The sequence below is a fragment of the Bos taurus genome, chromosome 15 (assembly GCF_002263795.3).
Source record: "Bos taurus isolate L1 Dominette 01449 registration number 42190680 breed Hereford chromosome 15, ARS-UCD2.0, whole genome shotgun sequence".
NCBI lineage: Eukaryota > Metazoa > Chordata > Mammalia > Artiodactyla > Bovidae > Bos > Bos taurus.
Window position 1 is genome coordinate 78,138,692 of NC_037342.1, and position 60,948 is coordinate 78,199,639.

Genomic DNA, 60,948 nt, shown 5'->3' on the forward strand with positions numbered 1-60,948 from the left:
CAGGTCCATGAATCAAGGCAAATTGGAAGTGGTCAAACAAGAGATGGCAAGAGTGAATGTCGACATTCTAAGAATCAGCAAACTAAAATGGACTGGAATGGGTGAATTTAACTCAGACTGTTATATCTACTACTGCAGGCAGGAATCCCTCAGAAGAAATGGAGTAGTCATCATGGTCAACAAAAGATTCCGAAATGCAGTACTTGGATGCGATCTCAAAAATGACAGAATGATCTCTGTTTGTTTCCAAGGCAAACCATTCAATATTACAGTAATCCAAGTCTATGCCTCAACCAGTAATGCTGAAGAAGCTGAAGTTGAACGGTTCTATGAAGACCTACAAGACCTTTTAGAACTAACACCCCAAAAAGATGTCCTTTTCATTATAGGGGACTGGAATGCAAAAGTTGGAAGTCAAGAGACACCTGGAGTAACAGGCAAATTTGGCCTTTGAATATGGAATGAAGCAGGGCAAAGACTAATAGAGTTTTGCCAAGAAAATGCACTGGTCATAACAAACACCCTCTTCCAACAACACAAAAGAAGACTCTACACATGGACATCACCAGATGGTCAACACCGAAAGAAGATTGATTATATTCTTTGCAGCCAAAGATGGAGAAGCTCTATACAGTCAACAAAAACAAGACCAGGAGCTGACTGTGGCTCAGATCATGAACTCCTTATTGCCAAATTCAGACTTCAATTGAAGAAAGTAGGGAAAACCACTAGACCATTCAGGTATGACCTTAATCAAATCCCTTATGATTATACAGTGGAAGTGAGAAATAGATTTAAGGGCCTAGATCTGATAGATATAGTACCTGATGAACTATGGACGGTGGCTCGTGACATTGTACAGGAGACAGGGATCAAGAACATCCCCATGGAAAATAAATGCAAAAAAGCAAAATGGCTGTCTGAGAAGGCCTTACAAATGGCTGTGAACAGAAGAGAAGTGAAAAGCAAGGGAGAAAAGGAAAGATATAAGCATCTGAATGCAGAGTTCCAAAGAATAGCAAGAAGAGATAAGAAAGCCTTCCTCAGTGATCAATGTAAAAAAATAGAGGAAAACAACAGAATGGGAAAGACTAGAGATCTCTTCAAGAAAATTAGAGATACCAAGGGAACAATTCATGCAAAGATGGGCTCGATAAAGGACAGAAATGTTATGGACCTAACAGAAGCAGAAGATGTTAAGAAGAGGTGGCAAGAATACACAGAAGAACTGTACAAAAAAGATCTTCACTACTAGATAATCACTGGGTCACACCAGATGGTGTGAAATAGAAAGTGAAATAGAAGGTGAAACAGAGGAAACAGTGTCAGACTTTAGTTTTTTGGGCTCCAAAATCACTACAGATGGTGACTGCAGCCATGAAATTAAAAGACGCTTACTCCTTGGAAGGAAAGTTATGACCAACCTAGATAGCATATTCAAAAGCAGAGACATTACTTTGCCAACAAAGGTCCATCTAGTCAAGGCTATGGTTTTTCCTGTGGTCATGTATGGAATTGAGAGTTGGACTGTGAAGAAGGCTGAGGGCCGAAGAATTGATGCTTTTGAACTGTGGTGTTGGAGAAGACTCTTGAGAGTCCCTTGGACTGCAAGGAGATCCAACCAGTCCATTCTGAAGGAGATCAGCCCTGGGATTTCTTTGGAAGGAATGATGCTAAAGCTGAAACTCCAGTACTTTGGCTACCTGATGCAAAGAGTTGACTCATTGGAAAAGACTCTGATGCTGGGAGGGATTGGGGACAGGAGGAGAAGGGGATGACAGAGGATGAGATGGCTGGATGACATCACTGACTCGATGGACGTGAGTCTGAGTGAACTCTGGGAGTTGGTGATGGACAGGGAGGCCTGGCATGCTGTGATTCATGGGGTCGCAAAGAGTCAGACACAACCGAGCGACTCAACTGAACTGAAGATAATGCAATTTCTAGACTTTTAGTAGTAATACTAGATGGCAGAATAAATGGAACTATTATCAAAATTTTAAGTGAATTATTCTGTTGGAAATATTTTCTAATTTTCCTTGTTATGGATTCTTAGATGGGCTTCCCAGATGGCTCATCAGTAAATCATCCATCTGCAATGCAGGAGATCCAGGTTCGATCCCTGGGTCGATCCTTGGGTCAGGAAGATGTCCTGGAGAAGTAAATGGCAACTCACTTCAGTATTCTTGCCTAGGAAATCCCATGAACACAAAAGCCTGGTGGGCTATAGTCCATGGGGTCACAAAGGCTCGGACATGGCTTAGAGACTAAATATCATCAATGACTCCTTCGATCCTCCCATCATTTAAAGGTGAGCATTCAATTTCCAGAAACATGGGGTTTCAAATAATCTTTGATATTAATTTCTCATGTAAATGCTTTCTTCTCTGCAATCACCCTCTGTGCTTTCTCAGTTTTTTAACTTTTCTGAGGCTTTCAGTGGTTAAGTCAAAGATCTCTTGGTGAATGTCACATTGCCCTTGCAATTATGCGGGTTATTGTCAAATACCTTTTAATATTGATTTCTAGCATAATTCACGGAGAAGGAAATGGCAACCCACTCCAGGACTCTTGCCTGGAAAGTCCCATGGACGGAGGAGCCTGGTGGGCTGCAGTCCATGGGGTTGCTAGGAGTCAGACATGACTGAGCGACTTCACCTAATTTTTTCACTTTCATGCATTGGAGAAGGAAATGGCAACCCACTCCAGTGTTCTTGCCTGGAGAATCCCAGGGATGGGGGAGCCTGGTGGGCTGCCATCTATGGGGTTGCACAGAGTCAGACACAACTGAAATGACTTAGCAGTAGCAGCAGCATAATTCGACACTGATAAGAGAACAGACTGTATGATTTCAATTCTTTTGTAGTATGAAATTTTTGAACCTTGTTTTATGCCCCTGGATATGTTCCAATGTCCTCTGGTTTATAGTCTATAGGAACTTGAATAGAATTTGTATTTCATTGTTGTGTGAAAATTGTATAAATCTTTATTATACTGAAGTGGTTAATAGTGTTTTTCAGGTATACTTTGTCCTTCTACTTTTCTACCTATTAATTTTATTATGCTTTGAGAGTTTGATGTTGAAACTCCAAATAAAAATCTAAATATATCTGTTTAAAAATAATTGTAATATATAGTGGAACTATATGTAACTTTGTTCTGTATTTTCTAAGTCTCTTGTGCATGTGCTATCATACTTTCATAATTAAAAAAAAGATAAAGACTACCTCTACCAGATGTTGTTGAGGATGTGAATTAACTGATTCACATTATATTATACTAATTATACATTGCTTCAATGTATACATAAAATGAAAATTGATACAGGCACAAAAAACTTTTAACTCTGAATTATCATGGATCAGTAAATATGTGTGCGTGCTAAGTTGCTTCAGTTATGTCTGACTCTTTGCTACCCTATGGGCGGTAGCCCATCAGGCTCTTCTGTCCATCAAATTTTCTAGGCAAGAAAGCTGAACGGAGTTGCCATTTCCTTCCCCAGGGGATTTTCCTGACCCAGGGATCAAACCCATGTCTCTTATATCTCCTGCATTGCAGGTGGGTTCTTTACCTGGGAAGGTAGTGCCACCTGGGAAGAAGTGGAACACTCTTCAAAGTATAAATGAAGGGTCTAGTCTTTTCTCTATCATCAAAGAGCTTATAGAGTCAGAGTTTGGTGCCAGGATGGGGACAGGATATCTAGAGAAGGCGAAGCTTTGGAAAAATTTGAAATAAATAGCATCCAGGGACCAATGATATCCAAAGGTGAATGAAATTTAACACAGCAGAAAGGCAAAATCATACAGAAGTCAACAAGATAGATAACAGACACCAAGCCACACAAGACACTTCAGAGCAGTAGGAAAAAAGTAGAACTTGGAGAATTTTATGGGGCAGAACTCTGTGGTGTTTTCCAACTCATTCTATAATTGTAAGGAATTAATAATAATGCCCAGTTGGTACAGGGACAAGGTCAGTGAAACTGGTGTTATTGGTTATAAACCTTCATGTAGATTCTCACTGAGCATGATCAGATGGTCCCAGAGATTAGTTAAGCAGCCTTGATAAATGGTGTCTCTACTCAGTTGACTAAATGGACACGAGTGTGAGCAAACTCCAGGAGGTAGTGGAGGACAGAGGAGACTGGTGTGCTGCAGGCCATGGGATGGCAAAGAGTTGGACACAACTTAGTGGCTGAACAACAACAATAACAACAATCACATTACACTTCATTGCTTTTGTTTATAACACTTCATTGCCTATGTTAAATATTTTCCCCTTGTGATTCAGTTTCTTATTTCACAGGGAAATTTTAATTGTCATTAAAAATATAAAAAGCTGTTATTTTATCAGATATATCTCATCTCTCTCAGCATCTAAGCATCCATGTTCCTTAGGCCATCCTGTTTCCATCATCAACTCATTTCTGCATGTTTTTTGTACTTTGTCATATTGCTAATCATTGTCATCAACAGAGATAATGTCATTCATGTTTATGATTTTTATGAACAGTTTGGATTTATGAAGATAAAAGTCACAAAACACTGGTACTCTAAATATAAACATTATATTATATAACAATTTAATCAAAATTTTCTTCTAACATTTTAAAATGAAAATAATTTTTTATATGTGAGGATACATGTATAATATTTATTTTTTCATTAACCTAACTTGGAGGCACACATTTCTACAAATCCTTTTAGTTCTCATAATAACTATACCTTTGCATTAAGTTTTGAGATTGAAAGTATAAATCCTCAAACTTTATTCTTCACTTTTCAGATTTTTTTTTTTTGATTATTTGGGATTTCTTACAATTCCATATGAAACTTCTCTACAATTTCACACAAATTTTAGTATTTGCATTTCCATTTTTGCATAAAATGGCTTTTGGTAAAGATTGTATTAAATATGCACTCTAGGGGATATTGTTATCTTAATTATATTAAGTCTACAAGGCTATGAATACAGGATACGTTTATATTTACCTGTGCTCAGTCGCTTCATTCATGTCTGACTCTATGCAACCCCATAGACTGTAGCACACCAGGCTCCTTTGTCCAAGGGATTCTCCAGGCAAGAATAATGGAGTGGGCTGCCATTTCCTTCTCCAGAGAGTTTTCCTGACCCAGGTATCGAATCTGTGTCTCCTGTGTCTCCTGCATTGTAGGCGATTCTTTACCCACTGAGTCACCCTATGTCTTCTTTAATTTCTTTTAGTGATTTTTTTTTAGTTTTTAGTGTACAATTCATCCACCATTTTGGTAAATTTATTCATAAGTATTTTATTGTTTCTGATGGTACTGTCAACATACTTATTTTCTTAATTTTGTTTGGAGACTATTAATTCCTAGTATATCAAAATATAGGTTATTTTGTATTAATGCTAATAGTTTCTTCGTGTGTGTGAGGATTCCTTAGATTTTTTTTTCTACATAAGATCATGTCATTTGTTAGTATAATTTTACTTCTTCCTTTCCAATTTGTATGCCTTTTATTTCTATTTCTAGTCTATTTTTTCTGACATTAACCTTCAGGAAAATATTAAATAGAAGTGGTGAAAGGGAGAATATTCTGATTTTATGAGGTAAGCTTTCAGCCTTTCACCATTAAGTATGAGTCTTAATTATGGGTCAAACCTTCCAGATATGTTCAGGACTGGAAAAGGTCAGTTTTCATGCCAATCCCAAAAAAAGGCAATGCCAAAGAATGCTCAGACTACCGTACAGTTGCACTCATCTCACATGCTAGCAAAGTGATGCTCAAAATTCTCCAAGCCAGGCTTCAACTGTACATGAACCTTGAACTTCCAGATGTTCAAGCTGGATTTAGAAAAAGCACAGGTATCAGAGATGAAAATGCCAATATCTGTTGGATCATTGAAAAAGCACAAGAGTTCCAGAAAAACATCTGCTTCTGCTTTACTGACTATGCCAAAGCCTTTGACTGTGTGGATCACAACAAATTGTGGAAAATTCTTAAAAAGACAGGAATACCAGACCACCTGACCAGTTTCCTGAGAAATCTGTATGCAGGTCAAGAAGCAACAGTTAGAACTGGACATGAAACAACAGACTGGTTCCAAATAGGAAAAGGAGTACATCAAGGCTGCATATTGTCACCCTGCTTATTTAACATATATGCAGAGTACATCATGCAAAAACCTGGACTGGATGAAGCACAAGCTGGAATCAAGATTGCTGGGAGAAATATCAATAACCTCAGATATGCAGATGACACCACGCTTATGGCAGAAAGTGAAGAAGAACTCAAAAGCCTCTTGATGAAAGTGAAAGAGGAGAATGAAAAAGCTCACTTAAAGCTCAACATTCAGAAAACTAAGATCATGGTATCTGGTCCCATCACTTCATGGCAAATAGATAAAGAAACAGTGACAGACTTTATTTTTGGGGGCTCCAAAGTCAATGCAGATAGTGACTGCAGCCATGAAATTAAAAGACGCTTGCTCCTTGGAAGAAAAGTTGTGACCAACCTAAAGAGCATATTAAGAAGCATAGACATTACTTTCCCAACAAAGGTCGGTCTAGTCAAAGCTACGGTTTTTCCAGTAGTCATGTATGGATGTGAGAGTTGGACTATAAAGAAAGCTGAGCACCGAAGAATTGATGCTTTTGAACTGTGGTGTTGGAGAAGACTCTTGAGAGTCCCTTGGACAGCAAGGTGATCCAACCAGTCCATCCTAAAGGAGATTAGTCCTGGGTGTTCATTGGAAGGACTGATGTTGAAGCTGAAACTCCAAACTTTGGCCGCCTGATGTGAAGAACTGATTCATTTGAAAAGACCATGATGCTGGGAAAGATTGAAGGTGGGAGGAGAAGGGGACAACAGAGGATGAGAATGTTGGATGGCATCACTGACTCAATGGATGTGAGTTTGAGTAAACTCTGGGAGCTGGTGATGGACTGGGAAGCCTGGTGTGCTGCAGTCTATGGGGTCGCAAAGAGTCGGACATGACTGAGTGACTGAACTATAACTAACTACATAATCTGTTTATCTTAAATGTCATCAGAAGCAAAAATGTAAGAATCTAGAATATAAAATTGCTATTAAATTGTCTTATTATGTAACACTGAGATCTTGGTTACTGCTTATTATTGAAAATAGCATGTTTAGTATTTATTTATTTTGGACTCAATATAGATTCTTTTATGGAATTTTCCTGATTATTGCATCTTGGTTGTACAGTGAAAAGTAATGTTATTTCTCATTGCCCCTAAGGCTGGCAGTCTTTGGTATTTTACATACTGTATCAGTCAGGGTCCAGCCAGGAGACAGTCCACAGTGCAATTTGGATAGAAAAAGTTCATATGCAATTATTAATTATAGTGGGGTATTATCTATAAAAGGGTAATAAGGTCTTCCCTGGTGGTTTGATGGTTAAAAATCTGCCATATAATGCAGGGGACATTGATTGATCTCTGATGCAAGAAGATCCTACATGCCTCAGAACAACTAAACCCATGTACCACAGCTACTGAACCTGTGCTCCTGAGCCTGGGAACCACGACTACTGAGCCCACGCACTGCAACCACTGAAGCCTGTGTGCCCTAGAGCCTTGCTCCACAACAAGAGAAGCCACTGCAATGAGAAGCTCATGTGCTGCAACAGAGAGCAGCCCCAGCTGACTGCAACTAGAGAAAGCCCATGTGCAGCACCAAAGACTCAGCACAGCCCAAATAATTAAATAAATATTTTTTAAAAAGGAGGGAGGTAATGAGTTCTATAAAGAGTGACTTCCACTGAGAGATGAGCATCCAAAGAAGGAACATTTAGAATGTGAGCATCTCCCCAAACTTGGGATTTCAGTCTTATGGAGAAGGTGTAGCTGCTGTCCATTGAATGGTGGAAAAGTTTGACTGAGTTGCCTTGGTCCAGAACTATTTCATGATCTCTGAAGAGGTTGACAGGCATGAAATGTCTCTGGAAGTGGCAAGACAGGAGCCTTCCACTGCAGCGGTGGTTGACTGAAAGTCATGAACAAGGGATTAAGGCCTTGAGGGGCAAGCAGGAAAAATCCATTTTGGGTGCAGGTGGAGAAAGTCTGGCAGAGAACACCCCTCTGATAGCACAGATGGTAAAGAATCTGTCTATAACGCAGGAGGCCCAGGTTTGATCCCCGGGTGGGGAAGATTCCCTGGGGAAGGAAATGGTAACCCACTCCAGTATTACCTGGAGAATTCTATGGACAGAGGAGCCTGGCGGGCTACAGTCCATGGGGTCACAAAGAGCTGGACACGACTAAGTGACCAACACACATACACACGGTACATTTAGACTGAGTTGGAAAATTGATTACTGGGGTGCTTGTGAAATTTGTTGGAATCTTCCTGTAGATGGGCCACTGAAACTCAATGGGAAAGTGTCCATGGAAGTGTCAGTAAAAGCGGAAGGAAGTGTCAGTAAAAGCGAAAGGGAGCCCAGTGGAAGCCATCCCTCCCGCCTCCCGCGATTATAACACACGCAATGTTGAAAGCTACAGAGCCAGAACAAGATGAAAAAGGAACATATTTAATCCAGAGAGAGATGTGTCTTTGAACACTTCTCCTGATCAAGCTTATCATCATGTCAGGTCAAGGACAGGGAGAAATGCTTACAGGATCCATTTTCATTAATATGGAGTGGGCAATAATGGGTTTATTTGTAGCTGAGAGGCAATTAATTGATAACTGGCATAAGAATTTTATCCTTAATTCTTTGAACCCATTTTCTATACATTGAGGCTCAAATATATAGTGTAATATGACAGAGTCTTAAGTTAAAGTCAGAACTGAGATATATACTGAGATATGACTCTTTATCCTACATGCTGCTGCTAAGTCACTTCAGTTGTGTCTGACTCTGTGTGACCCCATAGACGGTAGCCCACCAGGCTCTCCCGTCCCTGGGATTCTCCAGGCAAGAACACTGGAGTGGGTTGCCATTTCCTTTTCCAATGCATGAAAGTGAAAAGTGAAAGTAAAGTCGCTCAGTTGTGTCCATTCTTAGCGACCCCATGGACTGCAGCCTACCAGGCTCCTCCGTCCATGGGATTTTCCAGGCAGGAGTACTGGAGTGGGGTGCCATTGCCTTCTCCACTTTATCCTACATACTTTTTGCTTATTAAACAGCCTGAAGTAAGACTTCCCTTTTTTTGTTGGTAATAAGTGACTGCAATAAATTTTTTTTATTGTAAAACCAAAAAATAAGCAAGCATCTAATTTGTTGAAAGATTCTGTATAACTGAATTTTGATAATTTCGTATAATTTCAGTATTACTTATGCTCTGATACCTCATTAATCCTTCACTGAAGAGCACAGGCAGAGATGAACAATCACTTGGAGGTGGTATTGTAGAACAGATTTAAACATCTTTGTTATTTAAACTTTTAACTCTGAGTTTTCATGGCTCAGTAAGTATGCTGTTGTGTTGTTGCTGTTTAGTCCCTAATTCGTGTCTGACTCTTCTGAGACCCCATGGACTGTACCCTCCAGTCTCCTCTGTCCATGGGATTTCCCAGGCAAGAATACTGGAGTGGGTTGTCATGCCCTCCTTCTGGGGAATCTTCCCAACTCAAGGATGGAACCCACTCAGGTTATTTACCACTGAGCCATGTGGGAAGCCCTTCTATTTACCTGGGTCTTCTTTAATTTCTTTTAGTGATGTTTCTGTTTTTAGTGTACAATTTATCCACCACTTTGGTAAAATTTATTCATAAGTATTTTATTCTTTCTGATAGTACTGCCTACATAATTATTTTTTAATTTTTTAATTTAATTTTTAATTAAGATTTTAATTTTTAATTGTTAATTCCTACTATATTGAAATATAGCTAGTTTTGTATTGATTCTAATAGTTTTATTGTGTGTGTGGATTATTTAGATTTTTTCTACATAAGATAATGTCATTTGGTAGTATAATTTTACTTCGTCCTTTCCAATTTGTATACCTTTTATTTCTATTTCTAGTCTAATTTTTCTGACATTACTCTTCAGGAAAATATTAAATAGAAGTGATGAAAGTGAACACGTTCTGATTTTATGAGGTAAGCTTTCAGCCTTTCACCATTAAGTATGTCTTTGCTATAGGAGAAACCTTGGCATATATTTGTTGATGATATAGAGCATGTCAGCCTTCAGGAGCACTTTGTCCCAGGTCTTACTATAAACTGTCACCTATCTGGTCATGTAATTATTTTCAAAAGGCCATTCCACATTTTATTCACTAATTTGCAAATATTTCTTGGACTCTATCTCTTCATGTTAGATGGGGTTCCCTAGATGCAGATCCTGAGATGGGATTTTATGGAAGTGATTTATAAGGAGAAGGGATTTAATGAAGCCACTATGGTAAGCTTCCCTGGTGGCTCAGATGGTAAAGCATCTGCCTGCAATGCGGGAGACCCAGGTTCGATTCCTGGGTTGGGAAGGTCCTCTGGAGAAAGAAATGGCAATCCACTCCAGCACTCTTGCCTGGAAAATCCCACGGACAGAGGAGCCTGATAGGCTACAGTCCATGGGGTCGCAAAGAGTCGGACACGACTGAGCGACTTCACTTTCACTTTCATGGTAGGAGAAGAAAGGCTGTGGTCTAAACTAGATTCTGATCACAAGAGCTCTAGAGTATAATTTTATGGATCCTACACTCTGAGAAGGCAGGAGCCAAATCTGTTTTTATTAGCCACTGAAGACCCAACAAATATCCAGGTGCCTGTTTCATTATTTCGGCTCAAAAATATTTACTGATGAATGAAGGACAGAGGAATAATGGAACACATTTATTATGAAATTGCTTTGTATGTAGATGTAGTCACAGATTTAAAAAAAAGCGTTTAATAATAAAATGTTACCAAAAGCTAAAGATTAACAGAGAAATATAATATGAATACTCATATATATATAAGACAATGAAATCTTGCTGAGACAGGAAAAACATCAAGGTAAACTATTTGCTCATACTGCGGATAATTTCAGTTTTCCTTTCTTTCTTTCTCTCAAAAGAAAGAGTAAAAGAAATTGTGATTTCCCTAAACAGTTCACCCAGAATTCTCAGAATCTGAATTAAATAAAATTAAATAAAGGTAGGAAAAAATTCTCTCAAATACAGTGCCTTTTTTCCTCTTTATTTTGTTGAGATTTTATTTTGCTTACACCTTTTATTTATTCATTCAATGTTTTTTACTAACCAGAAATTGTGCTACTCTGAATAAACTATCATGATATACCAGGAAATTTCTTTATGGAGTATGACTGTATATTTAATAGATAGAAATTTCTATCTGACATCACGAGTTTCTTTTCTTTGAGTCATCACTCTTTTGGATGGTTTTTCAACCTAAGATGGTGACATGAACAATGGTAAGTGCTATGAAAACCTATGAGGAAATTAAAAAAAATCATGCAATCTCCATTCAACTATTACAAATGTTCAATGGATAATTTTATTATTAAATATATTTATGTTAAATTGGAGGATTATTATTCTAATGTGTTCATCAAAACCCAGTATTGTGTTGGGTTTTATAACAACAAAATAGTTACATGTTAGAGTCAACAAATCACTATCAACTATGATACATAAAGTGAATAGTTGGTAATGAAAAGTTAATGGATTTTTAGTTACAGTAACAAAATGAAATGTACTATACACAATTTGTCCAGCATAGTCTCTGTCTCAATAAAAGGTAGTAATTGTCTTCCCTTTCTATCATTTCTTGGCTATCTATGAAGGCAGTTAGGATTTTGGTCAGGGAAATGGGTCTGATTCTGATTACTGACTCTTTGGTATATGTGCTTTGATACCATCCCTTTTCCTTCAATTTCACCACTTGTAAAATTGGGATAATAGCAGCATTATAGCAATCTCTCTGTGTTGTTAGAGAGAGTAGTGGTAAATATCAAAATACTTAGTATTTCTTTCATTTTGTTAGATGAAAAATCTATGAATCCACATACAAGGTTGAAACTAGTAAAAATAAACCTCAATTTGGTAGAATTTAGATTCTAAAGATGGAAAGAATGGTTTTGATATATGTTTTTCTCTTTTTCTGGGAACTTATTTCTGTTCCCCTCAGTGCAATAATTTGCAGTGACTAATTTACTTCTTTATTCTTTATATACTCCTTGTTGAGATCATCCAAAATACACTTTGACCTTTGTATCAGATGAATTAACGTTTGGCTCTAAAGCACATTTATAAGACACCTGAAGTAACTTTCCTACTACACAATTTCCTAATGGCATTTTCCATCTGGGCATTTCTCAAGGTATAGATTAAGGGATTTAACATGGGAGTTATCACAGTATAAAATACAGCAACTGCTTTATCAACAGCTAAGGTAGCTGCAGGTCTCATGTACACAAATATGCAGGGCACGAAGTATAAAATGACCACTGTGATGTGGGAGATGCAGGTGGAGAGGGCTTTTCGTCTTGCTTCCAAGCTGTAGGCCCTTAGGGAACGCAAGATGACCATGTACGAGACCAGCAGGAGAAGGAAGTTTAACAGACAGATGAAGCCACTGTTGGCAGCAATGAAGAGCCCTAGCGTGTGCGTATCAGTGCAGGCAAGACCGAGCAAAGGGTTCAGGTCACACATAAAGTGATCTATGACGTTAGGGCCACAGAAGGGTAAGCGGAAGATGAAGAGGATCTGTATGAATCCATGAAGAAAGCCTCCCACCCATGACACTCCCACCAGCAGCCCGCACACCTGCCAGTTCATGATGCTTGTATAGTGCAAGGGCTTGCAGATGGCCACATAGCGGTCATAGGCCATCACAGTAAGCAGGATGACTTCAGCACCTCCAAAGAAATGTTCCCCAAAGATTTGGGTCATGCATCCATGAAATAAGATGGTTTTCTTTTCACAGAGTGAATCTACAATCATCTTAGGGGCACACACAGAGGAGTAGCAGGCATCGATAAAGGAGAGATAGGCCAGGAAAAAGTACATGGGGGATCCCAAAGATGGGCTGGCAGTTATGGTGACGATGATGAGCACATTTCCTACCACAGTGGTGATGTAGATGGCAAAGAACACAGCAAACACAATTTTCTGCATCTTTGGATTCTGTGTGAGCCCCAGAAGAACAAACTCCGTCACATTGTTCCTGTTCTCCATGTGTTTCATGAAATGGTTTATTCACTACCTGAAAGTGAGAGAGTTAATCCTTAGGTAGGTTGATAAGGCCCTGAAAGAGAAAGGGTCCAGGGCCCTGGAGGAGGAGAAGGATAGAAACATTTTTTTTCTACATTGCTTTGTCTTAGTCACATAAAATGTTCTTTCTTAAACTGAGCTTTTGTGACAATAATCTTTAAAATTAACTTTGTTTAAGCCCATTTTTTTTTCTTAAACTGAGTTTTTGTGACAATAATTTTTAAAATTAATGTTCTTTAAGCCCAGAACTAATGATTACAGGACAAAACATCTCATCTTGCTCAAGGGTAGGTTTTTTCTTAAGCTCTGTACTAAGGATTATGTAAGGAAAATGTATCTTGCTCAAGGACATGTTTCTCCTTCTTAAGTGAACTTTCTGACTAATCTTGTTATTTTAAGACCTTTCCATTGCCAGTTCTAATCTTTTGAATTTAAGATGTGTGTTGTGGGAGTGGGTCTGGTAAAAGTACATAAGGCCCTGATAAGACTTGATAAGAGGCAGTCTCTGTCCCCCTTCTGATGTCTCTGTTAGAAGCTTTCTCTGCCCTTTTTCACTGTAATAAAACTTCTGCCACACAAAGGCTGAGTGATCAAGCCTGGTCCCTGATTCTGAAGCTAAATCCTCTTCTTTGGAGATCTTGATTCCATCGTTCACTGTCCAAAGCTATCAAAGAAAACATAATTTTAATTTATGCATTCTTAAGCATATTAAACTTCTTCATTCTAATAAGTAATAAATACCCAGACTTTACTGAGTGTGAATTCTTTCTTTTTTTAATGAAGAAAAGATTCCTGAGTGTGAATTCTTTCTTTCTTTCTTTTTTTAATGAAGAAAAGATTCTGAGTTCTTAAGATTATTCCAATTACCTCCTAGGAGAAAATTCTTTTAATAATGTAAATGTGAGAAACTTTTGTAAACCCTTGGGCGGGAGACCTTAATCATCTGAAATGGTTAAGTCTAACTTGAAGTAGTGTATTTCCCAGATAATGGCAATTAAGTGTGAAAAGAGGTAGAGGATGGATGTAAAGCTTAGGAATTTTCCTTTTACTCTCTGAGAAATGGGGGACCATGGAAGGTCATTGAAAATATGAGTGGAAGGATGAAAGAAATTTGATGAAGAGGGAATCTTGGATGTTATTCTACTAAAGATTTTGTGTGTCTTGGATGAAGTCGGCAGGGTTTCAGTGAATGCATGGAAGATGGAGATAGAAACCAGAGTAGCAAAGTACTTAGAATAGTTGAAAAAGGAGTAAAACTACAATGTGCACGCGCTAAGTGGCTTCAGTCATGTCCATCTCTCTGCGACCCCATGGACTCTAGCCCACCAGGCTCCTCCCTCCACAGGATTCTCCAGGCAAGAACATTGGAGTAGGTTGCCATGCCCTCCTCCAGGGTTCTTCCCAACAGATTGTTATTGTTGTTTAGTCACTAAGTCATGTCTGATTCTTTTGTGACCCCCATGGACTGTAGCCACTCTACACTCCTCTGTTCATGGGATTTTTCAGGCAAGAATACTGGAGAGGGTTTCTATTTCCTTCTCCATGGGGATCTTCCTGACCTAGGAATTGAACCCATGTCTCCTGCCTTGGCAGGCAGATTCTTTACCACTGAGCCTCCAGGAAAGCCCAAAAAATGGGTACAAGAGCTAATTAAAAGTATTCATAATGCATGTTGACTAAACCTACTTACTTTGCAATAGGTATAGCATGCACATTCCAATAGTTTTTTGCTATGTTCATAGTGTACTAGCACATGCTTTCTTTTCCTAGCAATAACAATTTACACGGCTGGTATTGTATCATTCATTTTGCACATGAGGAAACAATCTCATAGACTGATGTTAACAGCTTAATAAAAGTGCTAATATTAACTAAAGCTGCACACTTAGTATGCTTTAAGTGTTATGCAGACATCTGGTTTTAAGCCTTGATACAAACCTACAAGATGGTTACTACCATCATTTTTATGCTTATTTTACACATTAGGAAATAGAAACATAGAGAAATTAAGGATTCTGTTCAAGTCCAAGCAGCTAAAAATTTAGGCAGAGCTAAGATCAGTTCAGATTATGCATCTTTATTTTTTGCTCCAAATCTTAATCCATGCTCTATACTGTCATGTTATAACAAACAATGGAGAACTAGTAACCTGCTTTTGAAATGGCCATAATTATTATACTTTCGATTACTTTAATACTACCTGAGAGGCAAGTTTATACTGATAAATTTTATCCACTCACACACACATACACACACTCACACACACATTGATATCTCTGAAGTCCCAAGTAGTAAGGAAACTGTGGTACTGAATTCATTGAATAGCCCTTTCATCTTGACTTCTTCCTCAGACCTAACTCTCCCTTCTCTGATACCACTCCAAATAATAGCACCCCAGATTTTTCTGCAAAATGTTGAGAAAGTCTATGCTGCTGGTTAAATAGTTTGGTTTGAGAATCAGAAAAGACCCAGTTTAAATCCTGGTTCTTCCAATTGCAACTTCTTTGATCTGAAGTCTCATTTCTTTGGCACCTTATATTCTTGTTTTCTCAGCTATAAAGTTAGAATAATAATATGCACTCCATAGATCAATAGTGGAGTCATTATGTCTGAACACACCTACCCACTGTGGACACAAAAAGAACTTTTAGTTACTTTTGACTGTGTATACAGCTGTGGGATAGGGAGAGTTAACATTTGGAGCAGTAATACAGAGAAGTGTTTAACCATGCTTCAAACTCCAGAAAAACTACTAATTTTAGTCTCAAAGAAACAACAGAGGGTGATATTATCCATAGCAGGTTTCCCCAGGAAGGGTCACCATATTTATACTTGTTGAAACTACTGGTGATTTATGTTACTGAATTTGTAATTTTCTCTTTCATGTATGTGAAGTATAATTAAATTTTGTTTTGTCCTCATTATTAGTCCTGATCATTAAATAAGATGCTTCATGGCCAAGCATGGGGCCTGTTGTCACAGAGCTGGGTTCCTCAATTTGCTTAACCTCTTCAAGTCTCAAAATTTTCAAGTGTCAAATTCATGAATATCTTTTGAAAAATTGAAATGCGGATAAAATAATCTTTTACTATATTTGAAAAGTGTTGAAAAATAATGAGTTATACATATGAAGTAACAAATTAAAATGAGCATCAGCACTATTGAAAAACTTACCTTAGCTCTTCACATGGTTTTAGTGATGTTTAAATGTGTTCAGGAGCAGTTCCGTATTCAAACTAACTTCTTATAGCAAGTAACTTTCAGTATAAAAAGTGTGACACTTGAGAAGAGCTTGTTAACTCTGAAATAAACAGTTGTTAAGAAATTGTATACATTGAACATGTATAAGTTCTTAGTATATCAGTAATATCTCATAAAACCTGTTTTAAAAGATAAAAGGGTTCTTAGAAGTCTAAATCTTTCCATCTAGCTTCTAAAGCCTCAAATGGTCTTCACAGAAAACTTGCTTTCTGATTCTGAATTGAGAATGGGTGAACTGGAATACTATGGAGAACTGATCTGAATAAATGCCGGTGGTTCGGCAGCACAAGAAACAGAGTGTGAAGGAAGCATGTTCAAATGGCTCATTCTGCCCATGATTAATCTTGTTCCTGAGAGGTGAACAGCAACACAAATCACTTCTACCTTGCTCTTGTATATTCATAGATATTCAAAGAGGCTGTGATAAGGTCCAGGGACCTTGTCTTATAGCTGCTGCTTTCTCTCCTAGGAATTAATTATCTACTTCGATGGAAAGGCTTTGTCCAGAAGCAAGTATTCTGAAACGACAGTGTGGAGAAACACCCACTGTAAAATGGGAAATAGTTTTCCCTTCGTGTGTGTGCATGGGAGTTCAGTTGTGTTTGACTGTTTGTGACCCCATGGAGCCTGCCAGGCTTCTCTGTCTATGGAATTTTCCAGACGAGATTACATGAGTGGGTTGCCATTTCCTTCTCCAGGGGGTCTTCCTGACCCAGGGATCAAACCCACGTCTCTTGTGTCTCCTGCATCGGCCGGCAAGTTCTTTACGAGCTGAGCCACTGGAGCAGCTCAGTATTCCCTTCACTTGGAAACTAACTCTGTGAGATTCCCTCTTTTCTATCAGGACATGGATTGTTAAGAAAACTGAATGTCTTGTCAATAGCAAAGTGGCATAATTCCTGTGTGTGACATGTGATGAATCCCCATTGACTCCTGTCATAGGAGAGTTTGTATTTTCTTATCAATTATTAAAACTTTATTGGAAACCATTATTGATTGCTTGAGAGCTAGATCACTGAGGACATACAATTAATGGCAGCCTTTTGAAAGTTCTTGAGGAGGGTAGGAGCTAAGATGGCGGCGGAGTAGGATGGGGAGAACACTTTCTCCCCCACAAATTCATCAAAAGAACATTTAAACGCCAAGTAAATTCCACAAAACAACTTCTGAAGGCTGGCAGAGGACATCAGGCACCCAGAAAAGCAACCCAAGTCTTCGAAAGGAGGTAGGAAAAAATATAAAAGACAAGAAAAGAGACAAAAGAGGGAGGGACAGAGTTCTGTCCCGGGAAGGGAGTCTTAAAAAGAGAGAATTTTCAAAACACCAGGAAACCTTCTCACTGCCGAGTCTGTGCTGAGCCTTGGAAGCACAGAGGGCAACATAACAGGGAGGAAAAATAAATAAACAATTAAAACCTGCAGATTTCGAGCCCTATGGTAACTCCCCCAGTGGAGAAGCAGCGCTGACGCCTGCACATGCCACTAGCAAGCAGGAGCTGGGCAGGGAGGAGCGGCGTGGTCCGCATGGCTTAGAGTAAGGATCTGGCCTGAACAAGCACTATCTGAGAGAAATAATTTGGGCTAGCAAACCAGACTGTGGGATATCTACCACGCAAAAAGCCAGCCCTAACCTAAGACACCACCAGGCCCACGCACGGAACAAAGGACTGAACAGAGATAGCCGGCTGCAGAGGATCCCCTTCCAGTGACAGGCAGCCAGAGCCAGAAGGGGGCAATCGCAGCCCCAGAGAGACATTATCTAGAAAACTGTAAGCAGGGCTTTTTGCTAACTAAAACTTCTTGGGGGTCTGGACCATCAACATCCGCCTGAGAAGGTGTGCCAGTTGTACACCTAGATAACCGAGCGGTGGGGAGGCGATAAGTTGTATCAATTGCGCTCGCCAAACACCTCATCACCTGAGCTGCTCGGACCTGGGAAGGGCACAAAACGCAGGCCCAACCGAGTCTGCACCTCTGAGGACTACCCGAGTGCCTGAACCTGAGCAGCTTGGACCTGGGAGGTGCAGGCAGCCCAGGGCCGGCCTCGGATGGTTCCCGATGCAGCAACCTAGAGCCTGAGCGGTGTGGACAGGGAGGCTACATGCGCCGTGAGCGGGGGCAGAACCAGTGTGGCTGAGGCACTGTGAGCACACGCCAGTGTTATTTGTTTGCAGCGTCCCTCCCTCCCCACAGCGCAACTGAACAAGTGAGCCTAAAAAAAAAAAGTGTCCACCACCATCCCCGTTGTGTCAGGGCAGAAACCAGACACTGAAGAGACCAGCAAACAGAAGAAGCTATAACAGAGGGAACCGCCTTGGAAGCTACAGGCAATAGATTAAACCCTGTGGTTAGTAACGGCTACATAGGATGGGGCCTGTAGATCTTGAGAAATATAAGTCAGACCAAGGAACTAGCCGAAAATGAACTGACCACACAATACTCACAACAAAACCAGAGAAAGTCCTGACATATTTTTACTATTTTTACGATCATTCTTTCTTTTTTTTTTAATTAAAAAATTTTTTAAGTCCTCTATTATTCCTTTAATTTTCACTTTTATAACCTACTATTACTTTGCGAAGAAAAAAAAAGGACCCTATTTTTTTTAAAGCAAACTTCATATATATATATTTTTATCATTTTTGCAACCTTTTTTTTTTCTCTTTTCTTCTTTTCTTTAATATTGTATTTTTGAAATTCCAATCTCTACCCTAGATTTTTAATTTTAGCATTTTGGTATTTGTTATTAATTTTGTACCTATATTTTTTTTTATAATTTTTGTGACTGTTTTTTTCCCCTCTCTTTCTTTCTCTTCTTCTTTTATATAACATTGTATATCTGACATTCCAAACTCTACTCTAGATTTTAAAATTTATGCTTTTAGGTATTTGTTATCAATTTTTTACTATATTTTCTTTATAATTTTTGCGACTTTGTTTTTGTTTGTTTGTTTTTTTCCCTCTTTTTCTTCTTCTTTTTTTTAACACTGTATTTTTGAAATTCCAAACTCTACTGTAGATGTTTAACTTTTGCTTTTTTGGTATTTGTTATCAATTTTGTACCTATACTTTCTTTATAATTTTTGTGACTTTGTTTGTTTTGTTTGTTTGTTTTTTTTCTCTCTCTCTCTCTCTCTCTCTCTTTCCCTTCTTCTTTTCTTTAACATTGTATTTTTGAAATTCCGAACTCTAGATTTTTAATTTTTGCTTTTATGTATTTGTTACCAATTTTGTACCTTTAAGAACCCAATCTTCAGTACCCATTTTTCACTAGGGAGCGAGATTACTGGCTTGACTGCTGTCTCTCCCTTTGGACTCTCCTTTTTCTCCACCAAGTCACCTGTGTCTCCTCCCTAACCCCTCTCTACTCTACCCAACTCTGTGAATTTCTGTATATTCCAGATGGTGGAGAACACTTAGGGAACTGATTACTGGCTGGATCTGTCTCTCTCCTTGTCATTCCCTCCTTTTATCCTCCTGGCCACCTCTGTCTCCTTCCTCCTTCTTCTTGTTTCTGTATAATTCCGTGAACATCTCTGAGTGGTCCAGTTGTGGAGTGCATATAAGGAAGTGATTACTGGCTAGCCCACTCTCTCCTCTATTGATTCCACCTCATCTCATTCGGGTCACCTCTAACTCCCTCCTCCCACTTGTCTTCTCTATGTTATGCTGTGAACCTCTCTGGGTGACCCTCATGGTGGAGAAACTTTTCATCTTTAATGTAGATGTTTTATCAGTGGTGCTGTATAGAAGGAGAAGTTTTGAAACTACTGTAAAAATAAGACCGATAACCTGAAGCAGGAGGCCTAAGTCCAAACCCTGACTCCAGGGAACTCCTGACTCCAGGGAACACTAATTGACAGGAGCTCATCAAACGCCTCCATACCTACACTGAAACCAAGCACCACACAAGAGCCAACAAGTTCCAGGGCAGGACACACCAAGCAAATTTTCCAGCAACACAGGAACACAGCCCTGAGCTCCAAGATACAGGCTGCCCAAAGTCACCCCAAAACCATAGACATCTCATACCTCATTACTGGACACTTCATTGCACTCCAGAGAGAAGAAATGCAGCTCCACCCACCAGAACACCGACACAAGCTTACCTAACCAAGAAACCTTGACAAACCACCTGTACAAACCCAGATACAGTGAGGAAATGCCACAATAAAAAGAACTCCACAAACTGCCAGAATACAGAAAGGACACCCCAAACTCAGCAATTTAAACAAGATGAAGAGACAGAGGAATACCCAGCAGATAAAGGAACAGGATAAATGCCCACCAAACCAAACAAAAGAGGAAGAGATAGGGAATCTACCTGATAAAGAATTCCAAATAATGATAGTGAAATTGATCCAAAATCTTGAAATCAAAATGGAATCACAGATAAATAGCCTGGAGACAAGGATTGAGAAGACGCAAGAAAGGTTTAACAAGGACCTAGAAGAAACAAAAAAGAGTCAATATATAATGAATAATGCAATAAATGAGATAAAAAACACTCTGGAGGTAATAAATAGTAGAATAACAGAGGCAGAAAATAGGATTAGTGAATTAGAAAATAGAATGGTAGAAATAAATGAATCAGAGAGGAAAAAAGAAAAACAAATTAAAAGAAATGAGGACAATCTCAGAGACCTCCAGGACAATATTAAGTGCTACAACATTCGAATCATAGGGGTCTGAGAAGAAGAAGACAAAAAGAAAGACCATGAGAAAATACTTGAGGAGATAATAGTTGAAAACTTGCCTAAAATGGGGAAGGAAATAACCACTCAAGTCCAAGAAACCCAGAGAGTCCCAAACAGGATAAACCCAAGGTGAAACACCCCAAGACACATATTAATCAAATTAACAAAGTAAGCACAAAGAACAGATATTAAAAGCAGCAAGGGAAAAACAACAAATAACACACAAGGGAATTCCCATAAGGATAACAGCTGATCTTTCAATAGAAACTCTTCAAGCCAGGAGGGAATGGCAAGACATACTTAAAGTGATGAAAGAAAATAACCTACAGCCCAGATTATTGTACCCAGCAAGGATCTCATTCAAATATGAAGGAGAAATCAAAAGCTTTTCAGACAAGCAAAAGCTGAGAGAATTCAGCACCACCAAACCAGCTCTCCAACAAATACTAAAGGATATTCTCTAGACAGGAAACACAAAACGGTGTATAAACTCGAACCCCAAAAAATAAAGTAAATGGCAACGGGATCATACTTATCAGTAATTACCTTAAACGTAAATGGGTTGAATGCCCCAACCAAAAGACAAAGACTGGCTGAATGGATAGAAAAACAAGACCCCTATATATGTTGTCTACAAGAGACCCACCTCAAAACAGGGGACACATACAGACTGAAAGTGAAGGGCTGGAAAAAGATTTTCCATGCAAATAGGGACCAAAAGAAAGCAGGAGTAGCAATACTCATATCAGATAAAATAGACTTTAAAACAAAGGCTGTGAAAAGAGACAAAGATGGTCACTACATAATGATCAAAGGATCAATCCAAGAAGAAGATATAACAATTATAAATATATATGCACCCAACACGGGAGCACCGCAATATATAAGTCAAAAGCTAACAAGTATGAAAGGAGAAATTAACAATAACACAATAATAGTGGGAGACTTTAATACCCCACTCACACCTATGGATAGATCAACTAAACAGAAAATTAACAAGGAAACACAAACTTTAAATGATACAATAGACCAGTTAGATCTAATTGATATCTATAGGACATTTCATCTCAAAACAATGAATTTCACCTTTTTCTCAAGCACACATGGAACCTTCTCCAAGATAGATCACATCCTGGGCCATAAATCTAGCCTTGGTAAATTCAAAAAAATGGAAATCATTCCAAGCATCTTTTCTGACCACAATGCAGTAAGATTAGATCTCAATTACAGGAGAAAAACTATTAAAAATGCCAACATATGGAGGCTGAACAACACGCTGCTGAATAACCAACAAATCAGAGAAGAAATAAAAAAAGAAATCAAAATTTGCATAGAAACTAATGAAAATGAAAACACAGCAACCCAAAACCTTTGGGACAGTGTAAAAGCAGTCCTAAGGCCAAAGTTCATAGCAATACAGGCATACCTCAGGAAACAAGAAAAAAGTCAAATAAATAACCTAACTCTACACCTAAAGCAACTAGAAGAGGAAGAAATGAAGAACCCCAGGGTTAGTAGAAGGAAAGAAATCTTAAAAATTAGGGCATAAATAAATGCAAAAGAAACAAAAGAGACCATAGCAAAAATCAACAAAGACAAAAGCTGGTTCTTTGAAAGGATAAATAAAATTGACAAACCATTAACCAGACTCATCAAGAAACAAAGGGAGAAAAACCAAATCAATAAAATTAGAAATGAAAATGGAGAGATCACAACAGACAACACAGAACTACAAAGGATCATAAGAGACTACTATCAACAATTATATGCCAATAAAATGGACAACGTGGAAGAAATGGACAAATTCTTAGAAAAGTACAACTTTCCAAAACTGGACCAGGAAGAAATAGAAAATCTTAACAGACACATCACAAGCACGGAAATTGAAAGTGTAATCAAAAATCTTCCAGCAAACAAAAGCCCAGGTCCAGACGGCTTCACAGCTGAATTCTACCAAAAATTTAGAGAAGAGCTAACACCTATCCTACTCAAACTCTTCCAAAAAATTGCAAAGGAATGTAAACTTCCAAACTCATCCTATGAGGCCAACATCACTCTAATACCAAAACCTGACAAAGATCCCACAAAAAAAGAAAACTACAGGCCAGTATCACTGATGAACATAGATGCAAAAATCCTTAACAAAAGTCTAGCAATCAGAATCCAACAACACATTAAAAAGATAATGCACCATGACCAAGTGGGCTTTATCCCAGGGATGCAAGGATTCTTCAATATCCACAAATCAATCAATGTAATACAACACATTAACAAAATGAAAAATAAAAATCATATGATTATCTCAATAGATGCAGAGAAAGCCTTTGACAAAATTCAACACCCATTTATGATAAAAACTCTCCAGAAAGCAGGAATAGAAGGAACATACCTCAATATAATAAAAACTATATATGAGAAACCCACAGCAAACATTATCCTCAATAGTGAAAAATTGAAAGCATTTCCTTTAAAGTCAGGAACAAGACAAGGGCACCCACTTTCACCATTACTATTCAACATAGTTTTGGAAGTTTTGGCCACAGCAATCAGAGCAGAAAAAGAAATAAAAGGAATCCAAATTGGAAAAGAAGAAGTAAAACTCTCACTGTTTGCAGATGACATGATCCTCTACATAGAAAACCCTAAAGACTCCACCAGAAAATTACTAGAACTAATCAATGATTATAGTAAAGTTGCAGGATATAAAATCAACATACAGAAATCCCTTGCATTCCTATACACTAATAATGAGAAAACAGAGAAATTAAGGAAACAATTCCATTCAGCATTGCAACAGAAAGAATAAAATACTTAGGAATATATTTACCTAATCAAACTAAAGAGCTACATATAGAAAACTATAAAACACTGGTGAAAGAAATCAAAGAGGACACTAATAGATGGAGAAATAGACCATGTTCATGGATTGGAAGAATCAATATAGTGAAAATGAGTATACTACCCAAAGCAATTTATAGATTCAATGCAATCCCTATCAAGCTACCAATGGTATTCTTCACAGAGCTAGAACAAATAATTTCACAATGTGTATGGAAATACAAAAAGCCTCGAATAGCCAAAGCTATCTTGAGAAAGAAGAATGGAACTGGAGGAATCAACCTACCTGACTTCAGGCTCTACTATAAAGCCACAGTCATCAAGACAGTATGATACTGGCACAAAGACAGAAATATAGATCAATGGAACAAAATAGAAATCCCAGAGATAAATCCACGCACATATGGACACCTTATCTTTGACAAAGGAGGCAAGAATATACAATGGATTATAGACAATCTCTTTAACAAGTGCTGCTGGGAAATCTGGTCAATGACTTGTAAAAGAATGAAACTAGAGCACTTTCTAACACCATACACAAAAATAAACTCAAAATGGATTAAAGATCTCAATGTAAGACCAGAAACTATAAAACTCCTAGAGGAGAACATAGGCAAAACACTCTCTGACATACATCACAGCAGGATCCTCTATGACCCACCTCCCAGAATATTGGAAATGAAAGCAAAAATAAACAAACGGGACCTAATTAAACTTAAAAACTTCTGCACAACAAAGGAAACTATAAGCAAGGTGAGAAGACAGCCTTCAGAATGGGAGAAAATAATAGCAAATGAAGCAACTGACAAACAACTAATGTCAACAATATACAAGCAACTCCTACAGCTCAATTCCAGAAAAATAAACGACCCAATCAAAAAATGGGCCAAAGAACTAAATAGACATTTCTCCAAAGAAGACATACAGAAGGCTAACAAACACATGAAAAGATGCTCAACATCACTCATTATCAGAGAAATGCAAATCAAAACCACTATGAGGTACCATTTCACGCCAGTCAGAATGGCTGCGATCCAAAAGTCTAGAAAAGTTTAGAAAGATGGTAACAATAACCCTGTATATGAGACAGCAAAAGAGACACTGATGTATAGAACAGTCTTTTGGACTCTGTGGGAGAGGGAGAGGGTGGGATGATTTGGGAGAATGGCATTGAAATACGTAAAATATCATATATGAAATGAGTCACCAGTCCAGGTTCGATGGACGATACTGAGTGCTTGGGGCTGGTGCACTGGGATGACCCAGAGGGATGGTATGGGGAGGGAGGAAGGAGGAGGGTTCAGATTGGGGAACACATGTATACCTGTGGCGGATTCATTTTAAATTTTTAAAAATAAAATAATAATAATAAAAAAAGATAAGCAAAAAGCAAAGGAGAAAAGGAAAGATATAAACATCTGAATGCAGAGTTCCAAAGAATAGCAAGAAGAGATAAGAAAGCCTTCTTCAGCAATCAATGCAAAGAAATAGAGGAAAACAACAGAATGGGAAAGACTAGGGATCTCTTCAAGAAAATCAGAGATACCAAAGGAATATTTCAGGCAAAGATGGGCTCGATAAAGGACAGAAATGGTATGGACCTAACAGAAGCAGAAGATATTAAGAAGAGATGGCAAGAATACACAGGAGAACTGTACAAAAAAGATCTTCACGACCCAGATAATCACGATGGTGTGATGACTGACCTAGAGCCAGACATCCTGGAATGTGAAGTCCAGGGGGCCTTAGAAAACATCACTACGAACAAAGATTGTGGAAGTGATGGAATTCCAGTTAAGCTATTCCAAATCCTGAAAGATGATGCTGTGAAAGTGCTGCACTCAATATGCCAGCAAATTTGAAAGACTCAGCAGTGGCCACAGTACTGGAAAAGGTCAGTTTTCATTCCAATCCCTAAAAAGACAATGCCAAAGAGTGCTCAAACTACTGCACAATTGCACTCATCTCACATGCTAGTAAAGTAATGCTCAAAATTCTCCAAGCCAGGCTTCAGCAATATGTGAACCATCAACTTCCTGATGTTCAAGCTGGTTTTAGAAAAGACAGAGGAACCAGAGATCAAATTGCCAACATCTGCTGGATCATGGAAAAAGCAAGAGAGTTCCAGAAAGCCATCTATTTCTGCTTGATTGACTATGCCAAAGCCTTTGACTGTGTGGATCACAATAAACTGTGGAAAATTCTTCAAGAGATGGGAATACCAGACCACCTGACCTGCCTCTTGAGAAATTTGTATGCAGGTCAGGAAGCAACAGTTAGAACTGGAAATGGAACAACAGACTGGTTCCAAACAGGAAAAGGAGTACATCAAGGCTGTGTATTGTCATCCTGCTTATTTAACTTATATGCAGAGTACATCATGAGAAACGCTGGGCTGGAAGAAACACAAGCTGGAATCAAGATTGCCAGGAGAAATATCAATAACCTCAGATATGCAGATGACACCACCCTTATGGCAGAAAGTGAAGAGGAACTCAAAAGCCTCTTGATGAAAGTGAAAGTGGAGAGTGAAAAAGTTGGCTTAAAGCTCAACATTCAGAAAACGAAGATCATGGCATCCGGTCCCATCACTTCATGGGAAATAGATGGGGAAACAGTGGAAACAGTGTCAGACTTTATTTTTCTGGGTTCCAAAATCACTACAGATGGTGACTGCAGCCATGAAATTAAAAGACGCTTACTCCTTGGAAGGAAAGTTATGACTTCCTAGATAACATATTCAAAAGCAGAATTTGTTTGCCAACAAAAGTCCATCTAGTCAAGGCTATGGTTTTTCCTGTGGTCATGTATGGATGTGAGAGTTGGACTGTGAAGAAGGCTGAGCGCTGAAGAATTGATGCTTTTGAACTGTGGTGTTGGAGAAGACTCTTGAGAGTCCCTTGGACTGCAAGGAGATGCAACCAGTCCATTCTGCAGGAGATCCGCCCTGAGATTTCTTTGAAAGGAATGATTCTAAAGCTGAAACTCCAGTACTTTGGCCACCTCATGCGAAGAGTTGACTCATTGGAAAAGACCCTGATTCTGGGTGGGATTGGGGGCAGGAGGAGAAGGGGACGACAGAGGATGAGGTGGCTAGATGGCATCACTGACTCGATGGACGTGAGTCTGAGTGAATTCTGGGAGTTGGTGATGGACAGGTAGGCCTGGCGTGCTGTGATTCATGGGGTCACAAGGAGTTGGACACGACTGAGTGACTGATCTGATCTGATGTCTTTTATGCTTTTAGGGCCTGGCAAACCAAAGTGAAGTCGCTCAGTCGTGTCTGACTCTTTGGGACCCCATGCACTGCAGCCTGCCAGGCTCCTCCGTCCATGGGGTTTTCCAGGCAAGAGTACTAGAGTGGGTTGCTATTTCCTTCTCCAGGGGATCTTCCCAACCCAGGGATTGAACCCAAGTCCCCCACATTGCAGGCAGATGCTCTTACTGTCTGAGCAAAAACTTAAAATATTATAAACATCTGTGAGTCCCAAAGAAATAGAAATGTGATACAGCTTCTGACGTCTTTCCTCTCTCTCCCAAACACAAATTCCTTTTAAATACAAAGTGCATGTGTCTTCTGTCTGGGCTAGTTTATTATTTGAACAAGTCAGGCCAGGACAAGAAGTCTTAGAGAGGATCTAATGCGAATTGATATAGAAGAGAAGTACAGTTTTTTGAAATTTTACTTCAGGGTTTTCTTTCTGGAAACACTTTGATTTTTTTTTCTTTTTTTTTTTTGCAGTAAATTAACATGTTCATGACTCTGGTTACAGACAGCTTGGGTTGAAGAAAACCCCGATGGAATTTATTTTAAATATTATTGAGCCTTCAAAGGACCAATTATTGATAGGTCAGTAGTTTATAACCCTCAGTACTGAACTGGGCAAAAGTAACTGTTTTATGCTCATTTTTGCATGTAAGAACAGCTTGTGAACTATTTGTCACTATCTTTTGTGTGTTGCTGATCTTAGTGGCTATGATAAAAAAGTTAAATAGTTTGGAATTCAAGTGCAGCACTTGTTGGCTATATTACAAAGCACCTGCTTCAAAGTGTCTTTCTTGGATCACTCTGCAGCATGTCCTTTTTCTTCTCTTTTTCCTCTTCCTCTTTTATCTTTTATCTTTGTTTCATCCTTTCACCTTTCCCCTCACCTCTCCTGTCTGTTTCTCTCCACATTTCCTGTCTCTCTCACCAAATACTTTATAATACCAAATATTGGCCAAAAATAAATACATCATAAGACTACATTCTGTGAAGTCATTTGTTTTTTAAAGGTTATATTCCATTTACATTTATTTATTTATTTTTTTTGCTTTGGTCTGTATATTTTCTTTTCCTTTTAAAAAAATTAATTTATTCATTTTAATTGGAGGCAAATTACTTTACAATATTGTGGTGGTTTTTGCCATAAATCAACGTGAATCAGCCACGGGTGTACATGTGTCCTCCCATCTACGAAGTCTTTCTTTGAATAGTGAGTTAAATTTAAAGTTCCTCTTTTCCCAGAAAACTCCACACCCAGTCATAAGTTGAATCTAGAAGGATTAAATTTCATATGTATTGGAATATGGCTTTAGCAAGTGAGTTAATGAAACAAATAATCCAAGGAAAACCCACAAAAGTAAAAAAAGCAATAATTAAATCTTTATGTTAAAGATTCTATTAATAGCTTGCTTCAATTTTTTAAATCTGAGGACCTTCCCTTTTGACATTTATCCATGTTCTCCTTAACTGTTTATTTGCATTTTCAGAATCTTTGCCCAGAAACCCACTCCAGTATTATTACCTGGAGAATCCCAGAGACAGAGGAGCCTAGTGGTCTGCCCTCTATGGGGTTGCACAGAGTCAGACACGACTGAGGCGACTTAGCAGCCGCAGCAGCGGCAGCAGCAGAGAGAATTTTGAAGTTTTCTTTAGTGATAAATTCATGAAAAGAGTTAAATCATACAACAACAACAATAATAATGTTTAAAATGTTGTAATCTTTACAGTAACCCTAAATACAGTCATACATAACCCTCCTTTAACAGGTGAAAAAATTGAAGAAAAGAGGGATTAAATGAATCAATGTTATATAGTTAATAAGGTGTAAGTCCCAGATTTAAACTAAGGCTTTGGGTTTTTAAGTTCCTCTTTCTTTGCACTTTAATGTATTTCTAACTTTACCTTTCTTCTTTTTTCTCTCCCACTTTCTCTTTTCCTCTTTTTTATTTTACTTTTTTCTTTCTCTCTCTCAGTAAATGTTCACTTTTTGACCAGGGGAGGAGAAACAGTTTATGAATAAGATTGCAATTGTAGTAATGCATATTTTTGCCTTCAATGGCACACACTGTTGAAAAAAGAGATATGAGTGTGAAACAGTGTGACCAGTGCTATAATGGGCATTGACTGCAGCCTCCTAAATCTGGAAGATGCACACATTTTCAGTCTTGAGGAAGTGAAGAAGCTATCAGACAGGCAAAGTAGGAAAAGATATGGCTAATGAGGATCTTATCTTTTGAGTCTTTCTGTTTCTCACTGGCAGACACGTCCAGCCTTTCCAGGAATAGAATCCATATATCTTTGGGTGTTTGTGAACGTGCCACCTACGTGTCCACATCATGGATCGGCTCTTAAAGTTTGATGTGTTTTTTCTTTTCTGATTTTAAAAGTTATACATTTTTTTTGTCACCAAAAATTAAAAACAAATTAGTAAATGATAAAGAACAAAATAAATACCACCTATATTTTCACTTGAAAGGATATACAAAATAAAAACCTTTTTTATGGCTTTGTGCTTGTTTTTGGCTTTTGTAAAACTAAAGAAAATAGGCATTCCATGAAATTATTTATTCCTTAAGTAAAAGGGTTATAATTGAGGATGACTGTGACTTTCTTTCCAGCAAAGTGTCTTGTCACCGGAACGGAATTCATGGAGAGGATGAATAATGTGATGGAATTCCTCCTCCTGGGCCCAACACAAAATGTGAAGCTTCAGAAATTTTCCTTTGTTGTGTTTTTAATTGTCTACTTGGTCAACTTGGCAGGCAACCTGCTCATCATGATCACCATCAGCGCCAGCACTACCCTAGGATCCCCCGTGTAGTTCTTCTTGTCTCGTTTATCCTTTATAGATGGCTGCTGCTCTTCCTCCATGACCCTTAAGATGCTAGTTGACTGCCTTACTATGAGAAGAGCTGTCTCTTTTAGGGGGTGTATGACTCAAATCTTTGTCGAGCATCTTTTTGGTGCTGCTGAGATTATCCTTCTCATGGTGATGGCCTATGACTGTCATGTGGCCATCTGTAAACCCCTGCACTACAAGACCATCACGAGTTAACGGCTATATAGCTTTCTTGTGGGAGTGGCCTGGGCTGGAGCCTTTGTCCACGCAGCCATTCAGATCCTGTTTACAGTCTGCCTGCCCTTCTGTGGCCCTAACGTTAGAGATCATTTCATGTGTGACTTGAACCCTTTGTTGAAACTGGTCTGCATGGACACTCATACCTTTGGTCTCTTTGTTGCTGCCAACAGTGGGTTCATCTGCCTGTTGAACTTCCTCCTTTTGATGGTCTCCTGTGTGGTCATCTTGTGCTCCCTAAGGACCTATAGCTTGGAAGGAAGACACAAAGCCTTCTCCACCTGTGTCTCCCACATCACTGTGGTCATTCTGTTTTTTGCACCCTGCATATTTGTATATATGCATCCAGGGATCACCTTTTCCATTGATAAAGCCATGGCTGTGTTTTATACCATGATAACACCTATGATAAATCCTTTAATCTACACCCTCAGAAATGCAGAGGTGAAAAATGCTATGAAGAAGCTCTGGATCAAAAAGTGACTTCAACTGAGAAATAATCACAGCAGCAAAAATTACTTTGTCTTTTAAATACAAAGATAATATACTTTCCCTGGTTTAGTGCCAAGTGAACACCATATGTAAAAGTATGTTGGTGTTGGCATATAAATCCTTTGAGGGAAATTTCAGGCAGAAAATTGTTTATCACATCCAGATACCCTATTTAGATTTATTTAGTGCCCATTTGGTTGTCAAACTTGGATATACTTTCAGAATTATTTGGAATACTTATTAAAATGTACATTCTCAGGACACAGCTCTAGAGATTCTAATTCAAAAGGACTGTTGGGTTGGCTTTTCTACATTATAAATAAATTTATACAGATGTTTCTAAGTGGGTGATTTATGCATACACTGAATAATAGTGCAGTAGATAATATATGCATCCTCAACTGATTAATGGATCACCTGATTAAAGCATATCCTGGGGATTATCTTTCATAGCATATGCTATGAGAATCACAAAACTTTCAGTTCTTCATAGATCATGCAATGCATGCTTACTACCTTTGCAATGCCAAACAAAAAATATAGTATTCTGAGAAAATAGAAGTGTTTTTGGTCTTTATTCTCCATCTTCTCTTTCTATACTTTTAAAATATTTTGCTACTTATGGTCTGTTTTGTTGTATTTTTTCTCTCTGTGCTTGCAAAGGGAAGATCTATCATCTATTCTTGTTGAGTTATTTAGACTATCAATAAAATTCATTTTTTTTTGTAATCTCAACTATTCATTCATATTGAGAACACTGCTTTTACAATTTTCCTCTGTGAAAGAGGACTTTATGTACCATTTTTATACGCACATTTGGAGGAATGTGTGATAGTGTTTAATATTCTATGATGGTTAAGAGTAGTCTCTGAGTAAGATAGATCTGAGATCAAAAATTTGCCTCACCACATCCAGTATGAGCTTTGGCAAATCATACCTTTCTGAGTTAAAGGAGAACGATAGAGGCTGTATCAGGATTAAGTAAATAATCCTCATGGATCTTTTATCACCAATAAGTGTTCCATAGCTGTTAGCCATCACGAATACCATTCCTGGAGTCTCTGTAACTGTGTAGAATCACTCATTCATCTAACATTTCTGAGCATTAGGAGAGATAATACATGATTTCTCTGCATCTGCTATGAAGAGTAAGACTCTGAGCTGATGGGCCTTATAGCATTTCTTGGGGGCTGGAGTGATTCCCAACATTCTTGGCCATTACTGACCACTCTTCCCTGCTTTTCTGATTTCCATTGGCTTCATGTCCCTTAGGCTTTGGGGCTGATCCACTTATAGGTATGGTTTCCCCTAAACCTCCCTGGTTGTAGGACCAAAAGGTCATTTTATTAACTTGAGATCAACACAACAGGCAACCAGAATATGACCAGATATTTGTGTAGAGAAGGTCGTATAGTGCAGTGGTAAGAGTTGACTCAAGTCAGACTTTCTGAGTTTTCATGTTACTTGGGAAAGTTATTTAACCTTTCTGCCTTACTTTGGCCATCTCATGTGAAGAGTTGACTTATTGGAAAAGACTCTGATGCTGGGAGGGATCGGAGGCAGAAGGAGAAGGGGACCACAGAGGATGAGATGGCTGGATGGCATCACTGACTCGATGGACATGAGTCTGAGTGAACTCCGGGAGGTGGTGATGGTCAGGGAGGCCTGGCGTGCTGGGAATCATGGGGTCGCAAAGAGTCGGACATGACTGAGCGACTGAACTGAACTGAAACTCATTATTTATCTATAACTACAGTAGCTATAATGCCTATCTTATAATGATATGGGGCCAGTTAAGTGGGTTTACAGATTTAAGTGCTTGAAGAGGTTTCTAGCTCATGGTAAATGTTATAAAAATGTTTTTAAAAGGAAAAAAATACTGACTGGTGCTGACCCGCCTTCCAGCAAGGCCAGATTTGGGATTGTATCTCTTCTTGAACTGGCAAGAGCATTGTTCCTTCCAGATCAGGACCTCCATGGATCTTACCTTGGTTCCTTAGGTGAAAAAGAAGCTTCCTTATATGAGCGGTACTGTGTCAGATAACTTTTTCCCTTGAACTAACAGAGCTAGTATTGAATTCTACCTCATTAGTTTATGTAACACTGCATGTATTTCATAAGCTCACGGGATCTTGTTTTAGTCTCAGTTCTTATGTGTGATGGAATGGTAGTTCATTTCATGGGTTTATTTCAAGCATTAGATGAAGACATGTATACAAAATATCCATGACAGTGCTTTTCACTCAGTGGGGGCTTAACAATTGTCATTATCTTTGCCACTTCCTTTATATCTTCCTCAGTTTCCCATTTCTGTCTGACTTAAAAAAAAAAAGCTGTATAATTTACATTTATTTTTCACCTTTATGTAGTTATTATTTTAGGAGGTCATGAGTAACTTCCAGAAATTAATGCAAGAAAACCCCCTACATTAATGCAAGAAACATGGGATTCACTTTCTAAACTATCCACCGTAAAATGTGAATGTCTTCAAAGTTAAAATCAGGTTCAGGAAGATCCCAATATTTGATAAACTTTGTAAGACAAATTAGAAATCTGTAGTGCAATAATCAGTGATTGTAGTAAAGGCTATTGTTATTTACTATGATTTGGCTGGTGCTGCAAAAGCAAGTTTTTATTTAATCTCCATGAAAGTCTTATGAAAATGGATAATGTTATTCCTGCTTTCCAGAAGAATTAACTGAAGCTTGGAAAATTTAAATCATTTACCAAAATCACAACTAGAAAACACCTGAGGTTGGACTTGAACCTATTTAATTTGGGTTTAGAGTTGCACTCTTAAAAGAGTACACTCTATATCATAGTCATGACACACATCACACAGCTCACAACACTTTCTGGTGGAGGGAGATAGGTGGTAAGTAAGAAACCTATAAAAAACTGCATTCAGAGTGCAAAGTGCTTAAAAAAATGAAATACCTGACACGATAGTGATTCAGACGGCAGGGCCCGCTTTAGACTGTGTGTTCAAGGAAGACCCAAGAGCAAGAAGTTATAGCATTTGTCTAACAATGTCCAGGATGAGAGACACTGAGCTGAAGGTCATGATTAAAACCACTAGAGAGGAATTTGTCCATGTGGGAAGGGAAGTTTTATCTGAACTGGATGAGTATCATTAACTTTTTCTAACTCAAAGATCACCAACAACCTTAACGTTATGATTAATTAAGTTCCACTCAAATCAGGAGGAAGTGAAATAGAACATATGTACTCAAGCAACCTCTTTCCCCAGAACTCGTGCTCACTTCTCAGCAGGGGTTCTCTTTGATGGACTCTTTGGTGTAGTCAGCAGCATAGATTACCCCATTGCTCTTTGTGGCTTCTTTTAATTTCTACAGTGTCTGTATGTAAAAGCATTAATTTAGAAGAGCTGGGTTAAACTGCTCGGTAGAAAGGAAGTTATCCATTTAATCAAATTTACACTATAAGTAATTGGTCTTGGTCTATCAGCCTCTGCCCAATTTCAGTCCCTCCACTCCCCTCAAACACACATCTCTTTGAACTTGTCCTATATCATTCTTTACCTTGTTCACTAGCTCCAGTTGCAATGGCCTTGCTTTTGCCCATGAACCTGTGAACTAAATCTCTTTATTCCCCCAATACTCTTCCTCGAGACCTCCATCTGGTTGGATCATGGTCCCCACTCAGACTGCAGTTCACCTGTCCGCTCCTTGGAAGTATTCTTCAGCCCCCACTATAAAATCATTGTCTATCTCCCTGAATTGCTCTCTATCACATCACTCAATTACCTTTTCTCTACAGCATCTTCATCATCTGACTACTTCATTTACTTGTTTATTATCTCTCTCTTCTAATTAGTATGTAAACTCCATGTAGTAGAGGTATTGGCTGTTTTAGTCACTACTGGATTTCCAGTACATAGAATAGCCTTGGAATAGAGTAAATGCTTAATAAATATTTTCCAAATAAAAGGCTATCACTTCTAGTTACCCCTTTTAAGAGTAAATGCAGGACTTCCCTGATGGTACAGTGGATAAGAATCTGCCTGCCAATGCAGGGGACATAGGTTTGATCCCAGGTCCGGGAAGGTGCCACATCTACTGAGCCTGTGCTCTAGAGCCTGCAACCCGCCACGACTGAGCTTGCGTGCTGCCATCATTGACGCCCCCATGTGCCCAGAGCATGTGCTTTACAACAGGAGAAGCCACTGCAATGAGAAGCTGTGCACCACAGCGATGTGTAGCCTTCGCTCATCACAGCTAGAGAAAGCCTGCAAGCACAAGGAACACCCAGCACAGCCTAAACAAATAAATAAAGAGTAAATGCATTTTTAAAAGGGACACTTGTTAACTGGTTGCTTCTGAAATTGATAATGGTGACTTTGATTCTTGTTGATAAATTGAAATGGAGAAGTTTAGATCAGTTTAGTATATCAGTCAGGATTCCTAGCTGATGATGGAATCTCCATAGGGAGTTTAAGTAGAAAAGGTACATGATAATGTGATTAAATCTTAAAGAATCTTTGAAAGGGTTAGCTCCTGCTTGGAAGAATGTGTATCCTGCTGTTGTTGGATGAAGTAGTCTATAGATGTCAATTATATCCAGTCAATTGAAGCTGTTGAGTTTAGCCATGCCCTCACTGGTTTTATGCCTACAGGATCTGTCCATTTCTAATAGTGGATTTTTTATAGTTAGAAGTCTCAAACTCTAATTACCTTCCTAAGTTGTTCCATTTTTTATTGTCTGACTTTATTATTAGAGTTTTATGTGAATGTAAACTGAGTTTATCCTGATTTTTTTTTTGTTTTATTAACTATCATATCCATAGCTCATAGAATAAAACCTGGAAAAAATAGATGTTCAATTTTTAAAAAAATAATGAATGATTAGATAGCTATTGCAACTACATTGCAGATAAGAATTTCATGTGTTCAACTTCACACTTCTACAGAAAAAAGTTGATTAAAGAAAACAAAAAGTCTTGCTATGGCAAAGTAGAGTGTCAAACTCATCTTCACTGGCACAAAATGACAGGCCGATATTTCATTTTCAGCTGGCAATATTTCCATAATGGTTCTGAGGCTGTTTGTTTGCTTGTTTGTTTTTCTCTTGTTACATATTCCTTACCCTAGTTATGTGATGCGATTGGTTTAACAGGGTTTTGTTTGTTTTTAATATGTAGATGTTCTTTTAAGATTTGGTGGAAAATCCCATTGAATTTAATTAAACAGCAATCAGATTTGGATACATTCCAATTGCAGGACTCCATGATTAACATCATGAGAAGGTACAGTACCATCATGACATTTTCTTGTTTAAGTAGACGATGTTGTCCTCTTAAGAGCTAATGTAATGAATGCAGAAGATGCTTTAGTAGGCTTAAACCATGGTATAAAAAAGACACAAGAATGCCATCTCCAAATCTAAAGTAGAAGTATTTGGCCATACCAATACAATAGAACGAGACTGGTTAAACATTGGAATGGTGTTGGGGGCCAGAGTGAGGCACTCCGCCCGTGGCAAAGGTCATGAGGAAGGAGGCTCGACATATGCAAAGGCGGGATCGAGCCTCAGGAGTCCCCCTGGAAATCCTCGAGCATCTACCCCCATAACCAGAGCCTGCCTACTTTACTACTTTGTGCTCTCACCTACACCTCTGACTTTACGGGGGGCTGTCTTACCCCACCACCTCTTTCGGAGAAGGAGTTAACTTAGAGCTCCAGTTAATAAAAACTGCTGGGCGTGACAAGAGTGTTTTAACCTACAAACTCCTCTGAAGGTTCTCTAGCCTGCCTGACAGGCTTGTCTGGCCACATGTGATTGCTCACAGCCTCCCAACTGTGAGAGGCACGAGATGCTTTAAACCTTCTAAAAACAGGTTCTTAGAAAAGTTAGAAAACCATTAGTATAAGTATAATGAGCTGATTAGAAATTGTATTGGTGAAGGGTTTTTCATTTGTTGAGCCAATGTTTGTTGCTAAGTCTCCATATCCCCTGCCCTTACACACATTAATGAATATATAGAAGAAGTAAGTATTAACCTTTGATATTAATCACATTAGACCTTAGGCTAAGTAAATTCTTTCCTTAACTAAAACCCACTACACCCTCACCCTATAGGAATGTAACTATTTGGGTGGTGTCTGTTTTGAGAATAATCACCCCTGGAGAAATAAGTGTCCTGGTTGACTGACAGCTGTCACAAGGAGAGGGTCATAAATTGTCAGCAGGCCCCCTGGCCAGAAGATGATGTAACACCCCTAAGACCTCTGTGTACATTTGTATGAAGCACCTGACTTTGATAAAAGTCAGGACTGCTGACCCCACGTGACTTTTGCATAACATCTCAGTGTATAAAAGTAGACCATGGAAAATAAAGAATTGGGATCAGTTCCTTGAAAGACTGGTCTCCCCATGTCTCTCTCTCTCTCGAATTCTGGCTGAGTCTCCATCTGGAGCGCGGAACACGCCATGCTTACTAATTATGCCTGGGCTTCTAAGATCCGACCGGGGAGGCCTCAGTGTCTCCTCTCCTTCGGGAGAATGGAAGGATGCCTGCAGCCTACGTAAGTGGTGCAAACTTCTTTTCTTAAAGTTTTATTTGTCTCCCGCATAAACCAAGCTACTCAGCCTCTTTTCTCCACTGAATTTTCCTACTGAGCTATCCTCATTCTATTACTTTTTACATCTCTAATTAATATCTAATTGAAGCTATTATATCCTGATCCTCGCCAATGCCGTCCCCGCTTCGAACTCCGTGGATCAGCCGGGGCTGGACCCTGGCAGAATGGTAGTTATTCTTTATTGATATTACTAGAACAGAATGAATAAGATAAAAAGTTCCCTGGTAGAATAGCTACTGTTATCTTCATATGTAGACATAGGATGACTCAGGAATTTTTTTTTTAGTTTCTGAGAAACTTTTCTAATGGGAAATTTTTAGTTTTTCTTGTATCATGATTCCTCTGAAATGAAGCTACAATGTAGGTAATAATTTTCTGAGATACTTGGAAGACCATGGAGAAAATGAACAGACAAAGACATATGAAATTAAATATGCCTTCAAAGAACAATGCAGTTTTTTACCCTCGATGAGCAAAGCAGATGGCCCAGAGACTTCTAGGTCTTCATGAGTGAGATAAAAATCCTCCTTCAAATTGTGAGCAAGTTTCCAAAAGGTAAGACTTAAGGTAATAGTGGAAACCAGGCTTTGCATTTGTATAAATTTCTGTATTATAGTACATAGGAAATCACATCGCTTGAGTTTCTAAGAGCTCAAAATTTAAAAAAAAATGCTGCCCATAGACAAAATGAAATATAATTACATATACTTATATGAGTATACATGGGCTTCCCCAGTGGCTCAGTGGTAAAGAATCTGCCTGCAATGAAGGAGAAACAGGAGACATGGGTTCGATCCCTAGGTCAGGAAGATCCCCGGAAGGAGGGTATGGCAACCCACTCCAGTATTCTTGCCTGGAAAATCCTATGGACAAAGGAGCCTGGCAGGCTACAGTCCATAGGGTCACAAAGAGTTGGACATGACTAAAGTGACTGAGCTCATGTTTATATATATGCATGTGTGTATCTGATTTTGTAAGTATATATTGATGTAACATTTGAACTTAATTTTGCATAATAAGTGAAATTATAGATGTTCTTCTAGTGTTGGTATTTCTTTTCATTAAGATATTTTGGTCTATATTAATGAAAACAGTTGAATAAAAATGATTGTTTTCTCGCCACATTTTACAGTTCAGAGGGGTATAAACTTGCTGATATGCTTAAATTGAATTTCTGATATTTTGGAAAAAAAAATGAAGATTGATTATCCATGTTGGTTCAAGAACTCTGTTACATACATATATGTAGCCCACTAGATACTCACAAAAACTCGGTTAGGTATCTATCAAAATCCCATTTACAAATATGAAAATTATGACTCAGAGTGGTGACTCGCTTATTTAAAGTATTACACCTAGATTTATAAAAGTATATATTACAGGCTTTGAAATATCTTTCATGATAAAAATGATATATATTTTCTAAAAGAATAATTGTACAGACATTTGATTTACACATATTGTTGATGAAGTTTATCTAAAACCCAGTTTCATAATGCTTTTGGCTTTCGTGTCATATAAACTGGTCTCTGGAGTAGAAAGAGACATTTATGATCAAATATAATAGTTTGCTAAATGGAAACCTCCTCAAGGGATGTTCAATATCACTGAGTATCAAGTGGAACAAGATTAGAACATGGCTGGTTAAGACTTATATGATATTTGTCATGAAACGGTTAAAAAATTAAATGAAGTCAGGAGCCATCTTTTAACCTCAAGAGGTATCCTTATCTGTAAAAGGAGAGTGTTAATGAAAAGATGCTTCCACAGTTACACTCCTATTTTCGTTCTCTGATAGCATCACTCCTGGTATAGGGCCTGACCATTAGTGAATTAGTAGACACTCTGAGATGTCTCTGAGTTTACATTACCTGAAAAATGTGACTCAAGGTTAAAGTAGCTGGTAAACGGTAAGTAGTTGTACCGTTCTACAATATGTTCTATCATTTTAGAGGTAAAATGTTCTTGATGTCTGAAATTACATTCTACAAAAGAATAAATGGAACTCTAGAGATGGAAAAGCACTTTGCCTATCTGAGGCCTAATATAAAGTCTTAGCCGAGTGAACATGGAGAATTGTAATACATGAGCTTGGGGAGGCAATATCTGGAACAGTGATTATTATGGCTTATATGATATAGCTGAGGACACAATTGTGGTTACTTTGTGTACTCTTAAAATTTATATGTTGGTGTCTTAATCTTTAAAATGAGAGAATGTGAGCTTATCTGGAAATGGGTTTTTTACGGAGGTAATTTATTTAAAATAAGATCACTAGAGTGAGCCTCAATGCAACAAGACTGATTTTCTTATTAAAAGGGGAATTCAGATACAGATAGGCTTACATGGAGAATGCCATGTGAACTTAAATCCGGTCATCTTTAAGCCAAGGAAAGAAGCAGGGAACAAGTCCTTTTCTCACAGCCTTTCGAAGTAACCAATACTGTTGACACCTTGATTTAGAATTTGGTATAATGATAAATTTCCATTTTTTAATTCACCCAGTTTTTGTTTTGTTATAAAAGCTCTAGCAAACTGATAAAGATATTGATACAAAGAATATACTAAATACCAAAAAATGTGCAAGTGGCTTTGGGATTGGGTAGTGGGTAGATGCTGACTTTTGGGCTGCTTGATAGAAAAATCCTAAATTGCCTTTAAGCTACAATTGGTAGAAATATGAACAATAAAAGGTGATCTCAGTGTTCCAAGAAGAGAACAAGGAAGGCTGTAGAGAAAGCATGTATCATCAGATATATATATATATATATATATATATATATATATATATATATAAAACAAGAAATTGTATCACATTGCTAGAAATATGATGTTTGAAGTCTCAAATGAAATGAAGAACATCTTACTGGAAGTGGAAGCTGGAAGGAAGGCAATTATTCTTCTGAATAAGCAGGCCTAGCAGTTGAGAGGTGGGGGAGCCTGGTGGGCTGCCGTCTATGGGGTCGCACAGAGTCAGACACGACTGGTGCGACTTAGCAGCAGCCACAGTTCATATGGAGAAGGCAATGGCACCCCACTCCAGTACTCTCGCCTGGAAAAACCCATGGGCGGAGGAGCCTGGTAGGCTGCAGTCCATGGGGTCGCTAAGAGTGGACATGACTGAGCGACTTCACTTTGACTTTTCACTTTCATGCATTGGAGAAGGAAATGGCAACCCACTCCAGTGTTCTTGCCTGGAGAATCCCAGGGACAGAGGAGCCTGGTGGGCTGCCGTCTATGGCGCCGCACAGAGTCGGACACGACTGAAGCGACTTAGCAGCAGCAGCAGCAACAGTATGGAATTTTGGGGGAATTCTTTTAAAACATTTCTACAATGTGAGTAATAACAATTTTATGAAATATTTAGAAGATTCTGTGAAGAAAATGGGCTGACATAGTCATGTGAAATCAAATATATTTTTAGGAATAATGCAGAATTTTGTCTTTGGTGTTCACACTGGATTGAAGACATTTCTATGTCTTTACAAGATAGTTGAAAAGGCAACTTGCTGGCTATGAACAGGAATCCAAAAGGTAAATTTATAACAGTTAATAGTAGATGCCAGATTTTTCAGTTGTGTAAATTTATTTACTATGTAGGAAATTGCAAACTTGGATTTGTAAAAATTGAAAAGTTGAAAACCTTTTCCTGGAATCACAAGATTTTGAAGTGAACTAGTTTAAAATTCAATTTCTTTCACTGAAAAATGTATGATTTTGAGAAAATCAAATATTATAAGCCTGTTTCTTTAAAAAGTGAAGTTAATATTTCTTACTGTGAAGACTAAATTTTACACATTCAATGTGATTTATAAGTGCACAGAGTACATGCACTTATACATATGGAGATATGAAACATCAGTGTAAGCATGGAGATTTGTTTATCCCTAAGTCATATCCAAATCTTTGCCACCCCACGGACTGTAGCCCACCAGGCTCCTCTGTCCGTTGGATTTTCCAGGCAAGAATATTGGGGTGGCTTGCCCTTTCCTCTCCAAGGGATCTTCCCAACCCCGGAGTTGAATCCCTGCCTCCTGCTTGGAGGGAGATTCTTTACCACTGAGCCATCTGAGAAGTCCACACACGGAGATAACATCTAACATAAGGTTTGGCATAAAAATGATAAATATTCTTACAATGTTAATACTTCCTTTTATTAGACTATTCTCTACCACATAATGAGATGGAGAACATTTAGGAAGGAATAGGTTAATTGTGGAATATTGAAAATGCATTTAATAAATTTAATAAATATGATTAAAATGTATTTAATAAATATTAAATTGATATCTGTTTGGATATGTCAATTAGATAGCTGAATACACATATTTATTCCTAAATTTTCCACTTTGAATGTATAAGTTACCTGAAGTGATTCTTTACTTAAATATTTCACTTTTGTGATTTTATACCTGGTTCATCTTTTTCATGGAATTTCCTATTTATCCACTCTTATTATCTCACTTTTCTTATAAAGCTCAGCTGAAATACTGTTTTCTTTGAGAAACCTCCCCAGATCCAGAGTTGATTATAGATATTCTGGAAATGTGAACCCTTATCCATGAATATATTTGTAGTGACACTTATGAAATTAGTTGGTATGGTCTGACCCCTCATTATACACCTAATCACTGAGAATAGGGCAGCATTCTTGTTTGACTTTATGATCCTAATGTCAGGTTTAACACATTGAGTGAATAAAGTACATTAAGCTTATAATCCATGTAAAGTTAAGTGAAGTCACTCAGTCGTATTCGACTCTTTGCGACCCCATGGACTGTAGCCTACCAGGCTCCATCCATGGGATTTTCCAGGCAAGAATATGTTTTTAATTTTTTGATTTGATTTATAGGTAAACTGTTCCTCATATCTGAAGTCAGCACCTATAAGGAATAGATGGAACCAAGAAGAAATGTGACTCACTTTGTCCTCCCGGGCCTCACACAGAATCCCAAGGAGCAGAAAGTCCTTTTTGTTATGTTCTTGTTCTTCTACATTTTGACCATGTTGGGCAACATGCTTATTGTGGTGACTGTAACATTTAGTAAGACCCTGAACTCACCAATGTACTTTTTTCTTGCTAGCTTATCATTTATGGATGTCATTTATTCCTCATCTATTTCTCCCAAACTGATTTTAAGCTTGTTCGTGGGGAAAAATACCATATCCTTCCTATCCTGTATGACCCAGCTGTTTACAGGGCATTTCTTTGGTGGATCAGAGGTCTTCCTTCTGCTGGTGATGGCCTGTGACCGCTGTGTGGCCATCTGCAAGCCCTTGCATTACTTGGTGATCATGAGGCAGAGGGTGTGTGTTGTGCTGCTGGTGGTGTCCTGGGTTGGAGGTTTTCTGCACTCAATTATTCAACTTAGCATTATTTTTGGGCTCCCATTCTGTGGCCCCAATATCATTGATCATTTTTTCTGTGACATGTACCCTCTACTGAAACTCGTCTGTACTGACACCTATGTCACTGGCATCTTAGTAGTGGCCAAATGGAGGACTGATCTGCACTATAGTGTTTCTGCTCTTGCTCGTCTCCTATGGAGTCATCCTGCACTCTCTGAAGAACCTGTGTCAGGAAGGGAGGCGGAAAGCCCTCCAGACCTGTGGTTCCCACATCACTGTGGTTGTCTGCTTCTTTGTTCCCTGTATTTTCGTGTATGTGAGACCTGCTAAGACCTTCCCTATTGACAAATCATTAAGTGTATTTTACACAATCATAACCCCCATGCTGAATCCATTAATCTACACTCTGAGAAACTCAGAGATGACAAATGCCATGAATAAGCTTTGGAGAAGGAACACGGCATTTTATGGTAAAAAAGTGCATCATCCACCATGAAGGGGGTCATTTGACATCAGAGACCACTTCCTCGGAATTCAGTAGCTTTCTCAAATCTGATGCTGATTTCTTTTTCTTCAAAGAATTTATAATTATAATACAAAAAGTTATACTATAACCATACAACTGTGCTGTTAATAACATGAATAGTTCCTCTCCATGGTAGAATGTAAGGTCTGTAATATTTTGTTATCACTGTACCTGGAAAGATGTAAGGCTTATATTGAAGGAGACAATATCATGTAACAGATTAGTGAGGAAATTTTATATAGTTACACCAATTTTTAACCAATTTATGCATTTTTTCTTTTTTAATTTTTTCGAGACAGTATTTATTTTTAGTTAGATTCTTGTCTTTTAAGTTATTCTTTTTATTATGCTATTTAAAGTATTTAATGCTATATACTCTGTGTTCTTTATAAAATTTCAGTTGCATTATACATAAAACTTTTCATGTAACCCTAATTTTTTTTAAACAATTGAAGTGAAATAGATAATAATAAATAGTAAAAGTGCAAATCATACAAAATGGGAGAAAGTGTAGAATACATTTCCTATTTATCTCTCAATATATTTTCTAGTCCACTTCTGCAGGGGCACTCTATTTCTTAAGATCCATCTGGTAATAATCTATGTAAAAGCAATTGTATTTAAATACATGTATTTTTTTTCTGTGTAGGTAAACTTTGCACTTTTAGTAACATCTGCGAAGTATTTCCTAGTAGTTCATTTAGATCTAATCCTTAATTTTTCCCATACTACATCATACTCCTTTATAGAGACACACTGAAATTGTTTCCATTCTTTTTCATGTTGTTCCTAAACTTTTTCTATGAAAAGTAATTTTGAAATAAAAATATATTTTTGAATGTGTGCAAGTATGAGCTCCTGGAAGTGAAGTTGTTGATATATGTGTTGTGTCTGAATCAGTGCTCAGGTAATACATTTATTTAAAATATTGATGGTCATAGCTATTTCCATCTTTGAAGTTGTACAAACAGCTACACTCCTGTCCACAGTCTGTGAGAATATTTTTGTCCACATTCTCAAAATCAGTCCTGATAAATACTGATGGCATATGATAATCAGATTAAATTTATTTGAAATTTGGTTTTATAATTTACCACAAGTCCTTTTGATATAATTGGGTTTGGACATCTTTTCACTTGTTTGATATAATTTGTATTTTTTTCCCCTAGAATTGTTTGTTAATCTCTTTTATCTATTCATTTAATTGTTGATCCTTTCCATGCTGATTTTTATGAAATAATTGTCTAATAAAGAAATGACACTTGTGGCTATTGTACACATAATGGATATCTTTCTGGCTAGTCACAGAGCAAGGTGCCCTGGAGCTGGTGTCATTTTGCTGGTTGGTAGAATGGCCAGGCCAGGGTGTCCCGGGTGGTGCTGGCCTGCTGGTGTGGGCTGGGATTGACTGGGCTGGCATCAGGGCCACGGTCTGGTGGGTGGGGCTTTGGCTCAGTGGGTCCTGGGCTGATGCTTGCCCACTGGTGGGTGAGACCAGGACCTGGGGCTAGGGCTAGCCCACTGGTGGTGGAGCCAAGTCCCAGCGTCCCTGGCTGTGGGCCCAGGGGCCCCAGAGCTTGTGTTGTCTGAGTGGTTAAAGGTCCCAGAGTTTCTGGGTTGGTGTCCTTGTTACTACCCAGGGTTCTTGACCTCCTTAATCAATAGAAATTGATTAGAGACCAGACAAGAAATTCAGGCAAGGCTTTGTTGTGGTCCCCGCTGCAGCAGAGGGTAGGAAGACAAACTCCTTAGGTGGTGTTGTGTGCAGGGGGCATGCACATCACCCTACTTTTCTCCAGACTCTCTGCTTTTTGCTCCAGGCTCCTCAGAAGTGGTGTGTGTTCATGCCAAGTCTCTTCAGTCTAGTCTGACTCTTTGTGGACAGTTGCCCACCAGACTCTTCTGTCCATGGGGTTCTCCAGGCAAGAATACTGGAGTAGTTGCCCTGCCCTCCTCCAGGGGATCTTCCTAACCCAGAAATTGAACCCGTGTCTCCTGAGTCTCCTGCATTGCGGGCAGATTCTTTACCACTGAGCCATCGGGAAAGCTCCTATTACCTTAGTTCTTAAACTTATTTTAAAAATTGTGGTCAAATATACATAACAAAATTTTTAATTTTAACCATATTAAAGTGGCATCAATTCACCCTGTTATGCAAACGATATCACTGTCTATCATCGGCAGAACATTTCCAGCTTCCCAAACTGAAATTCCACAGCTATTAAATAAGATTTCCCATTTCCACGCAGTGAGCCCCAGGCAATCACCATTCTACTTTCTGCGAACTTGACCACTTTAAGTGCCTCATGTAAAGTGGAATCATTTTTTTTGATTGCCTTTTTTCACTCAGTGTAATATCCTTTCCCCATTAAATGCTGTTGGCACCCTTGTTGAAAATTATCTAAGCACATATAAAAGGTTTATTTCTAGACTCTCTTAATTCCATTGGTTTGTTGTCTGTCTTTATTCCAAAACTGGTGCTGTGACTACCATTGTTTTGTGTAATGCTGTAGAATCAGGGAATATTAGACTGACCACTTTCTCTTTCCTTTTCAAGACTGACTTGCAAAATCCTTGAGATTCCATATGAGTCTTGGCATGAATTTTTCTATTTCTGCCAAAAACATTTTTTGGTTTTGATAAGGATTGCACTGAATCTGTAGGTCACTTACAGTCATATTAATATCTTAATGCTATTAAATAACCCAATTTATAAAATTATTTCCATATATGGGTGTGTGTTCTCTGAGTAACATATTGCAGTTTTCACTTTACAAGATTTTTGTCTCCTTGGTTATGTTTTTTCTTAACTATTTTATTCTTTATGACGTGCTTGTAGGTGGAATTATTTTCTTTATTTCTCCTGGGTTGTTCATGATAGTATAGATATTCGACATCATTTCACATAAAATCTCAACAAATTGGAAATAGAAGGAGTGTACCTTGACATAATAAAGTTCATATATTTACAGATCACAGCTAACATCATCTTCAACTTTGAAAGATTGAAAACTTCCCCATTAAAATATGCACAAAGAGGGCACTCTCACAAGCCCCTTTTACCATAGTATTGCCATAAAAATTCTTGTGAAAATTTTAGAGTTTTCTAAGTATAGCTCCTGTCAACTCTGAGAGTAAGATAATTTTATTAATTATCTCACTTTTTAAATTGAGTTTTACTTCCTGTAATAGTGCTTCTTTATTTAAAACCTTTTTTATTTTATATTGGTGTATAGCCAATTAATGAGTGTCACCAGTGGCTCAGTGGTAAAGAATCCATCTGCAATGCAGGAGACTCAGAAGACAAGGGTTCAATTCTTGGGTTAGGAAGATTCCTTGATGACATGGCAACCCACTCTAGTATTCTTGCTTGGATAATGCCGTGGACAGAGGAGCCTGGTGGGCTATAGTCCATGGTTCTTAAGAAACTGGATGTGACTGAAGTGACTGAAAATGAAGGCACAGCCATGAACAGTGTTGTGATAGCTTCAGGTGGACAGCAAAGGGACCCAGTCACGAAACCACGTATCCATTCTCCCCAAACTCCTTTCTCATTCGGACTGCCACATAACACTGAACAGAGCTTCCCGTGCTGTACAGTGGGACCCTGTTGGTTATCCACTTTAAATGAAGTGGTTTGAACATGTAGATCTCAGTCTTCCCAACTATCTCTCCCACATTGTTCTCCACTGACAACCATAAGTTTGTTCTCTGCATCTCTGAATCTGTTCTGCTTTGTTCCTTGGTATCATTTCTGTAACAGTGCTTCTGATGGTATTTGTTTTCTATCCTTTCAATATCATCTTAAACATATCCTTTTAAGAAAAATAATCTCTGGTTATATTATCCATAGTAGAATTTTCCCTCTTATTTTCTGTCACGCTACCCTATTTCTTAACTTATAAGTAGTGAAAAGAATAAAACTACTTTATTAAACTGTTTCTTTCTTTATTATCTGAATCATAAATAAATAACATCCATGCAGGAGAAAAATTTTGCATGATTTTCCAACCGATTTTAGAAATTGCTGGGCTCTCACTCAACGTACAATTGCTGGCATAACACAGGTGTCTTAACCTTTTAAAAATTAATAATTGGATAAATAATTAGCTCTTATCTCTAAAATGCTAACACATTTAGTTGCATTTTCTGATATAATTTTATATCTCTAACAAAATTTTAAGCTGAGAATAAGTTCAGTTCAGTTCAGTCATTCAGTCATGTCCAACTCATTGCCACCCCATGGACTGTAGCAATCCAGCCTTCATTGTCCATCAACATATCCCAAAGCTCACTCAAATTCATGTCCGTCAAGTTGGTGATACCATTCAACCATCTCATCCTCTGTCCCCTTCTCCTCCCGCCTTGAATATTTACCAGCATCAGGATCATTTCAAATGAGTCAGTTCTTCACATCAGGTGGCCAAAGTATTGGAGCTTCAGCCTCAGTCCTTCCAGTTAATATTCAGGATTTATTTCCTTTAGGATGGACTGGATCTCTGTGCAGTTCAAGGAACTCTCAAGAGTCTTCTCCAACACCATAGTTCAAAGGCGTCAGTTCTTCTGCACTCAGCTTTCTTTATAGTCCAACTCTCACATCCATACATGACTATTGGAAAAACCATAGCTTTGACTAGATGGACCTTTGCAAAGTAATGTCTCTGCTTTTTAATATGCTGTCTAGGTTGGTCATAGTTTTTCTTCCAAGAAGCAAGTGTCTTTTGATTTCATGGCTGCAGTCACCATCTGCAGTGATTTTGGAGCCCAGGAAAATAAAGTCTGTCATTGTTTCCATTGTTTCCCAATATATTTGCCATGAAGTGATGTGACCGAATGCCATGACCTTTGTTTTCTGAATGTAGAGCTATAGCCAGCTTTTTCCCTTTTCTCTTTCACTATCATCAAGAGGCTCTTTAATTCTTTGCTTTCTGCCATAAGGGTGGTGTCATCTACATATTGGAGGTTATTGATATTTCTCCCGGCAATCTTGATTCCAGCTTGTGCTTCATCCAACCCAGCATTTCGCATGGTGTACTCTGCATTTAAGGTAAATAAACAGAGTGACAATATACAGCCTTGACTCACTCCTTTTGCAGTTTGACCCAGTTCGTTGTTCCATGTCCGGTTCCAGCTGTTACTTCTTGAGCTGCATACAGATTTCTAAGGAGACCCGTAAGATGGTCTGGCATCCCATCTGTTAAGAATTTCCCGCAGTTTGTTGTGATCCACACAGTCAAAGGCTTTGGCATGGTCAATAAAGCAGAAGTAGATGTTTTTCTGGAACTCTCTTGCTTTTTCAGTGATTCAACGCATGTTGGCAATTTGATCTCTTGTTCCTCTGCCTTTCCTAAATCCAGTTTGAACATCTGGAAGTTATCTGTTCACATACTGTTGAAGCCTGGCCTGGAGAATTTTGAGCATGACTTTGCTAGCATGTGAGATGAGTGGATTGGGCGGTAGTTTGAATATTCTTTGGCATTGCCTTTCTTTGGGATTGGAATGAAAGCTGACCTTTTCCAGTCCTGTGGCCACTGCTGAGTTGTCCAAATAGCTGGCATATGAGTGCAGCACTTTAACAGAATCAGATTTTTGGATTTGAAATAGCTTAGCTGGAATCCCATCACCTCCACTAGCTTTGTTCGTAGTGATGCTTTCTAAGGCCCACTTGACTTCACATTCCAGGATGTCTGGCTCTAGGTGAGTGATCACAAAATCATCATGATTATCTGGGTCATGAAGATCATTTTTGTATAGTTCTTCTGTGTATTCTTGCCACCTCTTCTTAATATCTTCTGACTCTGTTAGGTCCATACCATTTCTGTCCTTTATTGTGCCCATCTTTGCATGAAATACTCCCTTGGTATCTCTAATTTTCTTGAAGAGATCTCTAGTCTTTCCCATTCTATTGCTTTTCTCTACTTCTTTGCATTGATCACTGAAGAAGGCTTTCTTATCGCTCCTTGCTATCCTTTGGAACTCTGCATTCAAATAGGTATATCTTTCCTTTTCTCCTTTGCTTTTAGCTGCTCTTCTTTACTCAGTTATTTGTAAGGCCTCCTTAGACAACCATTTTGCCTTTTTTTTTTTTTTTTTGCATTTCTTTTTCTTGGGGATGGTCTTGATCACTGCTTCCTGTATAGTGTCATGAACCTCTGTCCATAATTCTTCAGGCACTCTATCTGATCTAACCCTTTGAATCTATTTGTCACGTCCACTGTATAATCATAAGAGATTTGATTTAGGTCATAACTGAGTGATCCTGTTGTTTCCCTACCTTCTTCTACTTAAGAATTTTTAAAATTAAAATTTAATTTAAATTTAAAATTTAAGAATTTTTTTTTCTCTATATAGTCAGAAAAAGCAAGACTGGGAGTTTACTGTGGCTCGGATCATGAACTACTTATTCCCAAGCTGAGAATATTGAGTAGTAAATAGAAGAATGGAAAATCTTCCTCTGCCAGATGCAGGAAATATATAACAAAGAAGTTCACTGGGACAAAATGATTGGGGTGATTTTATTCTTGATTGGCAATTGTCTCATAATGATTCTAAAGCTATTTTTCCATGTTGCGCCATTATGATATTTAATATGAAATCTGGTCTAATAATATCTTTACCTCTAGATGTTCTTTAACAACTTTGTGGAAAATTCCAGTGTATTAATTAAAGCAAGAATCAGTCTTCGACACATTCCAATTCCAAGACTCCATGATAAATTCAGCTGGAAGGGATGAAATATTCCATAATCTCACCCTTAACAGGGAGAAGATGCTATCCACTTAGTGATTGTCATACATTTTTCAGGAGGTCATTTCTTACACTTAAAGCATGACAAAAAAATCGCAACAGTCTTTCGAAATCTGAAGTCAACTAGTCTGTCCATGTTAACGTGAGTGTGAGAAGAGCTAAACCTTCAAACGCTATTTTTCGTTTTGATGTTAGTAGGAAATAAGTTGTGAAAAACTTCCCTAGGAAATGGCTAGTTGATATCTATGTTTTCTATGAATATGGAGGATTTGCTGGTCATTTTGATACATTTCCTGATGTGATAAACTATTTTTTTCTGTGTGCCATGGAACTCCTTTCAAATAATCTATATTTTACATAAAAATGAACTTCTGAATAATCAGAAGACTCAGTGGAGGAAAAGGACAGACTGCCAAATGAAATAAACTCAAGTAATAAGGCAGCATTTGGCCTCTGTCATCAAACTGGATGAAAAACAATTTCAAGTGTTTATGAATAACTTCAAATCATCCTTAGATTCTGAACAAACCTCCACAAGGTAAGACTAACAGAAAATAATGAGAACCAGGCTCACAATTGTATGACTTTCTTTATGTAAGAAACTAAATTACTTTGAAGTCAAACAAATGTACATTCAGTTCTAGATATATCACTTAGAAATGTGTGATTTTGGGAAAACAAATGATATGTTCTGAGTATTAGATTCTTCAATTATAAAATGGCAATTGCATTTCTTATTATTGTAAATACTAAATGTGATACATTAGACTATGAGTGCATAATTGGAATATACTGTAGCAGTTTTGAGCAATAGAGTGATATCATCAGAATAAAACTTAAAAAGACAATTTGAGCTGCTTTAGGAGAACCAATTTTTTGAGAATAAACACAAAAAAACTTGGTAGGAGGGTACTGCAGAAGACCAGGAAAAAATTAAGAAGGGAATGAAAAATTAGTGATATATTTTGAAAGTGGAGACAACAGGATTTAATAAAGTTTTATGAGAGTATCAAGTGCAGAGGACGGCAATTTTTTTGTCAGGACAATAGCATGGAAAATGATAGTATTTAATGAGATAAATAGGGAATGCCTCTTTAAATTTTGTATAGGAACTGCTTATGTTTTTCATGGAAAATTTAAAAGCTAGTTTTATAAATACTAAATTGCCAGTCAACTGGATGTCAAAAACTAGAGATGTTGCACATGCAAATTTGAAAATTAAGGGAGACAGAAGGGCTGGAGACACAAAATTAGACTGCTGCAGCATTTATTGGTCAGGAAAAGGGAAATATCCACCTGAAGACCTAAGACGTATCAATGAGGTCTGAGATAATTCAAGACAGGGATCTTCTATTCATAGTTTTGTCTACTCACGTTGATTATGCAAATTACCTTAAGAGGTGTTACACATTTGTGACTTTATAAACGATGCTCCTTTTCATGGAATTCTCTTCCCATCTTTTTTTATCCTCTCATTAAAAACAAAACAAAACAAAACAAAACTCAGCTGAAGCATTGACTCCGTTGGGAAGTCTTCTCTTATTCTAGTTTGATATGCACCTATGCTGTGATTCTTAGCACTGTGTGAATATTCACGCAATGGCTGAAATTGCCTGATTCCTTATTATGTGTCACATCACTGAGGGTAAAGTTCCAAGGCTTTTTCAAGCTGGTAATTAGAATGTTCTTGACATATTGGACCCAAAATGTATGCCATTCACAATCTTCTCTTGAATGGATATATTAAAAAATTAAACATTTAATTCTCCCCACCCCCCACCTTGTTTTATATGCAAACTGCTTCTAATACACAAACTCAGCTCTTGTAAGAACTAGATGGAACCAAGGAGCAATAGCAAAAAGTCCTTTTTGTTATGTTCCTGGTCTTTTACATTTTGACTGTACTGGGCAACTTTCTCATTATCATTACTGTAACTGTCAGTAAGACCCTGAACTCACCGATGTACTTTTTTCTTGCTAGCTTATCATTTATGGATGTCACTTATTCTTCTATTACCCCCAGATTGATTTCAGACTTATTCTTTGGGGGAAAAAACATATCCTTTGAATCTTGCATGACTCAGCTGTTTGCAGAGCACCTTTTTGCTGGATCAGGGGTCTTCCTTCTGCTGGTGATGGCCTGTGACCGCCATGTGGCCATCTGTAAGCCCTTGCATTACTTGGTGATCATGAGGCAGAGGGTGTGTGTTGTGCTGCTGCTGATGTCCTGGTTTGGAGGTTTTCTGCACTCAGTAATTCAACTTAGCACTGTCTATTGGCTCCCATTCTGTGGCCCGAATGTCATTGATCACTATATTTGTGACATGTACCCTTTACTGAAACTCGTCTGTACTGACACCTATGTCACTGACCTCTTAGTTGCATCCAATGGGGGGCTGATCTGCACTATTGTGTTTCTGCTCTTGCTCATCTCCTATGGAGTCATCCTGCACTCTCTGAAGAACCTGAGTCAGGAAGGGAGGCGGAAAGCCCTCCAGACCTGTGGTTCCCACATCACTGTGGTTGCTTCTTTGTTCCTTGTATTTTCATTAAGGCAAGACCTGCTAAGACCTTCCCCACTGACAAATCTGTGAGCGTGTTCTATACAGTCATAACCCCCATGCTGAACCCATTAATCTACAGTCTAAGAAATTCTGAGTTGACTAATGCTATGAAGAAGCTCTGGCAAAGGAACACCATATCTGATAGTAAATAAGTGCATCATCTACCATAAAGGGAGCCATTTGACATCGGGGTTCATTTACTTAGATTACAAAAGTAATTTAAAAATTTGATTCTGATTTCCCTTTCTTCAGAGACTTTGTGATAATTATATGAATGTTTGCAATTAATACAGCTATGCTATTATTAACAGTTTACCTACTTACTAGGATATAAGGTCTATAATTTCTTGTTTATTACTGTACCTAGAAAGAGGTAATGCCTATATATCTAGGAATTAGTAATATATTTTAAAAAATAGAGACATCACTTTGCCAACAGAAGTCCATATGTCAATGCATAGTTTTTCCAATAGTCATATATGGATATGAGATGTGGACCATACAGAAGGCTGAACACAGAAGAACTGATGCTTTTAAACTGTGGTGCTGCCAAAGACTCTTGAAAGTCCTTTGAAATGTGAGGAGGTCATACTAGTCAATCCTAAGAGAAATCAACCCTGACTATTCATTGGAATAACTGATGCTAAAGCTGAAGCTCCAATACTTTGGCCACCTGATGGGAAGAGTTGACTCATTGGAAAAATCCCTGATGCTGGGAAAGATTGAGCACAGGTGGAGAAGGGGGTGACAGAGCATGAGATGGCTGGATGGCATCACCAACTCAATGGCCATGAATTTGAGCAAAGTCTAGGAGACAGTGAAGGACAAGGAAGCTTGGTGCACTGCAGTCCATGGGTTCATGAAGAGCTGGATATGACTAAATGTCAAGAACAGTAATTTAAAATGAATTAAGAAATTATTATCAGTTTTACTGATTTTTAGGTTTATATATAGTTAACTTTTAAACTTTTTATATAGAATTTTAACTATTATATAGTCACCCTGAAATTTAATCAATTCATGTATTTATCTTTTTTACTCTTTTTCAGAGACAGGATACTTTTTATATAGATTTGTGTCATTTAATTGGAACATTTTTATATATACAATTTTATATATTTAATTTTATATAAGTTGCTTTCTTTACTATATTTAAGTTGCATTATTCACAAAATGTTTAATTTAATGCTTTAACTTTATAAGAAAAATTGAAATTGAAAAAAGATATTAATAAATAGTATAAAGGAAAACCAAGTAAACTGGGATGCAATGTCAAATAAATTTCCTATTTTTCTCTCAGTATTTTCTAGTCCTCATGCTCAGAATTTAGCCCTAAGTTTGTTTCTTAATTGATGGCTTAATTGGTGGCTCAGTCAGGAAAGAACCTGCCTGCAACACAGGAGACCTGGTTTCAATCCCTGATTCCGATCCCTGATTCAAGATCTCCTGGAGGAGGAAATGGCAACCCACTCTAGTATTCTTGCTTGGGAAATCACATGGAGAGAGGAACCTGGTGGGTTATAGTTCATGGGGTTGCACAGAGTCAGATAAGACTTAGCGACTAAATCACTACCACCAATAATCTTTGAAACAAAATATATTAACCAATGTATATTTGCTTCTTTCTATATACGTAACACTTGCTTTTGGTATCTGACATATGAAAAATATTTCTATTATCAATCTATAATATCTCTTAACTTTTCTTAAGCTACACAATACTCTGTATAGATTTATACTAAAATTGACATGTCCATTCCTCTTCATTTGGTTCCTAAACGTCTCTATGAGAAATAATTTTCCAATAAATATGTTTTTGAATTGTGCAATTATGAATTCCTAGGCATAGAATTTTTTTTTTGCTATTTCTTTTTTTTTAAATTTAAATTTTAATTTATTTTTTTTTACTTTACAATATTGTATTGGTTTTGCCATACATCAACATGAATCCGCCACGGGTGTACACGTGTTCCCAATCCTCCCCATACCATCCCTCTGGGTCATCCCAGTGCACCAGCCCCAAGCATCCTATATCCTGCATCAAACCTGGACTGGCAATTCATTTCTTATATGATATTATACATGTTTCAATGCTATTCTCCCAAATCATCCCCCCTCCCCCACAGAGTCCAAAAGACTGTTCTATACATCTGTGTCTCTTTTGCTGTCTTGCATACAGGGTTGTCATTACCATCTTTCTAAATTCCATATATATATGTGTTAGTATACTGTATTGGTGTTTTTCTTTCTGGCTTACTTCACTCTGTATAATAGGCTCCAGTTTCATCATCCAGAGGGATGGTATTGGGAGGGAGTTCAGGATGGGTAACACGTGTACACCCATGGCGGATGCATGTTGATGTATGGCAAAACCAATACAATATTGTAAAGTAAAAATAATAATAATAATAAAATAAAAATTTATATATATATAAAGAAATCAAGCAGATAATATCCATCCCAGGAAGGGAGTCTTAAAAAGAGAGGTTTCCAAACACCAGAAAACACTCTCACTGCCGAGTCTGTGGCAAGCCTTGGAAGCACAGAGGGCAACATAATAGGTAGGAAAAATAAGTAAATAATTAAAAGCCACAGATTATGAGCCCAACGGTAACTCCTCCAGCGGAGAAGCAGCTTAGCGGCTGGCCATCGGAAGCTGACAGAGATCAATTGAAAGCAATCATCAAAGCTGATCCTCTTATAATTACACAAGAAGTTGTGGAAGATCAAAATCAACTGTTATATTGTCATGCAGTGTTTAAAGCAAACTGGAAAGGTGAAAAACTTCAATACTTGGATGCTTTATCAACTGACCAATAATAAAAAATTGTTGCTTCAAAGTGTCATCTTTTCTTACTCTGTACAACAGCAATGAACCATTTCTCCATCAAATTGTGACCTGCGACAAAAAGTGAATTTTATATGACAACTGCAACAACCAGCTCAGTGGTTGGACTAAAGAGAAGCTCCAAAGCACTTCCCAAAGCCAAACTTGCACCAAAAAAAAAAAAAAAAAAAAAAGACATGGTCACTGTTGGTCTGCTTCTGCTTCTGCTCTGATCCACTACAGCTTTCTGAATCCCAGTGAAATCATTACATCTGAGAAGTATGCTCAGCAAATCAATGAAGTGAAGTGAAATGAAATGAAAGTCGCTCAGCTCTGTCCGACTGCAATCCCAAGGACTGTAGCCTGCCAGGTTCCCCTGTCCATGGGATTCTTGAGGCAAGAATACTGGAGTGGGTTGCTATTCCCTTCTCCAGGGTATCTTCCCAACCCAGGGATTGAACCTGGGTCTTCTGCATTGCAGGCAGATTCTCTACTGTCTGAGCCACTAGAGAAGTCCCAGCAAATCAATGGGATGCACCAAAAACTGCAATGCCTACAGCCGGTATTGGTCAAAAGAAGGGGCCCAGTTCTTCTCCAGGATAATGACCGAGTGCACCTCACACATACAGTTTTTCAAAAGTTGAATGAACTGGTCTAAGTTTTACCTCATCTGCCATATTCAGCCTGACCTCTTGCCAGCTGACTACCACTTCTTCAAGCATATCCCTTCAACGACTTTTGCAGGGAAAACACTTCCACAACCAGTAGGAGGCAGAAAATGCTTTCCAAGAGTTTGTGGACTCCCCAAGCCCAGATTTTTACATACAGGAATAAATAAATGTATTTCTCATTGGCAAAAATGTGTTGATTGCAATGCTTCCTGTTTTGATTAATAAAGATGTTTGAGCCTACTTATCAATATGTTGATTTAATAATCACAGTCTGAAACCACAATAATGTTTGCACCAACCTGTTTTATTATGACTCACTGCAACTTCTATTTAGCATATCGCTGATCCATGTAGCATAAATTACTCCCTGTCACTTTGAGGGTAAACCCATCCCACTCAGTGTTTCATCAGTAACTTTGGTACCTCTATTTGCAAGGTGGAGTTTTGGTCTAATCTGTAGTGCAAATTCTCATTGCTTTGTAGGCAAGGAAGTTTCCTATTGTAAAATCTCATCTTTCCTCTGCAAAACCAGACAATCTGAAGTCCGGAGGAGCACAAAATCCTTCAACAGTGTTTGATAACTTGCTTTTAAAATCTGAGTTTGAAACTCCAAAATAAAGAGTTTGTGTTTTTGTTCCTTCTTTCTCCTTCTTTCTTTCTTCTTCTTCTTCTTTTTTGTCTACTTTCTTTATTGATTCATCCTGAGAACTTAAACAATGCCTGGCCCACAGGAGGTACTCAATATTTGTTGCATTGATTAGATAAAACTTTGGAATTAGCATATACAGACTACTATATTTAAAATTGACATCCAGCAAGGACTTACTGTGTAGTACAGGAAGCTCTGCTCAACATCCTGTAGTAACCTAAATGGGAAAAGAATTTGGAAAAGGATAGATACAAATACGTGTATACCTGAATCACCTTGCTGTACACCTTAACTAACACATTGTTAATCAGCTATATTCCAATACAAAGTAAATATTAAAAATAGAGATTTTAATTTAGTAGTTTTGCTATTGATTGACTATTTGTCAATTTGCTATTGATTAGAAAGATTACCTTGGTTTATTTGAAGCCAATGATCTTTACATATACTTTGGGCTATTGTGCTATAGTTTATGTTCACATCATAAACCAGTTAATGAGGTCACCTTAGTTCTTATATTTACTTTAAAAATTGTGGTGAAATATGCATAACAAAATTTACAATTTTTACCATTTCAGAGTAGCACTAAGTTAATTCACATTGTTATGCAAACATCACCACCATCCATCTCCAAAACTTTTTCAACTTTCCAAACTGAAATTCCACAGCCATTAAACAAAATCCTTCATTTTTGCTCACTGCTATTTTCTGCCTATGAATTTGACTGCTTTAAGTGCCTCATGGAAGTGGAATCATACCATTTCTGGTTTTTGGTGATTGCCTTTTAAACACTTATTATAATTTCTTTTCCCCATAAAATGCTTGGGACACTTGTTGAACATTATCTAAATACATATAGGAAGATTTATTTCTAAACTATCTGTTTTACTCCATTAGTCCATCGTGCATCTTTATTTCAATGCTGGGGCTGTCATTACCATAGATTTGCATAATATATTTTATAATCAGGAGGTATGAGACTCCCAATCTTCTTTTCTAGATTGTTTTGACAATTTGGAGTCCTTGAGATTCCTTATGAATTTTAGCATGGATTTTTCTGTTACTGCAAAAAAGATTTTTTGGTTATGATAGGAATTGCACTGAATCACGAGGTATTATTAAGTAATGCTCAAAATATTCCAAGTCAGGCTTCAGCAATACATGACTTATGAACCAGATGTTCAAGCTGGTTTCAGAAAAGGCAGAGGAACCAGAGATCAAATTGCCAACATCTACTGGATCATTGAAAAAGCAAGAGAGTGTCAGAAAACCATCTATTTCTGCTTTATTGACTATGCCAAAGCCTTTGACTGTGTGGATCACAATAAACTGGGGAAAATTCTGAAAGAGATGAGAATACCAGACCACCTGACCTGCCTCTTAAGAAACCTATATGCAAGTCAGGAAGCAACAGTTAGAACTGGACATGAAACAACAGACTGGTTCCAAATAGGAAAAGCAGTATGTCAAGGCTGTATATTGTCACCCTGCTTATTGAACTTATATGCAGTGTACATCATGAGAAACGCTGGGCTGGAAGAAGCACAAGATGGAATCAAGATTTCTGGGAGAAATATCAATAATCTCAGATATTCAGATGACACTACCCTTATGGCAGAAAATAAAGAAGAACTAAAAAGCCTATTGATGAAAGTAAAGAGAGTGAAAAAGTTGGCTTAAAGCTCAACATTCAGAAAACGAAGATCATGGCATCTGGTCCCATCCCTTCATGGCAAATAGATGGGGAAACAGAGGAAAGAGTGGCTGACTTTATTTTGGGGGGCTCCAAAATCACTGCAGATGGTGATTGCAGCCATGAAATTAAAAGACGCTTACTACTTGGAAGGAAAGTTATGACCAACATAGACAACATATTAAAAAGCAGAGACATTACTTTGTCAACAAAGGTCTGTCTAGTCAAAGCTATGGTTTTTATGGATGTGAGAGTTGGATGTGAAGAAAGCTGAGCGCCGAAGAATTGATGCTTTTAAACTGTGGTGTTGGAGAAGACCCGTGAGAGTTTCTTGGACTGCAGGAGATCCAACCAGTCCATCCTAAAGTAGATCAGTTCTGGGTGTTCATTGGAAGGACTGATGTTGAAGCTGAAACTCCAATCCTTTGGCCACCTGATGCGAAGAGCTGACTCATTTGAGAAGACCCTGATGCTGGGAGGGATTAGGAGCAGGAGGAGAAGGGGACAACAGAGGATGAGATGGCTGGATGGCATCACCAACTCAATGAACATGGGTTTGGGTAGACTCCGGCAGTTGTTGATGGACAGGGAGGCCTGGCGTGCTGGGATTCATGGGGTTGCAAAGAGTTGGACATGACTGAGTGACTGAACTGAACTGAATTGTTGAATAGCCCAGCTTATAAGCATCTTCTCGTATATGTGTGTGTGTTCTATATATCTCTCAGCAATATTTTGTAGTTTTCAGAGTGTAAGACTTTATTTTATTCTTTTTTTTGATACTTTTGTAAGTGAAATTATTTTCTTAAAGTCTCCTTGGGTTGTCCATGATCAGATAGAAATTCAGTTATCATTTCATAGAAATCTCTCAACAAGTTGGAAATAGAAAGTACCTTGACTTAATAAAATCCATATATTACAGATCCACAGCTAATACCTTTCTCTACATGAAAGGTTGAAAGCTTTTCCATTAAAATATGGAATAAGACAAGAGGGCATATATTCTCTGGTCCTTTTTAACATAGTACTGCCATAAAAATTCCTGTGAAAATTTTAGAGTTTTCTAAGTATAGCTCTTGTTTTCTCTGAAGTGAGATAGTTTTATTCATTAATTTCATTTAGTTTTAGTTTCTGTAACAGTGCTTCTGATGGTAGCCACTCGCTATCCTTTTAATCTCAGCTTAAACATCACCTTTGAAGAAAGGTCATCTGTACGCTTTCCACAGTAGAACTCTACTTCTTATCTTTTTTCACAGTATTCTAATTCTTATAAGCAGTGAATAAGACTGCAGCTACTTTGTCAAGTTGTCTCATACTTTATTGTCTGGCTCTAAGAAAGAAGATCCAGGCAGGAAGAAACCTTCATGTGCTCTCCCAGGTTTCACTCATCCCTGTGTCCTCACTCAGAGGACAGTTGCTGACATGACAGAGGTGCCCAGACTTCAAAAAAAACAAATGATAATAATTGGATAATTAGCTATTATATCTAAAATTTTAATACATTTAATTGTGTTTTTTTGATATAATTTTCATATATCTAACCAAATTAAGGTGATTAAATTGAGTACTAAACAAAAGGAAAGAAAATCTTGCAATGGCAGGTGGGGAAAGAAATAACAAATAAGTGCACTGGGACAAATGTTTTATTATTTTTGATTGACTTTAGCCTCTTAAAGATTCTAAAGCTGTTTTGTTTTGGGTATTGTACTTTTTTGATATTATTTTTGTGACTTTGCCTATAGATTAAAAAAAAAAAAAACTCTAGGGGAAATCCAAGTGATTAATTAAACAAGAATCAGTCTTGGACACATTCCAATTCTAAGACTCAATGATGATTGTGGCTGAAAGGGATGAAATATCCCATAATCTTCCCCCCTAATAAGAAGAAGATGTTATCCACTTAGTAACTGGAATCAATTTTTCAGGTGGCCCTTTTATAGACTTAAAGCATGACAGAAAAAAAAAAAATGAGAATGTCTTTCAAAATCTCAGTCAACAAGTCTGGTCATGTTAATATGACAGAATGAAAAGGGCTAGACAGTCAAATATTATTTTTCTTGTTGAAGTTAGTAGGAAAGATGTTACTTGTGAAAACTTCCCTGCCAAATAACCAGTTGATTTATTCTATGTATATGTAAGATTTGCTGGTCATTTTGATAAATTTCCTAATGTGGTAAGCTTTTGTTTTTCTAGGTGTGCACCATAGAATTCTTTTGGAAAACTCAACACAGCACATAAAAATGTGCCTCTGAATAATCAGAAGACTCCATGGAGAAAATTGACTGAGAGTTAAATAAAATGAAATGTGTCCTCAAGTAATAAGGTGACCTTTTGTCCTCTGTTGTTAAATTGGATGAAAAATAATTTCAAGTGTTTGTGTGTAAATTTAAGTCACCCTTAGATTCTGAACAAGCCTCCACAAGGTAAGATTAGCAGTAGATAGTGGGAACCAGGCTCATTATTGGGGATTGTCTTTATTATGTAAGAAATTTAATTACTTTGAAATCCATCAAACTTAGATTCAGTTCTAGGTAT

At 37.9% G+C, this 60,948-nt stretch overlaps 1 protein-coding gene, 1 non-coding gene and 3 pseudogenes across 2 annotated transcripts; 4 read left to right on the forward strand and 1 right to left on the reverse strand.

Annotated features, from left to right (window-relative positions):
* The first annotated feature begins 10,358 nt into the window (after positions 1-10,358).
* Positions 10,359-10,430, forward strand: TRNAC-GCA (transfer RNA cysteine (anticodon GCA)). The gene has a single exon. It is a non-coding gene; the product is annotated as a tRNA-Cys (tRNA).
* Positions 10,431-12,194: 1,764 nt separating this feature from the next.
* On the reverse strand, positions 12,195-13,133 carry OR4C10G (olfactory receptor family 4 subfamily C member 10G). The gene has a single exon (NM_001389932.1). The coding sequence runs from the start codon at positions 13,131-13,133 to the stop codon at positions 12,195-12,197; it is 939 nt and encodes a 312-aa protein (NP_001376861.1).
* On the forward strand, positions 29,868-30,779 carry OR4C21P (olfactory receptor family 4 subfamily C member 21, pseudogene; annotated as a pseudogene).
* OR4A47P (olfactory receptor family 4 subfamily A member 47, pseudogene) lies at positions 42,287-43,229 on the forward strand (annotated as a pseudogene).
* On the forward strand, positions 51,803-52,728 carry OR4A111P (olfactory receptor family 4 subfamily A member 111, pseudogene; annotated as a pseudogene).

Bases quoted from the DNA above. Each gene is read 5' to 3' on its own strand.
- OR4C10G (NM_001389932.1), bottom strand. From the start codon at position 13,133: ATGAAACACATGGAGAACAGGAACAATGTGACGGAGTTTGTTCTTCTG.